This window comes from Pungitius pungitius, chromosome 8 (assembly GCF_949316345.1).
Source record: "Pungitius pungitius chromosome 8, fPunPun2.1, whole genome shotgun sequence".
NCBI classification, from domain to species: domain Eukaryota; kingdom Metazoa; phylum Chordata; class Actinopteri; order Perciformes; family Gasterosteidae; genus Pungitius; species Pungitius pungitius.
Window position 1 is genome coordinate 16062673 of NC_084907.1, and position 72089 is coordinate 16134761.

Here is a 72089-nt window from a genome sequence, read left to right on the forward strand (position 1 = left end):
AATATTAACCCGAGGTACTGTACATTTTTCATACGCATTTGAAAAGAAAGACATTAAAAATGCATAATGAAACATTTTCTGTTGATTTAATAGATCGAAAAGCCCCACAGAATCCTTGTGCGAAGCCGAATGAATAACCGCGACGTGTCTGTGTCTCTTCAGCTAAACCTGGCTTCCAGCGGCTCTCTGTTGAAGCGGGACAGCGACATGTACCCAGAGGGTCTTCCTCACCCCCCCACCTCAGCTGCCACCCCCATCACCCCACTGCGCCAGGGTCCCTCAGTCATCAGCTCCTCCAGCCTGCACTCCCACTCCCACTCCCACACGCACGGCGTCGGGCCCATACGTCGGCGCAACTCCGACAAGTACTGCACCCCCATTGCCTCAGGTAGGCCGACACACACTCAAGCCTGCCTTTTTATTTCATTGTCATTATGCATTGTTCAGTTATTGCCAAGTAAAGTAAAAGTCACATTTTAATTTAGGGGGTTTGAGGGTTTTTTCATATTCTAGCTGTTCCTGTTTTCATATAGCCTCAAAAATCCTCATCATTCACGATTTAAACAGCCACCATCTATTGACTTTCTTTCAATAGCACATTTTTATTTTAATTACTGGTTTGGAAGTTTTCAATGGTTAAAAAGTAAGGAATATATGGTAGGCTTTTAAAAAAGATTATTTGTGAAGTTGGGCACAACAGAAATAATGAAAAGAGACATTCGTGAACATCAATTAAGTTGAAACGGTCCTTTTTCAGAGCTGGCTCAGAACTGTGAGTTCTATAAGAACGCTGATGTCAGGCCTCCCTTCACCTACGCCTCTCTTATACGTCATGTAAGTGTTCTCCAATGACCGACAGTTGCATCATCTCTTCTCTGCATCTGCGTTGTTCTCCTCTAAATCTTGTTTTGTCTCCGCTCTCCGTCCTCAGGCCATTCTGGAGTCCCCAGACAGACAGTTGACTCTCAATGAGATCTACAACTGGTTTACCCGCAAGTTTGCCTATTTCAGGAGAAACACAGCCACATGGAAGGTAAAAGCTCACCATGCACTCCCTCTCGTCACTCTTAAGACATTCCAATGGATAGATCTCGATAAGTCAAAATGTCAAAAGTAAAAACTAAATTCTATTGCCGGAGGATGGAGAACAGCCCGGGATTTAAAAAGGGAAACTCGTTTTCTACCGCTCTGAATGGTTGAAAGCTGATTGAATCCAAACAAAAAGGTTTTGACTCAAACGCGAATGTGGTAAACAACTCTAACGGGATAAAAAGCTGATCTAATTGACTGCAAAGTTATTGTGGTCTGTGCCCAGTGATGAAGCTCTCAACCCAGAGCAGATGCCGACAGAGACCACAATGGCAGAAACTACATTTGCAGGGGGGGGATTTAGTGATATTTGAAACCTTTGGGTTGGCCAAATGACCTCACTTTGCAGAAAATCTCTGTGGCGGCCTAAATTTAGCACTTACGCTGGAAATGATGGTTCAATAACACATAGACACACATGCACAGAGAGGGTTTAAAGCTGACTTTGCACAGCTCCTAAAGACATGACTGATTTGACAGTTATTGGCTCTTTTGTCCTTTATGAGACACTTCCCTACTGCTCTCGTTCACTCGTTCTCACTCTCAACCCTGAGCTCAGTCTCTATCTATCGCCTCCTCCTTTTTTCGCACATGGCGAGTCGGCCCCACTTAGCCCGGTAGGGCCACGTCCAGCCCTCATGCAGTCTCATTACAGAGATGCACATAAAAAGCTGACACACACATGATCACACACATTAAATTCTTTCCCTCACATTGCTCATCTCTTTCCCTCAAACACACACACACACACACACACACACACACACACCTGGCCTGATCCCACCATTGTAGGTGCTGACCCATTTCTACAGAAACCTCACACTAATTTGAGTGTCAGTTCCTCCCAAGAGGGAAAGTGAACGAATGAGCAAAGGAGGAATGAGAGAGGTAGTGGGAGGAGGGGTGAGGAGAGACCCTGTCTGTTCTCTAATAGCCCTAAACCAAGGAGGTTGTGATGGGGTGATGATGGAGCGATGGGGGGGGGGAGGAAGAGGCAGAGGGTTAAGCGATGGGGCAGCCAGGAATATCTTTACCTCCTCATCTGACTTTTATGAATTTTAACTATTAATGCCTGGTATCGGCTTCCTGTGCTGTTGGCCTCGCAGACCTTTAAATATAGCCTCGGCATGGCCTTATGTATTTATATAGCAGCTCCGCGATTCAAATGGGGCCGTAGAGATGTATGTCCTTTAATAAGCCGTGATATTTCATGAGGAGAGCAGCAGTGTCAAGGAGTGAAAGTCATTGATCATAGAAACGAAAGGGACATTCAAGAAAGAGTGAGGAAAAGTAAGGGATGACTGAGGGAGGTGGAGAAATGAGTGCTGCTGGTCATTCGGAGGCCTAAAAGAATATATTTTATTTTCTATTCAACTGAACTTGAAAATAAATATCACATGCCTTAGTATGAATCTCTCCTTCAGGGTTAACTGACGCCACATATAACAACTTTGCAATATGATCAAATAGAATAAGAACCGATAATGCAACCACGACCATATTATAACCATATTAGATGCTTCACTCGGACTTCCACTCGTAAAATGTAACTCATTTAATCAAGTAACCCTAAATATTATCATTTCTATTGTAGTTTTTTACAGCTTTAGTTCATACCAATTTTATAAAATGTGTTAATTATTATGGATTCAACGGCCCAACACAATATTAAATGTTAAAATCATAACATAACCAACATTCGACATTAATTGAATAAAATATTCAATGATTTACTATATTACAGACACACTCAAAGGCATTTCTCTGCAATTTAAATGCTTTTAGTCTGGATATTTAAAGTATATACATACTTTGAAATTAAAATTCGAATGAGGGATTACTCAGCAGAGGGTATTTTTATTAAGATGTATGTCATCCACCACCATTTAAAAAGTATGTGGTTGCATAATCCAAAATTATTATTCATTATTTTATTATTGATCATTTATGTGTGTGTGTGTGTGTAACACAGTATTTAGTATCATATGGGAGTAGCCTATCCCAGCACGCACAGGGCAGCAGCAGACACACAACCGGACTGATCATGATGCTCAAACATTTATAATAAGATGTAATCCTCGTCTCTAGGATTACCTGAAATACATTTAAGTCTGACATTTTTCTTTCTTTCCAAAATTCTGCCTCATGTTGACCCCCGCCTCCCCCCCTTCTCTCTGCCAGAGGGAGGGGAGATGAGTGGCACATGTGCTGTGACCCACTGTAAATGACTGCTAATGTTTTAACTGGGAGAATTAGGCTTTCATCACGGAGACGAATGCAAATAGCACTGCAATAGCTCGGGTGTCTATGGTGTCTAGTCTGTGTGTACATCCGTATGTGTTGGTGTGTGTGTGCGTCTGTGTGTGTGTGTGTGTCTGTGTGTGTGTTTGCACTGTCAGGGTGGCGGGCGCAGATTGGGGTCAGACTCATTTACAAAACTTAGCATCACGGCTCGGGGGTTGAGGGGATGCGGGGGAGAAAGGGTTCCTCCGCTGATTATGGCTTGTGTAATTACGTGTGCGTTTGTGTGTGTGTGTGTGTGTGTGCGTGTGTATGTGTGTGTGCAAGAAAAAGTGCGTGTGTGTGTGTGTGTATCTGCGAGTGTAATTACGGCAAGGAGTGATGCATGCCTGGCCTGTCCCTCCCTCTCGGCTTAGAACAACGTGTCAGAGAGAATATGCAGGATTTAATTATAGACGAATTAAAATTGGTAATGAAATTGGGCATGAACAAACTACAAATAGCAGATGAAAAGGGAGGCCTGTCCCTGGGGGGCTGAGACCAAGATAGCGGTGTGCCTGCCTGTCTGAGCTCCTGTGGATGTGTGGATGTGTGCTGATGGGGACTGATTAGAAAAATTCTCAGATAAAATAGCGCCGCTAGAGAACGGCTACAGTGCGTCGGCGCAGCACATGCGTGCGGCGAGGAAGCGATGCCCCTCGGGTCACACTACTTAAAGGGCAACTGGAGGCATTGTTTGTAGCGAACACACCTGGAATGAGTGTTTGGACCCCCCGCCAAGTGAAAACAGAAAACTATTTGAGCTGGTTTTCTCTTTAAGGATACGCTGGGAAATCATGGAGCATCGTGGCGACTAACGATGTGGAGCTCAGACTATTTGAATACATACATTTCTGAAATGAACAGGAGACATCAAAGAATAAATGTCACTTTATAGACAGAATGCCTTTTACAATTTATTATCATTTAGTGTTTTTCAGGTGTTTTTCACCACCACAGGAAGAAGGGGCCGCTATGAACCTAAATATGGGAAAAGGATTTAAATATAATTAATAATAATAGGAATAGAAAATACAAGATAAAGGATTTAAATGTAAAAGACGTTTTATAACTTTTATCTTTAGTTGTGTTAACCCTTTACATTTCTTCTCTCTTTTTGCCCTCCCAGAATGCTGTGCGCCACAACCTGAGTCTGCACAAGTGTTTTGTTCGCGTTGAAAACGTTAAGGGAGCCGTGTGGACCGTGGATGAAGTTGAATACCAAAAGAGGAGACCACCAAAGATGACCGGGTAAGAACACACACACACACACACACACACACACTTTGACGGTGCACAGTGGAGGTGGATGTGTGAGCTTATGGATGCTGGCACAATGATTACCTAAATGGACCCTCTATTATTACCAAGAGGCCAACTCAGCCATCAAAAAAAAGAGAAAAAAGGGATGCTGGCTTATCGGTACATACTTTACTCTACTGCATATGTGTGTGTGTGTGTGTGTGTGTGTTTTCTCTGTTTGTCGACACCATTAGTAAGCAGCTGTGTGAGATGCAGGGGAGGCAAAAAACCTTGTTAGCGTGTGTAAACAGATGTTCTCTCTCCAACCGCCAGAGAAACCAGTGATAATTACACACACAAGCACACACACCTGCACGCCAGATATTGGACCCTTTAACGTGTGTGTGTGTGTGTGTGTGTTTTAGCATCTGTTTACAGTCTGTGTATGTTTCTACTCGTAACAAACATATTTGTGAGATTTGTCAGAGAGCTTTGGCAGATTGTTTCACATATGTACTCAATCTGTGATGCTCACTCCTCTCTCTCTCTCTTTCTGTGTGTGTGTGTGTGTGTGTGTGTGTGTGTGTCTAGAAGTCCCACTCTGGTGAAAAACATGATTTCAGGCTTGGGCTTTGGATCCCTAAACGCAAGCTACCAGGTAAGGAATTTCTCTATCTCTCTTGCTCTCTCTCACAGACACACACACACACACACACACACACACAAATGTAGCAGCCAATCACAATCAAGGGCACTAATATCAATTCCCTTTTATAATTAGCAGATTCCCTAACGACGTTCACGCCACCTCCCTCCCTCCTACACCAACACACACACTCTCACCTCCCACCTCACTTTCTCACACAGGCGCACACACAAATGAACGCACGCGTTAACACACACTCGACCCATCTCTTCACTCCCACGCGGACACAAAGGCAGAAGCCGCACGTGCCATTTTGCCACCGGGATGATTTACGGCGTCACGTAGTTGTCAATTAAGGTTACGGCATAAAAATATTGCCTGGCCCAGAAAAATCCACCTCTTAGCACAGTGAGAATTCCCTTCCCCTTGTCCTTCTTTCCCCTGCCGCCTGAGCGGGGTGTGTGGGGTGAGTCTCTTAGCGAGGGTTCAAACGGCCTCGTCTACAGACAGCTGGACGCGAGCCGTGGTCGAAGCGGCCCCTGTCGATTGGGTTGGGTCGGGGCTGCGGATCCGTCCCGCTCAGCGCTCCTCCTGTTGTGACTTTCTCGCGAACACACGGGCACTTATTTATGACTTAAAAGCACCATCGCGAGCCGTGATGGGGTGAAAGCACTGTATTCAAGTGCCCCCTAGTGGTTTGTGAGGTTCACTAGAAAGACAGTGGATTCCAATGTGCTCCGTATTGAAGAGCTCTCAGCACCGCCGGAGAAGAACTGTCCAACATATACTGTGTTTAACGTGTTTAATGTAGATTGTGGGGAACCCACAAACACAATTTCAGCATTACTGGTTAAACGTATCAGAAAAATGTTTCAACAGATCTGGTGGTAGTGGCCAGATCGTTGCATTACCTCGCATACCCCTGCTTCCATTACCATTAAGAGTTAGCTAGTTTCTTTTTTTCTAAGTATGTCCAGCCTCCCTTTAATGTGACTGGACCCCGTTGTGTGTTTGTGTGCAGGCGGCTCTGGCGGAGAGCAGTCTGTCCTTGCTGAACAGCCCCTCCCTGATGACCCCGTCTGCGGCCAGCCTCAACATGCTGCATGTGGGCCACGATGATGTCAGCTCTACTGTGGAGCAGGTCAACAGTAACGGGAGCTGCAGCCCCACGCTGAGCCCTCACCAGTACAGGTAGGTCAAATAAAATACAATTTTGACAGGTCAAGTAAGCAAAAGAGCAGGTGTAGGCCCAGTGTGTAGGATCTCACACCACAAATCAGCATGGTCTATCTTTATAATATATGATTATCTATATGATTGAGGTGTGATAGGGATACAAATATTAACATCTCCAGATTATTTGAGATTATTTGAGATCATTTTTGCCTCAACTTTAATAAACATTGACTGTACACGAGTGACAGCACACACGCATTACCAAAATTCTGAAATAATCTGAACGTGTCTGAAAATACTTGCCATGACAAATTCTGCTAAAACTCTGCCCCTCGCCCTGCTAACAGCTGCTTGCACTCTCCTGCAGCCACCAGGTGCATGTGAAGGAGGAGCCCACCGAGCTGGAGGACGACAGTCGGTCAGTGTCCCTCCTGGCCGGCGTCACACACAACCTGCCGTTGCCGAGTGACGAACGCGACCTGGAGGAGGATCTCCCCACCGAGGAGCTGGAGTAGGACCGATCCCGGGTTGACCAGAGGGACGAGACACAGCGACATCAATCCCGGAGCCCTCTCGTCAGCGTGAAGAGGAACAGATAGCTTCAGTACAATTCAAAGAAAAGAGAGAAAAAAAAGAGAATGTTTTTTTGTTTTGTTTTTAAGAAAATGCAAAGGAACCAAGGAGAACATTGAGAAACTCCAAACAGGGTTAGATGAACCTCCGTTACTTTCAGACGCAAAAAAACAGACTGTGGAGCACTACTTTACCTCCATGTGTTTCTTTTTCAACACTCAGAGGTGTAACACCACTCAATGCATACACACACGCACACAAACACACAAACAAACACACAAACACGTACACTCATTAACTTGTCGAACCATGTCTCATCATCCTCCCCGGTCTAATCAGCCTGTGCGTAGAGACACTTAGAGGTTAGGACGCACACTCTCCTCGCTGCCCGACCGCTCTGCATACGCCCTCCTCGCTGTGGTCTCCAGCAGCCTGGCTCGCCGTTTTATCAGTTGAGAAGAGACACACAAGTGTGTGTATGTGTGTGTGTGTTTGAAAGAGAGAGAAAGACACACGCGCACACAGAGGATCCTGTGTATATAGGTTTGGGAGCAGTCACCAGGGGCTGTGCAGATGTGCGCCTCTCCTTCTTCCCCCTCTTTGAGTCAATCACTTGCTTTTTCATTTTCTTTGGTTTAAATTGAAATGAAACTGTCCGGCTTCAAGAGGGGAAGGAAGGAAGGAAGGAAGAAAGGAAGGAAGGAAGGAAGGAAGCAAGGAAGCAAGCAAGCAAGCAAGAGTGCTTTCATAGCCCAGCAGTGCTCCAACACTTGTGCAGAGCTGGCTCCTGTCTCCGGGCCGTGTGTGAGCCTCATGGCTCTGGTCCCTGTCCAAACCTCTGCCCCCCCCCAGCAAGACACTTAGTGCTGAACATCTTTTAAACTCTTTGCTCCTAACTGAGAGAAAAGACGTTTTCCTACCGCGCCTCCATCCCTTCCCATCCCCCCCCCCCCACCCCTAAAAGACTGCAGGACTAGGACCGTTTGGTGCTGTCCTTTTCCTCTCCTCCGTCTGCGGGCCGAGTGATGAGCTTGGAGACACTTTGAGAACGAGAAGAAAAGAGGGAAAGCAGAGAGAAATGAGGGAGGAAGTGTCTACAGAAATATTGTGAGAAAAAAAAGAAAACTGTTCATGATTATGGAATATAACAAAAAAAAAAGTGTGGTAGCTTTTGTCATTTCCTTTTTTTTTTATTTGATGTTATTATCATTGTTTATTTTTGAGGATCAATATTTCCACGGTGGCGTTCTCTTTAGACGTACCTCTTCAAGGATGCTGTTTTTGTTTTTGTGTTGTAAATTGTTTGATTTACTCCGGCTGTTCACACCATTCCAAATGAGTATTGGCATACAAAAGAGAAAGCGCAGTATTGTCCCAACTTGTGATACCCGACCCTCCACTTCTGCCCCTTTCCCTTTCTGTCCCAAGTGTAGCAGGCGAGAAATTGGAAATAGCACTTAAAGTTGCCATTATCCACACAGATTATTTAACAGCTGAATCTTGTTTTGAAATATCTCTCATTCACTCGTTTTTGGTTGTGTATTTAGTTGAGAAATATCAGTAATGCTTTAAATATATATATATATATATATATATATATATATATATATATATATATATATATATATATATTATTACTGCAGTCAGAGAATACCTCATCCCACAAAGGTTCTGCCTGGAACTGTGTCCAAATTGATTAACAAATAAGGGGGAATTCTTTCCGTGGGACACCAAATGTGGCGACTCTGCTCAGCTTCGACTCGTTGCTCTATGGTTGTGATAGTTACTGTGTAGAAGCTATCTGCAATTCACTGTGTGAGTTTGTGTGAAAGGAACAGCCCATGAGATTGATTCTTTGTTTTTTGTTTTCCCTGAGCATAAAAAAGCATTACTCTTCTGTCTACAGTGCCATACCAAATTTAACATTTATTTTGATCTATTATCTGCTTATTCCCCTTTTATTTTTGTTACAGGTAACCAAAGAAATGTAGAAAACCAAAAACCCTGTAGTTTTATTTTGCCCTTAAAGAATTGGCCAAAAGACAACAAACCAGGAGTTTGAATTCTTGTTATGTATTCGTATAACTATTGTGTTCAAATTATACATGACCTACATTGAAACACCATTCCCGACGAAAACCAAAGTGTGTTGAGCAAACAAAAACGTCATCAAAGCTTTTACACGATAACGAATGGTAATTTGGTAAGAGGCCAACCTCGCACAGTTCCTCTGAAAAACAAAAAGAAAGGGATAAGAAAAAAAAGCACTTAGAGGTGAAACCCTGTCTCCCACGCTCAGGCTGAACTGTGTTTCAAACACAACCCTCCGACCGGCCCTACTGCTGTATGAGCAGGCCTAAAAATGAGGCACTTGTGAGGGACTTAAACACTTTTTTTCGCTTTACAGGATACGTTTTACTGGTGATGTCGTAACAAGCATTCGGATTTTTTTCCATTGGAGGGAACAAACGCGCCCTCTTGGTCTGCATGTAGTCTTTGCAGGAAGAGGAAGCGTGATGTGGTTTCAAAAGGTCACATCTCGGGAACATGGAGGAGTTATTCCAAAACATATATATATATTACAATAAAGAGGGAACAACTCAAAATAATAGAGAAAATATACCAATGTTAAGTGGAAAACAACCAAGGGACGTCACGTAATTGAAAGTGTGGTTCATATTTTCATACTCGCTCTTGCACGATTTTCTTATTTAATGACAGAATCTTTGTGGCGACTTTGTGTTCAAACGGGACTGTTTCCTGTCACACTGGAGACTGATTTCTAACAAAGTACAAAGTGGCAGACAGACATCTTGAAACGAGATATAAAACCAAAAATAACACTACCTCCTTTTCAAAACAGTTCAACGCATAGCCAACGGGAGACTGAGCTCTCTTAAATATTTTCTTTTCCACCATTCTTCCTCGATGATAATAAGGAATGCCAAATCTGTTCTTACACTGACTGTATTACTGACAAAACAAAACAAGTTATTCGGTGATCCGGACTCCTGCTCGAGCCCAAAAGCATAGAGATGTTTCGCTTTCCATGGAATTCAAAATGACTACCTCTCCTTTAAACCACATCTAAAGCACTCTCTCTACGTCTCAAAGTGTGTTGTGAAGCGCTCGCCATGTGAAAAGGTTTTCTATCGGGCCGTGTAAAAAAAAAAAACTGACCTGCACCCAAGTAGCACTGAGCAGCCTCTCAGCCGTGTGCATGTTCCTCATCCATGCCCACGGGACACTGGTCGTTAGCGGTTACGTGGCGTTGCAGGAAGCTGGTTGTAGTGGTTAACCATGGACAGACCTATGTCAGTGCCGCATCACTCACACGCACACACACACACACACACACGGGGGGGTTTACCAGAAGCATAGAAGCAGGGCTATGGGTTAGTGCAGCGGAGGCTCTGACCATCCAGATATCCAAAGACCAACAACAACACAGCAGCCCCCGCGTGGCCCGAAAAAAAAACACTCGCAGAGACGCCGAGAGGACTGACTCGAGCAAAATGAAACTCATCACGACTAGTAATATCCAAACTAAGAGGAACTGCAGCATACAGTACAACAACGGTCTCTGACTTGTGCTTTAAGGTACACCTGTAAACAAAGCTGTTTTATAAAGATGTAGATGGTTCACAGGTCACCATGTAACACTTCTGTTCTTTCTCCAGCTTGGCATAACACGATGTATTCTTGTATAATAATGCTTGACTTATCTCTCCAGGGGCATTCTTTCCCATTTTGTCTTTTTAATTTTGCTTTTCTTTTTTTTCTGCACCTGTTTAGCTATTGTAAAGCTTTCAGCTCTGATTCCTATACTGTACTGCTAATGCTGAAGAATATGTATTTATCATAAGTGCTGCAGGTATCTCGGTTTATAAGTTTTGCTTTGTTTTTGTTTTTTTCCATTTTTCAGTTCTTCATAAAACGTCTGGGACGCTGATTTTTTTAAGTGTATTATCTCTAAAAAAAATGTAAAAGAATAAAAGTTAGATCAGTGGTTTAGGTAACACCTGTTTGTATATTTATCTTAGCTAGGTCTATTTTGATACTTTTTTGTCTCTGTACTGCATTTATGCATTTTTAAGGAAAGAAAAAAAACAAATGGAAAACAAAACAAAAAAGTTACTTCAATATGTATTGATACCTCAGAAGGACTTTTTCTCAAAGACAGGACCAAAACCTCTGAAAAGAAAAAGAGAAAAAAAATGTAAGAATATGTAGCCCCTCTCTTGCTTTAAAAAAATCAGCGGAGCTCTAGAAAGATATTGTTATTGGTCCTCTCAGGTGCCAATATGTGTCCCAGCTCCCTGTGACCCCTCCCTCTGACCCCTGACCCCTGTCATTCCCGTGCTGAACTCCGACCCACGGAGCTGTCAATCATCTGCAGGCGCCATGGGGGTGTCACTGAGTCACAAACCTGGCTGGTGGTGACCAGTCACAAACCTCATTTCCCAGTCCCAAAGAGGCAGATCAAAGCCTGACACTGTTGCGTTTTTGATATTCCTCTTGCATAGTCCCGATACCAAAACGGGGAACGGCTCTCAGAGATGCAGCTCATCCTCTGACTACCAAAGGCATTGAAAGCAGCCATTTGCTTCGTCCAAACTCCTGAACTGTAACCAAACTGCAACCAAACCAATGCCACAACTTTAACCAAACAAAACCAAGCTACTTCCAAAAGTCTCCATCGACTTCACTCACCTTTACTGATAGTTGTAATCTCTCTTACATCCATGTAATGGTGTTGTAGGACCAGCCCACATTCCTATTGGCTGGTGACTGACTCAAAAGGACACAGGGAACCCAAATCCTGACTTGTGATTGGACAGTTCTGAGGTGCCACGTGAGGGGAAAGGGACTCTCAAAGTGGATGCATTGCCTGACGGTATTATCAAGTAGACAGAATCCGATGGAACTACCACTTCAGCTCTCCTCTGGTTAAACCTAAGGAACGTGTGTACATTTTCAGCAGTGACTCTCTGTATCTGTTTCTTAGTTTCAGTTTACCTGTTTACCTCTCTTTATCCTTTTTTTTTTTGTTTGTTCTGTTTCTTGTTATTTTTAAAGTGTGACCCGAGGAAGAGGCGGGAACAGGGACTGGTTGGTGGCTTTAGACAGAAATTGAAGCCCAGCCCTCTGACCCTCCACCCCGGGTAGCCACGTAATGCCAGTCACTGCCCTTTCCTTCATGCTGTATAAAAACACACACATATATCTGTGTATTTGTAACCTGAATCTTCTTGTGTCTGTCCATGCAGACAATAAAAAACTGTACAGTAGGTCTAGTTGCATGTAATCTGTACTAATTATTGACAATGGCATTATAAAATGCAATAAAATACTTATTACACTGTCTTTCGCGGCGTCGTTGTTGTTTCTTCTGGCAAATTGGCTTTTTTTTAATTTGACTCTCATTTTCTATTTTGCCATACTGCTTAATTTGACCTTATTGGACCTCAGTCGGGTTTTGATACATATCAGGCTTATGGAAAAATTGCCTAAAAACACAAACTGAAAATGGCTAGACATACAAAATAAATGCAGTCCGCTACATTTTCACTGTGTCCACTACGAAGTACTACTTGTGCTCTTGACTCCTGCTGTTTCTAACCACTATAATTAGGGAAAAGCAATCAAGGAAACTGTTATGAACATTGAATGAAGGCTGAATGTTTTCGGCAATTTTCATCTTAGCATATTGTTCGGGGGAAATATGAAGATGCAGGTTCGATGGCAATGTGGGGGCATTTTCGATGTGGTTAATTGATGATTTTCACAGATGTTACATGTTACGTTACACCTCATGAACATAAAACTGGTCATTTATAATGTAACAAATATTTTCCTATATAAAAAAACGGCTGTCCAAATCTGTTTGCTGGTGGCAGGTTCGTTATGAATTGTCTTGAGGACAGTTTATAATTTCCCACATTAATAGCTAAAGATGGCACCTCCAGGTAGTGTGGTGGTTAGCACTGTGGCCTCATGGTAAGAATGTCCTGGGTTTGACCCCCCGCCCCCCAGCAGCATGTCTGCATGTTCTCCCCGGTTACTCTGGCTTCCTCCCTCAGTCCAAAGACAGGCTCCGGGGATTAGGTTGATCGGTGACTCTAAATCACTCGCAGGTGTGTGAATGGTTATTTGTCTCTGTGTCAGCCCTGAGATTGGATGGTGACCGATCAAGGATGTACCTTATCCCCCGCCAGATGTTAGCAGCCCCCCTGTGACCCTGTGTGAAGGATAAGTGGCTGTGAAGATGGATGGAATAGTTAAGGGTGTAAGCTTTTGAATAGAACATTCTCTTTTAGTACAAACTGTTCACACTCCTAGATAAACATGTACAGCATTTAAACAATGTATCAAATCAAAGGGGTCACGGTTTTGGTCACATACTGTTGGCATCAACGCAAGGCCTTCAGAGAGTTCGGCGTGTGTTGTGATGCATGAAGTGGCCACAAGGAGGAGTAAACAAACCGGACAACACAAGCAGCATCCCATAAACACAAACCCAGCAACAAACATCGCCGCGGTCCACTGGCATGGTCCAACCAACAGGGAGGGCCAGAGAGTGAAGAACAGACAGGGAAGGAGCGACCTGTCGCCTGTCTGACCGAGTGAATCACATGGCTGCAGGTGGCCGGAGTCGAGTCCTAAATACAGCAGACACTAGTTTCTGTGACCTGTTCCTTCACTCGCCGGCACCGCTCCATTTTTCCTCCTCCTCCTTCTCCTCCTCCTCCTCACCTGTATGGCTTTCTCTCGCAGGTTTAGCGCATGCCCTGCAGCTGATCTTTCAACCTTTGCTCTGCATGCATGATGGATGTGTTGCCACAGGGAGAAAAAAATGGAAACCGGCTGAATGCATTTGGAAGGTTAAAACTTTGTTTAATCTTGTGCTTTTAGTGAACTTCTGCGTTAGTCAGCTGGGAGGAAACTCTTGACGCTTAAATCCCCGTGACATTTGTTTTTGGGAGGGACCCAATCTTAATCTAATTGCAGACACACGTGCACACGCAAACAGGAACACACTCACTGGCAGGCACACATCATGAATACTGAGCAGAAAGTTAGTATATACTTGCACAAGGTGAGCCAGGGTGCAGAGCTACACACAAAGAGGTTATTCTTGGCATGACACAGTAGTGTTTGGCGTTACGCACTGCATATATTTCTTAATGCTTGTCTGGGCAGAGTAAGGAATAGTGTTTATGTTGCATGTTTGCAAACCTGGATGTGTTTAAGTATCTGCTTTTCTGTGCATCTACATTGACTTCCAATGCTAACTCACTATGCACGTGTGAGTGTGTGTGCGTGTCTGTGCGTGTGCGTCTGTGTGCGTGCCGTGTGTGTGTGTGTGTGTGTGTGCGTTTGTGTGGGTGGAGGGCAGCTCGTTCCAACATGGAGAACACTGAGGTCCAGGCAGACCCCGTGAGTCACAAAATAAATGAACTGAGAGCAGACAACGCCAGCATGTCTCCGTATTCACACACTGCCATTGTCCCTCGCCCTTCTTCGCCTCATGTGTGCGGGCTGTCCCCCGAACAGAATATTGACTCTCTTACAACAAGACAAAATACCTCTCTGCAGCTGCGTGTATCCACATGGGCCTGCTTTTCAAAATCGTCCATTTCCTCGTCTTTTGTCTACTTTTTTACAGAAAAGAATAACTGATATTGTGCAAGTACAACCTTGTGTTTTGTTTATATTGACTTTACTTTACATTAATAACTATTGACCATTTTAAGATGAAATTTGTTAAGATAGATGTTATTCACATTGAAGCTTTCATAATAGACAAAAATATTTTTTAAATGTTATATGGGGTGTGCATGAACTTATCACCATTTGTTTTCTAACCCCCCCCCCCCCCATTCAACGGACAAGGCAATAAAATACTACAATACATTATCTTTTAATTTCCCAGATCAATAATTAAAAAATAAATTCAATCACACATCAAATTACAATGATATTAAACAGCAAATTGTCAAATGTGAGAGACTAGAAACAGTAGACGTTTGGAATTTGAATTTGAAATAACTTGATTAATTAATAACATGTATTGCATAAACATCAAGTAATCTCCGTCGATCTGTGTTAGTAAATCCCTCTTTGCTCAGCAATGACCAATTAAATCACATTATTTGAATCAGACAAATATATTTTACAAAAAAGAGCATACAATAATGCATTTCAAAATGATGGTAGACAACGACAGCATTCCCATATTCCCAAACCAAAAAGAGTACACAGCATACGGATGAGTCGTGTGAGCAATGTCAAACATGTACTTCATAAAATGCTGGATTGTTGTCTTTGTGTATTTTAAATTTGACTGATCTTTCTGTCTCAGGGATGCTCCTTCTACCCAAGACGCCTTGGATGAGTCGTGAGTGAGGCAAACACGCCGTGCTATAAATGTGTGGCAGAGAGAGACAGAGCGAGGGAGAGGGAGGAAAGGGGGAGTTGGGGAAGAAGGGAAGGGCAGGAGAGAAAGAGAGAGAGCGAGGGCCCCAGCTATGGAACAAAAGCATCTTTGTGAGTGATTGGAACCACATTTTCAGCTTCCTCTCTCTCTCTCTCTCTCTCTCTCTCTAAAAACCACTGAACAATCAACGTCAAAAGTTTAAAACAATATTCAGAGAAGCTCTGCGCAGATACTCTCCGTGTGCGTGTGGCTCCAGTTTCACCTACACACACAGTGCTCTCTCACACACTCCCTCCCTCCCTCCCTTCCCCTGTCCGGGCTCCCTACCCTTTCACAACGTCTACGTCTCCTCTGTCTGTCCCTGCCACCCTGCCTGTCTGCAGATGGCTGCTGGGTATGAGGCTCTGCGCATGTGGAGAGGAGCTAGAGGAGGCAACCTGCTCTTCGTCTGCTGGGTCTTTGGTGGACTGTGGAGCCACTATAGGCCTCGGGGTTCTGAGCCAAACACAGAACAGGTCTACGTGCTGTGGGGGAGGTAGAACTTTGTCACTATAGTGAAGCTTCACTTGTTGTGAGCCTTTGCGACGACAGGTCGCCAGTAAGAAAAATTACTTTTAGCTTTCATGCTTGAAATGGGCCTTTAAACTAGAAGTGGTAGAAATGAATTCAACTCAGCAGAAACATGATAGAAAGTCCATTATTTGTGAAATAGGATGATGGTACTTACATAATATATGCTAACTCTAGCATATAACTAACTCAATTGAACTTCGTCAACAATTTAACGTATATGACTGTATAAAACATAACCTGTTAGGGCTCCCACCTGTCAAGCAAAGCGACCACGCCCCTAATCATGCCCAATGCCGTACCCCATTTGGAATTTCAACAAGCTACTTCCTCGTATAAACCACCCTGTTAAAACACTGACGTGTAATTTAGTATGGATTCAACGAATGAGACACAACATCTCACTTTTACAGGTGCTGGTAGGTGGAATTTTGTTGTTTCATATCTACTGTGCAGCCTTGAGAGAAGCCACCTTCTCAACACATTCTGCAAGAAAACTAAATATGTTGAATTATTCCTTTAAAGTTTGTAGTTGTACGTAAATAACCATGAAATTGTTTTTTTCAGGAGGAAATCTTTCAGTGGTGTGATAGGTGGAGCCACTGAATCTCATACCGCGACAGAAGAAGAAGAAGTAGCCAATGTAAAGTCACAGCCTTCAGGGGGTTCTGAACCCTTATATTTGCTTTGTCCACACTGGGCTTCTGTTTTAATAACATAATAACTGTACTGCATCCTTTGTAGATGATGTGATGATATCAGATTAAAGACGAGAATTTCCCTCATTAACATATTAAACACGATGAGATCTTGTGAAGTAGTTCAAATGAGGCTGGATTTTAATACGATATCATTTTCTTGTGGTCTTTTACTCTCCCTTTAAAATGTAAATGAAAAATGGCAACTATTTGAAATATTTTGACATGAATATGCTCAAAGAGACTTTGTAATGCTGCCATTGGTTGGTATGGTATACTTTGCTAAAACCATCTATGGGATGGGTGACATTTATACTTCATGTACAGTAATTATGTCTAACAAAAAGATGTGGATCATTAAGGGCGTTTGTTGTACTGTCCTGGTAAAGCACAGCGTGTCTGGATATCTTTGACAAACACAATGACAGACTGACAATAAAGAATCCTTCTGGAACTGAGATCTCCGTAGCTGTCGATTATTTTTGCCTCAGACAGACGCTGAGCCCCCACAGAGCATGAATCAGACCACTGGTCGTTGGCCTGTCTGTTTCACATGAGTCATTGTTCACATAAATTGAACACGACGTCATCCGGTTGTTTGTAAAAAAAAAAAAAAAAAAAAAAAAAAGAAGCCTGTCTCAGAAAACGCCTCCGATGATCTGCTGGTGTGAATTATCTCATGTCCGTGTCCCGCCCCCCCCCAAACATCACTCAGAGACAACGCTCTCATCAGACACAACCTCCAGGTGTCAACATGGCATGAGCCGACAAGGCCTGTCGGTCGTGTGCTGCATTCCTTTTGTTTGTTATATCAATAACGTAAGACTATTGTCAATATTAACCTCAAAAAAGTTAGAAAGGTTGTGGTTTTATTTGAAAGAAAACTACTGAAACTCATGTTATATATGTTTGAAATGTGCTACCAAGGCTCTTACAACATGAATACCGGGTATTTTGATACACAAACCTTACTGAAAGGACATTTTCAGTGAATGTAGCGTTTGACATTAAAGTTAACATTTTCTGAAAATATCCGACGGATTTCAATGGCAAATAGGATATAAGGTGGGGATGTGCTTTGCAGTTCCCTTTAGAATCACTGTTGAATGCATAATTACTAACATGAGGATGAATCATGAGTCATAACCTTGTATGTGCTTGTACTGAGACATTAAAAGCACTTGTGAGCACCAGAATGAAAAGAAGAAAAGATTCCCACAGTGAGTCACAACAACCTGTACAAGGCAAATGTTTCCCAGTTTCTTTATAGTTGGGATAATTAAAAAGAAACGGCATTGGCTGTCAAAAACTATATGAACCCTATTCCCCTGCAAACTCCTGCACTTGTATTGTTACTGTTGGAGATCAAAATAATATGTGAATATTGCAAAAATCAGGACTGGCCCTGTGATTTTTAATTTAGCCTCTTCAAGCCTTCTTCCCCGCTGAAACTGGGGGGCACTTGAGAGACTTTGGATAAAGCAGCTATGGAGACAGACCGGCGGGTCCAACAAGGGTGGGTTTAGGCTATCAGCTTACGTTAGGAAAGGATCATTGTTTAACCACCAATGCGTAGTAAAACGCATTACGTGTTTACATATTCATTGCATGACAGAGAAATGGACATTGTTACAAATGGGGAACCAACAGCAGTTTCCGGGCTGGAAGATTGCTGGTTGTTATATGACTACAGACCTTCATGATTTACAGATTATTAATTAGAGAATGCAATCATTATTCTATGCAAGCTGAATGTAACAATTCTCTGGTTGGTGCTGTGAAATAGCCACCAGGTGGCCTTCCGCCCGTGGAGGTGTAGTCCAACTTGACCGAGGTGGCTGCTGACTTGTTGTCGTAGCACAGAGAACATCTGGCGGTTTAGGCGACAACGTCACAGGCCTTGGTGAAATGTTTTGGGTGGTGGAATTAATATGTTCGACTGCCTCGTGGAACGGACGAACGCAACGGTTTAGGTGCTGCGTTTAGGGGAGTTCTAGAGTTTTCTTTCTTCCAGTAGTACTGAACATGCACGGTTGACTAATGAGAAAATGATTCCAGATGTTTTGACTATATCACATCCACAGAACAACCGCTTTGGTTACGTATGGTATTTAAGCCAGCGGCTGGTGTCAAGGCCTCCCCCCCCCCCTCTGGGTGAGTACAGTTTAGGTCCAGAGGGAAACCTTTGCAGCCCTGTATGAAAGTGTTTCTACAACTGAGCACCACAGATATGCTACATCTAAGTGAGTATATAAACAACCCCTCCATTGTTCTCCTCTCCATTATCAGGGACAAAACATTTGGTTCCCGAGGCTCATAATTCTTGATGAAAGCTTCCCTGTGTCAGGGCTGTGCCTGGTTCGGGTTAACGGGGATAATTATATGTCAGTACAGTTCAGCCCAACTAGTTTGTAGCCTGGAGGAAACACAATCACTGCCGACTGTCGTTTCCTGTCCAATAAGCTGCAGCACTGAAGGCTGAGGGAGAAGGGAGAGGAGACATCGAGTAGCCGACCCGGGACGGTTAAGATCGCTGCTCATTTAAAAGCATTCTCGGGCCGGGGTGGCGTAGCCTTTGGGACCTGCAGACAAAGACTGAGGACTGAGTGCCTGCAGGGAGACGCACTAACTTACCCAACATCTGGTCAGCTGCTGGCAGGACGATCCGCACCGAGAAACTTTTGGAGGCGGAGAAAGAGAGCTTTCTCCGCGGGAGAAGTATGCATTGAATTGGGCGTGTTTTTTTTTTTTTTTTCGGGCACCCCCCCCCCATGAGCCGAAAAGAGACTCGGTGCTCGGTGTCGATAGTGGAAGGTTTAAAGGACGGACATAAAGGGTCTCCGGGGGCGAGACGTCCCACCCGCAGCGGCCGGAGAATGAATTAGCCGAGAGGTCGGCTGCACCGTTTCCCAGCCACATCGAAGGTGAGAAGTGCTTTCTGTCTGTTGTTAAATATCGCGACTGCGTATCGCGACCCAGCTGAGCTGCTTGTGAGCGTGCAGCGACTCGTTAGAGGAAATCTGGGTGCCGACACGCCATAAAGGTAAATTCAATTAGCTTGCAGTAAAGTGTTTACTTTCGTTAAATTTCTCTTGAAATAACTTTGTTATTAAAAAAAAAAAAAAGTCTACACGTAGTCCAAGTTTGAGCTACAGGTTTGCCATTGTTTATGTGAGCGGTGCAAACTTTTGCCTAAATATACGTCGTTTACCTTTTCAGGGGTTAACACTAAGCCCACTATAGTTACTTTATCATGTAAATAGATTTTTTATGAATTCGTTAAGCAAAAACTCAACTTGAGGTTGTCAAATATGTTGGGGGCAGCGGGCGCGGGCCGAAGCATCGGGAGCGCGCAAACAGCTGTCCAGCTGAGACTCTCTGGCAGGGATAGCGCGCGCCAAACACACGTTGGCACGTGACGCACTCAACTGGTCCCGTGTTAATGAGATGAGAACGTGCACGCGTGCTCGCTTCCGCCTGCACCGCCTCAGTCTGGGGCCTAAAAGATATTATTGAAGTATTATATTCATGCTTATACTTGCAATTATCATCATCATCATAATAATCATCATCATTATCTACATACTTGAGGAATGTTTAGTATTCTGGTTTGGTCTGGTTTGGTAATCTTGGTGTACAGCTGAAAGTTAAGATCAACCGGCCAACCAATGAGGGCCATGAAAATCCTGGGGGTCAGAAAGCATCCCACGCTGCGGGCTATCTTTGACGAAACCATCAACAGACAGACCCCACCCATGTCCTCCACCCTGAATATCAGCTCCTTCCCTCAGGCAGACGCTTCAGAGTCCCCCAGTGCAGGCTCAACCGCTATAAGAAGTCCTCCGTTTTTTAATTTTTTTTTAATCTTTTTATCTTACACCACACCAGAGGTGTGTTTTTACGACGGGGAGGGTGAGATGTATCTGCTGTCTGGCGACCGTTGGTGGATGTACACATTTTCGTCGGGACAATAAAATCTACCTATCGATACCTATTCCACTTCAATGTCTATCTTGAAAAATAACGATTTAACTCTTTATTGGTATTTTTATATATCAACAATATTGTGTGTTTCCATTTTAATTTTGTAGTTATTTGCACAACGTACGTTCAAAGAGTTAAAACCGTGTTGATTAAAAGTAGACTATGATCAGCCACATCTGTTGTTATACCATTGTTTTAGGAAAGCAGGAATTGGCAGAAGTGATTCATGCTGGTTCAAGTTGTGCTTTTAAGAATAATAAGAAGGGTTTCACATGACCCATGAGGACATCAATGTAATAATACTTTGGGCTATGTCCTCTCTGCTTAAGGCTCACTCCTTGGCCCCTCCACCTCCTGCCATAAGAGCCAGGCCTACGCCCATGGATGAGGAGAGGACTGACCCTGCCATCTCCCCACAGCCACCTGATGAGGGGGGCCCCAGTCCACCAGCCCCACACCCCGAGACACACGCAACCTCCACAGAAGAGAGCTCACACGAACCCGCGAGCCAAAAGGCCTGTCCTAGTCCAGGTAAGAGTTTGCCAAAACAGACCCACTCCAACGGCTCTTACAACTCATTAAACCTCCTTTGTTTTATTGGTGTGTGTGTGTGTGTGTGTGTGCAAAAAGTTAGACAGAAAGTTCATTTTATTCATAAAAAATGGCTGATTTATTCAGATAGAGGGGCCTTTCTATGCTCTTATGTGTATGTGTATGTAAACCTTATTCTGATAAAGGTTTAGACAATACGTGAGTGACTATACAGCTGGAGGCAACACATTTTCCTGTGGAAAAGCTGTGGGAGACCTTTTTACCCCCCAAAAGAAAAGAAAAGTTCATTCACCCTTGTGAAAGGTTGATGTTAGTTTTCCAGATCGGAATAGTCTTGAGTCATTGTTATGTTTAAAACTTTACCCACAGGTAATTACTAAACACTAATGGCAGACTCCCACTGAAACCCCCCCACCCCCCCAAAAAAAAATCATTGTGTGTTTTTGGTGACTCATAAAGTCAGAGGCCTTCTCATTGACAGATAAAACCAGTTGTGTACCGAGGTGACCTGTCTGTGTGGGGAACGAGTCGGACCAACGCAGCGCTGTGGAGCGCCTGAAAGACCACAATGACACTGCTGAGAATTGAGCAATGACCCTTCCCCTCTGTGTGATTGGTCATGTGCAGGGTCGACTGGCACTGAGGTGGGAATCTGGGAACATGCATTATTATGCCTGAATGACTCATCCAGGATCAGCCAAAATGAGTCCAGTTCCCTGAACATTTAGTGAGGGAAAAGACGGCATGGAGCGTAGATCGTCGAGTGCAGATCTAATGGGGTAGTTTGGGAAGGTGTGGTGTATGGTTGTGGAAGAGTGCGGATATTTAAGTGGCTTGTTTCCACGGGAACCTGGAACCTGCCTTTTTTAAAAGTTTTGTTTGTTTTTAAAAAAAGGCAAGTCTGAACCCAATCTATTTTGACTACTGTGTTGAATGTGCAACGGCATCGAATCCACAGACGTACACCTGTGTTCTCCGCACACGAGTGTAAGAACAGCATCGGATTTAAGGATGATACCTCTGAGAAGAGTTATTAGACTGCAGGTTTGCGCCTGGACTTGTTGCTGTGGCTGTGCTGACTTTACCTGCGCTTGCTCCTCGGGAAGCCAACACAAAGTACAACTGTGGCAGACGCCTTGTCTGGCTGGCTGGTATAATTTGTGTGTGTGTGTGTGTGTGTGTGTGTGTGTGTGTGTGTCCGTGCTGACGGTAGGTAGGTGAGCCAGAGTGGAGAGGAGAAGATTGGTCAGGCTACCACTGAGGTTAACAAGGCCCTGCCTTGTAGCGCTGTGCTTCACCCCCACCCATCCCTCTGCCCCCAGAGTGCAGGGTTATGGAGCCACACAACGGGCTCATGTACAGATCTAACTGAGGCTGGAATCTTTTTGCCCAGGGTTGGGGTTAATGTCTTATTAGCAATCAATAAAAAGATGGCCCTCTTTTATTCCGCTGCTTAGTTTTAATATATATATTTTTTTCTTCCTGGTGTACTTCCACTTTGTACAGTCCATGAAAAATGTGCAATAGCAGGTTTTCACGTCACTCTGAGCTCTGAGAAGGTTTTGAATATACACTGTATAACCATTTGAGTTTAAGAATAAATATTATCTAAAGAATTGTCCGTGTTTGCAGCTAAAGGTGGGTTTAGAGCAGATGCTTGCCTGTCACATTCTAACTATCAACATCTCTACAACTGGGGGCAGGAAATAATGAACATTTTATTGATTCATTCTGTACTCGGTAAGCATTCAAATGAGACTTAGAGTTTTATTCCTCATGTTTGGATTGCAGTGTTTTCCGCGCGGTCGACACGAGGCCGTTGAACACCGCGTGCGCGTTGAGAGACGCGTGCCTCTGTTGTCACTCAGGCACGAGGATGCAGCGAGGCTGTCTGTTTATACAGGAGCCCCCCCCCCCACATGTGTATTCTCTCGCTTTCTTTCATCACTTCTTCTTGTCACTCTCCGTTTTTGGGGCTGAGCAGATCTTTTTTTGGTTTCCATGTTGTCATTGCAATATAAAAGTGCGACTTTGAAAAGAGAGCTATGATCCATAATGCAATATATCACTTTGTCTAGCTGTATTATGAGTGTCTGAGAGGCCAAAGCACAGTAGTTGTTAGTCTTTCTTTAAATCAGGCCCTGCAGGATGTAGAGCTGTGAAGAACCTCATTCTTGTAGTCTGCCAAGCCAAATCAAGCTAAAGTGCAGAGCTGTCAAAGAGCTGTGAAAGAGCCAACGGACTGATGGGTCATCACTCAGTCACCACCACTTTGTACAGTTCGTTATTAGCCGTTATCAATAGAAACAGTTGAATACAATTTGGACCGCTGAAACAGCTGTGCAGATATTAAGATCAATATCTACTGTCACTATGTTGTTGTCTCTTTGACCTGTTTTCACAGGTTTAGATGTTTGCTGTTGTCTTTATATCCAGGATGAAAGGTCACATGTCACCGTCGGCATCCCAATCTAAACTGGCTCCATTGGATCTTTCTCTGAACTCCAGCGTCCCGCTTTAGTCCCTGAGGTTTGTTGAGGCCTGTGTCTAATTTGGTTTCTCGCAGAGATAGAAATAAACCAGGAGCAGTTTGAGGCATTTTTTTTTTTTACAGCATATTTGAACTACAAAAATTCCCCTTCACCACCTCGCAAACATTTGATAAACTGCTGCTGCTTTGGAGGCCCTCTCTTCTCCTTCTTCCTCTCCCCCTCTCTCCCTTTCTCTACCCTTACTCACTCACTTAAGGAGACTTTCCAAATCCGCATAACCCCATGTCATAAACTGTGGACAGTTAGTGTCAGCACGACGTGACTGTACTAACCAGCAAGCAGACTGTCGGTCTTGTTGAGACACTGGAGCCGGAGGCCCGCTGCTGTGCGGATCCTGCTGAGGCGACAGATCGGACGCTCTCCCCCTTTGAGCTTGTGGTTGTTGTCTCGTCCAGTGTCAGGTTGAACAACACTGTGGACAATGCGTGCATTAGAGCCGGGTATCTACACTATATTTGACATTTGCTTGGATGCTGATGCCCTTCCGGAGTGCAAAACTGTTTGGCCTTGGTTTCCACATGTTGTTAAATGCGCCAGTGTTGCATATTTTCCCAGAAACCAGAGAGATCTCGGAGACAAAGTAACACAATTAAATTCCCACTCGACAGTTTAAGGGTAGACAGTTTTTGTCTTTAATGAGCTTACACTGCTCTCTGATTCTCTCAGCAGCTATAATCGCTGAATTTGGACATATTCCAGTGCTGCGCTCTCACAAGTCCCTCTGTGCAGCGTGTGTGTGTGTGTGTGTGTGTGTGTGTGCCTGTGGCTCAATTTCAGCCAAACAATTGCCTCTTCTTTACTTTTTTCTGTGTATGTGTGTACAGTGTGTACGGGAGTGAGGGATATTGAGGGATTGTTGTGTGGTTTTTTTGTTGTGTTTTCCTTCAGGCTAGTCAGAACCCCAGCGGTTGTGTGTACTTTTAATCAGTTGAAGTCATTACTGCCGGCCAAAGACCGGCTTCTGCGTCGGATCCACCATCTCCGCTCTGCTGGACATTATTCTGCTTGGTTGCTCTTCACTTCATCTCAATGTGTCTTCTTATCCCTTAATTCCCTCAAACTCATATCTCGATCTTTGTGGTATTAGCCATGAGTCAGCAGGGTGTGCACCCCTTTGTGAGTGAATGTGACTGAATAGAGCACTTTAAGTAGCTCAAAAACTGCAGAAATCATTTGTATTATTGATTGATCTGCTAATAATTATTAGGTATTAGTTAATATATTAAATATTACACAATAGTTTTTAAAAGAATAGTGTGAAGTACATACCGGTATACCTAACAGTATATCATTTTACATTGAATCATATTATTTACATCAACATGAATTGTTAACGCTGTCAAGCTTGCCATCAAAATAAGTGTAAAAATAGTGTACAATAATCATGTAAAAAGAGTCACCATCTTCTTTGTTATTATTAATATATAATAATATATATTATTGTAGTTATTGCTATATTTTAAAGTGCCATTTCAATCATTTTAAACCTATTTTGATTACTATAGGGATTATATTAGAAATCCTAATTATTATGGCCATATTCATATTTTCCCTTGCCTAATTACTACTATTTTGTAGATTTTGATTAGGCTTTAACATAATAGGATTTATTCTAGCAGTGTATTCCATTACATTTTACATTGTTGTTTTTCTCTGTTGTATGAATATACACATCATATATTTGATGGTATTATCTTCATATTTTATTCTACATATTTTATCCATAGCTTATCTTTTTTATCTCAGTGTATTGCATAATGCCCATCACACTGTGTACAAGACTTGATTAATTTTACTGATTAATCAAATGTTTGAGACACATATATATCGACTTGTTGGCAACAAAAGAGTCACATCTTAATATTCAAGCTTTATAATGTTAGTTTCACGATAAAACCTCATTTACTTTGCACAGAGGTCTGAAGTTGCAGAAACAGAGTTGAGGTAGTTCAGAAGGCAGCAGGTAAACTAAGCTCAGCCCCCCCCCCCCCCCCCCCCCCTTCTTTAGAGATCAAACCCAGAGCCACAGCAGGCAGTGCTCTCCTCAGGGATGTGTCACATCCTTTGCCAGCTCACATAGCCTGGATCGGTGTGTGCATGTTTGTACGTTCATTTTAACCATTGCCCTTTCTGATCCATATGTTTTTGTTTCAATGTTTAACTGTTTCGGAAAAACTCCTCCTGATCGCCCCTTGAGGCCAACCGACACGTGTACACAAACTGAATTATAAACACACGTGAGGACGCCCATACATGAAGCACGCACACACACACACACACACACCACAAACAAATATACATACTCATCTGTGTGTAAACACACAGCTCGCTCTCCTCAGAGGCTCTTGATTGCTCTGGTCTGATTTGAATTAGAAGCTCATCTTTGTCAGATCGAAAGAAATGTCTCTGGGGTCAAACAGTTTGGTGGTTTGATCCTGACGTCAACACACAATTGGTTGAAGGTCTGCTCGGATGGGATGAGGGGTCCGGCGGGAATCTGCTTAGTTCCAAACAATCGTGCTTTTTAACATTTAAAGAGTGTTTTGAACCAGGAGATGCACACATACTTTTAACCCATAGAGCTTCATCGGCAGCAGGAGTGTACATGATCGTTCTTAACAGACAGGATCATCCTCAGTGAGCATGTGCAGGTGTGAAACATTCGGTGCATTTATGCATATCTTCAACAAGGGCAGCGATGCAGACTTTGCTCACACTTCCTAGGAGTGTGCTCAATGCTGTGCTGGTAGGAGGCTGTGCATCTCAGATGTGTGGATGTATGGATTCCTCTTTTTGAGTTGAGTATTCATGAACCTTACACGGAAGAAGACCAGCTTTTCCTTTCCTGTGGTTGGCCTATGCTGGGCTCTCGTGTGGCTTTGATAATGAAATAATTGCCCCCAAAAGCAGCTGCCACAGAATGGGACCAAAACAACATGGCAGAGTAGATGAGTAAAACCGTTAAATGCCACCTGAAGCGCTTTCTGTTTGAATTATATTCCCGATCTCCCTATTTTACAAAAAACCTGCCAACTGTCTTCTGTCATTAAAGTCAATTGTTGCCCGCCAGCACATATAATATTACTTTTTTACGATCCATCCTCAATATTGTGATAAATGGATACCAGCTGCATAGAACAATGGACAATTATAGATAACATTTGTAGGAGCTAAATGATAACTAAGCATAGAAATATTCAACAGGACGAGAATGACTAGATGTATGGCTGACGGAGTTGCTCAGCCTTTGGCGCATTACATGCATCTTCATTTGAATAAATGTTCTTAAGGCAAAGTTTTATCCAAAGAAAATGACAAGAAAGCAAAATAATGACGGATTGGTGAATAAACGTGATGATGCACCGACATGCAAACCGGCTGCCAGGGACATGCACGACCTGAACGATACACACGCACAGCTCTAAAATAGACATTTGTCAGTGTTGAGGAAAAACCTTCTCACTAGTGGCTTTTATATCCAAAGCTGGCTGATTGAGACTAATGGATACAACATGGGCCTTAGAGATGGCTTCCACGTGAAGAGAAGCGCATACGTGTGTATGTGTGTGTGTATGTGTGTGTGTGTGGCGAGAGCTCGTACTACATGTAGGAAGTTGTGTGCGTGTGTGTTTGTGTGATTATGTTTAGGTATGTGTGTGTGTGTGTGTGTGTGTGTGTGTGTGTGTGTGTGTGTGTGTGTGTGTGTGTGTGTGTGTGTGTGTGTGTGTGTGTGTGTGGTTTGTGTACCAGCATCTAATAGAATGGATAAGCAGGAAGCACTTCCCAATGCCTTCAGGTCCTGTTTACGTCTCCTTCGACTTCACCTTCAACACGCACAGAGACACCATTACACACAAAAATATACTAACACACACACACACACACTCATAAAAGTAAAGGCAAACACAAATCACCCAAATGCTGAAAACAATGTTCCTCCTTGTCAAGGTTAAACCGCCTTACATAACCAAGTGATTCACACCATTAGCTTTGATGTGCTTTGTTTTTCAACAAAATAAAGGTGTTGTGTTGCTTCAGACATGTTAAGGGGGTTGTTAGCCTCATCCTGTTTTGCTTCTGGGTTCGCTGCTTCGACAATATGCAACATGACAAACATTAGCATGAACAGTGCACGGTACCAGGAAAAAAAGGAGCAGAAGCTCTCGTTTGCCAAACCGAATAGTTGCCATATTGAAATATCTCATCTATTAATCATTGGAAAGGAATCATAATGAAATTCTTGATTCAAGGTCTTTCACAGACACACAAACAGTTACATATGCTGTGTAATGGAATTTACTAGAAACATGTGGTGAGGTTTCACTACATCATTTACTTACTGGTAGTTAGTCATTGTTATAAGGAGTGAACTAAACATTCAGCTGTAATCCGTTAATAAAAACCTCTGTGGTAAGTGGAGTCATCATTGAGAACATGTTGCAATGATGATTTCAGGTTTTATCTGTCATCTTTTCTTCTGTGTAGTCAAATGAATGCTCGTCTGGTAGAGTCAAAGTATCTTTGTTTTTCTTTTCTGTGTTTGTCTGTTTTAAGGGAAATTAAAGATGACAAATACTGTATTGTTTCATCCACTGGTTATTTATGAATGAATTGTTTGGTTTGATTTAAGAAACAACAAAAACAGGAGAAATGAGTTCAAGAAGATTATTAAACAGCTTATGTGATTATCAAAAAGATACAGATTAAAAATGTGTTGTGAAATCTTAATACAGTGTGCAAATCTTGTAATTTCTAAGACCCTAACAATTAATAGATTGATCAGACATAACATGTCTATTGTAATTTGTCTGCTATCTGGTCCTGTCTTCAGTAGTTAAATTAAGTCCAAAGTCTAAAGTGTGTGATTTCAGCCTAATTTGCAAGAAACACAACTGTACCATGCTAGCTGATGAGCAGCTTCCCTTTAAAAACTATATTAAAGTAAAGCAAAGTTTTTCAAAAATATGATGAATACTTTACAGTAGTTATATTTGAACAAACACTACCAGAACTACTCATCTCATTCCCACAAATCACTTTTTCATTTTGACATTATGAATTTTCCTGAGAATTTGTGTTCTGAAATTCACTGCCTCAATAAGTTTGACCATATGAGTCTTTCCTTCACTTCACTTGATACAAATCCCTCTTTCAACAGCTGCGCTCCCTTTGCATAGACACAATACAGTGTATTTTTCACATTAAAAGTGGGAATTAATATATGGACTGGTGTCAAATATGTGAAGGAATTTCTTTGTAAAGCGGGAATGTGAACTGGAGACGGTGAGCGCTGGAGGCAGGGGACAGAAAAGAGAGCACAAATAGAGAAGTGAGCGAGACTGGATAAAGTAAATAAACATAGCCGGGAAGTGTTGAGTCCACGCACAGGACGCGGTTTGGTTATGTGCGTCTGTGTGTGTGTGTGTGTGTGTTCATCAAACCCAGCTGGCTCCCATTTGCCGAGGAATGAGTCTGCACCTCTCAGAGGCCCGAGCCTGCTCTGCTTTGAAGGCCTCTGTGTAGTGTGTATGTATGTATGCATGCGTGCATGCATGCACATGTGTGCATAAAAACAGCTTCATTAGAGCTCTGCATGGTACCGCTGAACATGTAAAAACACCCACGCGTGTATTCACTGTATACGATGTGTACGCTATCTTATGTGTGCATTTTAAACACACGTACATCCACTCAGGGCACATGGACCCACACAGATTTCGGGTTTCATAAGCACACACATAGACTACTAAACAGTCCCAAGGGGCTGGATTTAACTGCTTCCAGATGCAAGTTCAGGAGAGAGCACACACATACAGACTAAATCTTCTGCTTTGTTGAAGTCAGCAGAACCACTCTGTTTAAAATAATTAAGTGCTAGTGGATAGGAAATGACATTGGAGTAGACAAGTTTTCTACATGTAGGAAAACAGCTCGCTGCTGCAGATTCCTGATCATATCCTCAAGGACAGCTGCTACACACAATCCATAAACCTTAAAAATAAACTTCAACATCAACCTAACACTTTGTGGTCTTACAGAAAACAGTTTTTTAATTGCATATGTAATTCTGTGTGTGTGTTTTTTTTAGATGTGGCACACACCTATACTGAGCCACTCATATTGAAGTTAAATGGCACCCCAGAGAGGTCGCACGGCGGTGATGGAGACAAGTGGAGCAGCAGCCTCTCGCACTCAGAGCTTACAACACCCAGCAAGAGCATCACGTGTGAGTAAAAGGCACCCTCACACACAGACACACTCGGCAGGGATGGGGAGCTTTGTTTCCACAACCACTGGTCACTGGTCCGATGAGTCACATTGTCGTGACCTTAAACAAATACATTTGAACACCCTGAAGAAATAGGGCAGATAATCAACACACACAGATGAATATCTACATTGTCAGTAAAGTAGGATACTTTTCTGATTTTTGAACAAAAGCACCCAAATACCCAAATTTGAAATGAAACACCTTTCCTTTGCTCTTTATTCTGCGTTGGATTCTCTGGCTGAAAACACAATGTATGCTTCACCTATTTAAGGTTCATAAGACAACTTTAATCAGTCAGATCCAAATCAATAATCGAAAAACCTCTCCAATTTGATCAATTGTTCTACTTCATTGAGGTAGGTTTGTGTGCGCTAATACTATCCTTAGGCCTTAAAGTTTAAACCAAGTGATCACAATATCCTTAATTCTATTCTGTAACAACGTATTGTACAACCCCAGTCTACATATAAAGCAAAACACACAACATGCATTTAAAGATTTTTCTCATGGAGTAGATTTTTTAGTTGTTTGCATTATTAAAAATGTCATTTTTGATGAGGTTTTCTGAATTCCGTAACAGAAACCAGTAGTTTTCCTAAATACTTGATGCTGTTTCTGACCAATCCTCTCCAATAACAGGTTTAATTGATTCAAGAAGTTTCTAGGCTGTATTGAAGTAAGAAAATTGCAGGAGGAAACGTGACTGTGTCTCAAACTGTGTGTTTTTTATTTACACTCAGCCGTCCAAGCTAATCTACCTCCCAAAATCTCCAGCTGTCCAGTCAATAAACTCCACCCTAATTTGCTGGCGAGGACGGTCACAACACCTGGAGTTTTTCCTTCCAGAGTCAAATCACTAACCGCCACCACCCATTTCCCTCCCAGATATTACTAGTCCCCTGGTTATGTTTCCGCCACAGATACTTTCTTTCCCTCTCTTTGACGTGAGTTGCTCCAACTCTCTGAAGCAAAGCCAAAAGTTACGCAAGTACGCTATGTTCTTGTACCCCACCACAAATATTTCGGTGGCTTTCACTCCAGTTTGAAATGGCTAGAATCTCAACCTTTTTTTTTTTCAAACCGGGTTCTATTTCAGTCATTTATTCACTCAGAAGACTGAGCTTAGCGATAATAAACACTTGCAAAAGTTGTCCGGATGCTAAAAGCGCTGTCCAAAAAATGTAAATATGCCCCCGCAGTCCAAATGTTCCATTCCTGTCAGGAGGGGTGCTGAAAGTGATTGACAGGAGGAATAAAAAGGTGAGAAGAGGGCTGAGAGACCTGTGATGCGAGCTAGTGTAGAAAAAGTGTTTTTTCCTGGGATCCAGGGGGAGCTACACAAACCTGCACCGTGGTAATAGCTAGTTTGCGGTAACCCAACAGTCAGGAAATGAATAAGTAGGTGAATTCAGTGTGTTTTTTACGTGGGTGTGTGAGTGTCTGCTGTCTCCGTCTATGTTTGTGTCCACACTTCTCCTGTTTGCTGTGTTTGCCTATTTCAGGCCCAGGCTGAAATGTGAGTTTCCGTCTGACGTTCTCTCCCTGCTTTATTTTACATCCCAATAAAATTGAACCACCAGCTCCATATGCTGTGGAGGGAGGGTGATGCAACTACAGCAGGCTTGGACAAAATGTACCGCCATGAACACCAGTCCTCCCTGGCTTTCCATTGGCCTTCATGTGCCTCCTCACGGTGTCCATAGCGTCCTCATTCTTCAACTTACACAATCACTCGTGCGTTTACAGCACTTGAAGTGACAGTTCAGAATTTCCTTTTTCTTTTCGTTTTTCCTCTCCTTTTGTGTGTGTATGTTGGTTTGTGTGTCATTAGCCAATTTGAATATGAATCTATGTCATCACCAACAAATCAATCAATCCTCGTCTTTTCCACCGGATTTATGATCCGTGGGAAGACGTTAGAAAATTGCTTTGACTCAAGTCAGGGGTGAGGTCATGTGTGGCTGCATAACGCATGTGAACGTGTGTCTGAGTGCGTGCGGGTGTGTGTGCGAGTAAAAGGATGAGGAAGCAGAAGCAAAAGAAGAACATTCTGCGGGTTCTGTCTCGCATTGATGACATCAGAGCTATACTCTATAGCTATACTCTATAGCTATATAGAGCATAGCACAGAGGTGTTAACAGGTATGTGTGTGTGTCTGTGTGTGTTATGGATTGAGACAAATACACACACACACACACACACACACACACACACACAAACAGCGACAAAGATGTTTAACTGCTCGCACTTTTTTGGACCCACAAAGTGAAGACACTTAATAATGACACGTGATTCATCACTGATAATGTCACAGTTGCATTAATGACACCAGTTTGAAATATTCTCACTATTGAAATCTTTTTTTTAATCTTATTGCTGCACTACGTTGTCATTATTGTACTCTTCCGTCATGCACCAACCGCCAAGTCTAATTCCATGTATGTCTAACATATTATGGCAATAAACATTTCCTTATTCCTTATTCCTTATTCCTTATTCCTTATTCCTGATTCCTGATTCCTGATCATTACAAAAACCCTTCCTCTTTATGCATCAGCCAATGGGGACATGGACGTGTGTGTAAGTGAACTGCTGTTTGTTATTATCTTGTCTTGGATAGGGAGGAGTGTGCAGTGTGTTGTTGGTGGAAAATGTAACAGGACTATGATGTTGCCTTTAATTATAGACGGGTCTTTTTCCATCTCTGCTCCTGTGCCCTTAATCCTCTGTTTCCTTTTCTGTCAGTCTCTACTATCTCCTTTTTGCTCAAATGTAAACACAAACACATAACATAAACATATGCTTGAATGTACAGTTAATGATGACACACTGTGGGTAGTCGTGTCCCAGGGCTCGATTGGGAATGAGGTGCTCGGTTGATGTCTCAGGTCAAAGATCAGTGTTTTCCTCCTTTGTTCAAAATATGGGCCAAAACCTCTTCTTTAACTATTTGCTCACTTTTTCCACTCGCACAAATGAGTCAAAGGTTTCAAAAAAATAAAAAGAATGTTTGTGTACTGGACCCACAAACACAGAAACTAAACAGATTCAATAACCAAGAGACTAATGCTCTTGCCCGGCTCAGTATTCTGCAAACATGTGCAGGGCCGAGCACATCAGGGTAGTTTAATAATGATCATATTTTTGCTATGTATACCATACGCACACACTTTACAGGTGAAAGACTCAAACATGATACCATCAATTTGTTTTTTAAAATTAGGATGTAAATGTTAATTGGGTTAGTTTTAATGTTGGGTTGTTTGTTATTATAAGGATTGATTGGGATATACATTTTCTCAGATACTTCACTGACATTTTGTCAATTCACTTTGCTAGAAGTGCAGCTCTCTGCTAGACTGTCATATTCAATGTTCTGTCGATATGACCAGCTCATTGGGACAACGTTTCGCATTGTTTTGGTAGTTACAGATAAGGTGTGGGAGTTTTTTGTAGGCCTTAGTAAATTTAACCTAGCAGCACATTAACACCAGTGAACCCAGCAGATCACAATGAAATGTTGTTACAAAACTTAAAACGTAGCAGTCATACGTTGGATGATTGTGAATCACAAATATGTCTTACTCACACCAGCAGGCTTGTACATGTTGCTTATATCATGTGGGCTTATATTACTTTTTCAATTGTGTGGATTTGAGTGTGAATGGTTGTTTGGCTCTGTGTCAGCCGTTGGGTTGATTGGGTACATTGGGCGTACCCCGTCTCTCTCGCCCAATGTAAGCTGGGATTGACTCCCCCCCCCTCTCCTCCCCCTGTATGCGACCCTGTATGTAGGATAAGCGGCTTTGAAGATCGATGGATGCACGGACAGTTTTAGAAGTTGACATTCTGGTGACTCATTCCAGCAGAGAGACCGGTCTGGGAGGGAGGTGTGTCAGTACAGGGGCATCTGAGAGACAAGGGGAGAAGTGAGGGTCATGCCCAGCACAGCTGCACAAACCTACACACACACACACACACACATACACACGTCATAGAGGTCGCAGGACCCCCGATGGCCCACGCTGCTGGTTTACCGTCACACATGCACGCTCAATGTTAATCACAGAGTCATCTGGCGCTTTAGTCGCTGTTATTTTTAGCCGGCTCTCACTGCTGAATCATTGTGTTTGGGAGTCACACCCATTCTTCCTCCTGGTCCAAATGTGCACGGGCAGCAACCTTTTTCTTCAATTTTGTTTTCTCTCTTCCTCGCTCAGCTTTCTCTCTTAGTCCGCTTTCTTGATCTCGGACAAAGGGACCCTGTGTTTTGTCAGCGTGTGTCCGTGAGTGTGTGTCCGCACGTGTCCTCGCATGAATGCATATATTTGTGTGTCAGTGGTTTGGAGACAGTCCTGACTCCCCGTCTCACTGTCTGTCTCTCTCTGTCTCTCTGTCCGTTTGTTTGCCTGCCAGAGCCGCCTATGTAATGTGTTCATACATTCACACACACACACACACGCCAAAAATGCACAAGAATGATTAATTTCTCAACCACTCACAATCCCCTGGACAATAGAGACCCAGAGGGAATACGAAAGAATTGTGCAGTTTCCCTCCCCCCTCTCTAATCCCCCTCTTCCCTCCCCGACCTACATCTTAGCCAGCTGAGAGTTAAAATAAAGTATTGTGTAAAAGGCTAAAGGAGAGCCATAAGACTGATTGACAGAAGAGGAGGAGGTGAAGGTAGGTATAGGATAATACATAACACAGGGGAGCATTAGGTATTGACTTTTGACATACTTTCTCACATGCAAGCACGACTACACACTAATGCACACACACACACACACTCACACTCACTCACACTGGCGCTGCAGCCTGCCAAACATCTGGAGCAAAGTTAGAAAACGCTGAACGAAAGAATATTTAATAACACTAGATTGGTTGTGTGACTACGGCCAATGATCAGCCAATCAAAACAGGCCTGGATGGGTTATCTGTCTCCGAGTGCTTTCAAGTCAAGAAAATACATTTACTCGATGGGATGATATTAAATGCTACCGTGATACGTGTATACACCTAGGCCACCGTTTTATTCTGCTCTTCATGGTGTGTTTGGTCTGGCAGCAAAGTTGTGCTTCTCTGCCTCCATGTGTTTTACTGAATAGTCGGTAGTCAATAAGAGGTCAAATATACCAAGTGGTGTAGTGAGCCAGGATTAAAAAGCTGTGCATGGTCTCAAGCGTTTGAGTCTGTGTGTTGTATCTAAACTGCATTCTTCCAAAGAATAGGTAGGTAGGTTTTGTAATGGAACTCAGCCTCTCAGAGCCTCCCTGTGGATGATGCTGCCTCAGCACATTGAGTTGGGCTCTTTAAAACATACAACTGCAATTCAACACAACTCAACAACGCAACTGAATAAACGGGAACAAAATGTATTTGGATTCATGTGAAAAATGCTTATTGTAAATGGATATCCTCTCTGTCGCTGTCCAGATCAACCAGCAGCCAGATCCACGCCCGGCCATCCCGCCCAGCCGTGCCGGACGCAGCCCAGCAGCCAGCTACGCAACGGAGCCAAGCACCACGCACACCCATCTCACACGCACTTTACACACCACGCGCCTCACACGCACAACCTTCAGTCCAACGGGTTCAGGAACGGGGGCCCCCGTGAGCACCCTAAGCTGGGCTCCCTCCCGAGGGGCGGCTCATCCACCTCCTCGTCCTCTTCGGCGGGACCCAAACACACCAAGAGGTTGCCGTCCAACCCCTCCATCGCCTCCCAGAGCAGCAAGAGAAGCAAGAGCAGCTCCAAGAGCAACAGCTCTCAGATCCCTACGGAGGGACAGGACGGTGAGATGCAGAGACTGACGCAGGGGCAGCAGGCAGCAGGAGAGGGAAGGATTGGTAGCAAGGTTTAACTTTTCTTCCACACGTCTTGCCAAAGGATCAGGATTGTTCTTTGCGCATCTTCTCTGGCCCCCAATAAACGTCATTTTTGTAAATGCGGTTCGATTGGCCTTGATGGTTTATGTGATAAACAGCATCTCGTGTTTTATTTGAAGATAAAATACATTTTGAATCCGCTTAAAATAACATTTTACATTCATGAACAAAAACAAATTACAATAACTCTAGATGCAATAAAAAACCTAGGAAGGAAAATCTAAATATGTTAACCTTGTAATTCCTTTAACAATTCCTGCTTTGAAATGAAATGCAGTTTTGTTCCTCCACCTCCTGTCCCGGCTTCAGTGGTTGTGTAAACTTTTTTCTCTTTGAAATTAAGTAGGCTACATTCCTGGCAGACTGCAAAAACAACTTGACAGTTACCATTTACAACTCAAGGTAGCTGTTATATTGGAATAGGGGGCACCTTTTATTTTCACTGCTACTTAAAAGTACAGGCTGGCATGTCTTCTGCTACAGCTCGGCAAAGACGTGGGTGCGTCTCTGGTTGAGCAGCGAGGTAAAGATAACAGGTTTAAAAATGTTTTACTCCCTACTAAAGTCCATCAGGGCGGGACGTCCTTAGACTCTGGCACTGAAGTAAACTAATCTCAGTCTGACCTCAAACTATTCAACTTAGTAAATCATTTTTCTTGCTTTATTGGAATGTCATGTGTCAAAGAAATGTAGATTAGAACACAAGATTTTCAGTAAAACGTAACCATAAACAGTGATTGTTAAGAAACTCACTTTGTATGTCTCTCTCTCTCTCTCTCTCTCTCTCTCTCTCTCTGTCCAGACTGCTGTGTCCACTGTATTCTGGCCTGCCTCTTTTGTGAGTTCCTGACTCTGTGTAACATCGTCCTGGACTGTGCCACCTGCGGCTCCTGCGCGGGGGACGACTCGTGTTTCTGCTGCTGCTGCGCGTCCGAGGAGTGCGGCGACTGCGACCTGCCCTGCGACATGGACTGCGGCATCATCGACGCCTGCTGTGAGTCCGCAGACTGCCTGGAGATCTGTATGGAGTGCTGCAGCCTCTGCTTCTCCTCCTGAGGGGCCCCCGACACCCCCCACCCCCCCCCACCACCACCGCCAGCACCACAGTGTGGGATAAAGGAGAGATGTCCGCCCAGGAACAACTTTGAGCCGGGAAGCGCTTCATCCCGTCTTTGTGGCCTGGACTCCTTGGTTCACACTCTGTTGGCTGCCGCCTCGAGGGCTACACAATGTGTCCAATGTTTGTTGCAAGGCTCGTCAAGCAAAAGACCCTGAGAGCAGCCACTGGTGATGCCTTCCTTCTTTTATTGATCTGCGGGACGGGAGCTTCCCCTCGGCTCGTCTTTGCTGTTCGTTGGTGCACAGCTGGATGCACGGGGCAGAGTTCCAGCTGTGGTCTGCCAGGCTCTGCAGAACGGGCCTCTGGACCCTCACAGAACAGGCTATTATTACAATGGATCCCCTTGTGCTGTCTGAGTGACTGGAGTTCTCCAAGCATGAAAAATGACCTCCAAAGGCAAATGAGAATATGGCTCCATTTAACCGGATTTTAGCGTTTCTGTAGATAAGAAAAGTAGTATAATGGGAAAATGGACGCTCAGATCTCAGTAGAAATGTGGTCTCTCCTCCTGTCCTTGGCAAGGTTAAAGTCTTCCAGTTTTTGATTGCATACAGTGGCCTTTGTGACACACACACACACACACAGCCTTACAAGAGGATGTTAAATCCAGCGCTGTCTTTTGTCTTGTTGCAAAGTACAAAATAGGGAAAATGTTAATGGTGGCTGGTGGCAATATTACACACATATTTCTTTTGTTCATGTAATCTCACTTAACAGACTTATTCACAGGAAAATCATGAGAGTGTTGTGCATCAGCCTGAAGATGGATCCAATTAAATAAGTACTGTAGTTCATGGACACATTCTTTACTCCAACATGTGAAGGGAGAGCGTTCTTAATCAAAGTTCTCTCCTCGTTTTATGATTCGCATTTGTTTACCTTTACATTGTTTATTTTGAGGGGCTTTGGCTTTATTCGATGAATTCTTCCTCGTCTGAATATTCAGAGCTGGTGACGGACTGTTAGAGGACATCTCTTTTTTTTTTTTAATAGGTTTCATTTTTCTTTGTCGTGTCTTGCTATGTGAACAAATGGCCTCGGCTTAGCTTGAGGCCTGAATTTTCAAGTAGATTCCTTGCCTTTATCAAATCTCTATTAATCCTTGTTTTGTAGATTTTAGTTAGGATATTTGCATTTCTCCTCTAATGTGAAAATCACATTTCTGTGTTATCGGGATTTGCAGCGGACACTGCTCGCCATCTAGTCTGATTCCTTGAGTGAAAATCTCCCGACATTATGCTCAGACAGATCCATCTGCTCGTGGTGTGAATGGTACGCTTTTGATAACAGGCCTGCACTCTCGTACGCTCAGATGCTCACCTTCTCCAACCTGATACCTCTTGTGATGACACCAAGCTCTGTTGTGCATTTTTAAATGACTTGATTCAAATCTCTTTATCCTGACCAAAAACTGTTTGTGCAATCCTTTTCTTTTGGAAATACCAAAGAGGTCTTTCCTCTTACTGGACTCTATTTTCTAGGCCTACAATTACTAATACTTTAAAGGGTCTATGCTATGCTTTTGTGGCTGGGGTTCAATTTTAAGGGCTGAACACTGTTGATATGAATATACATTAAGGCTGTAAATTAACCTGATAACACCGAAAAAGAAAACATTTTCCTCCGATGATATTGGTTTGTATCAGAATGGATGTTCCAACTGAACTGAGACAAAATACTGGATGTCCTTTGAAAACAATGCAAATGTCTTGTTTCATGAAGGGAAGAACTGGAGTTTATTATGTTGTGTACAGACATGAGACCGATGTCACTTGTTTAGATTTATATTGTATTCAGAGTGCAGATTCTTAAAGCCTTACTTCATCTCAGGACACGTTCTCTGTCGTCAGACCAAGCCCATCACCAAAAGAATTGGGGCGGACTGTGATAAATTATGGGGGGGGGGTACATATTAACAAATGTGTCCTACCTACCTGCCTCTTCTCACTGAATTTAAACACATTCCAAAGGGGAAATCTTCAAAACCCAAATCCATATTTAGAATAAATTAAACTAAATGGGATTTCAATTGTTCTTCATTTCCAGTACAGATGTAACTGAAGGACTGAAGAGAACAAAAACCTGGGAGGGACAGCATGGCTCGCAACTCGCTCTTTGTCAGTAGCACAAACGGACCATCCTTCTCTTTCCAGAGGTATCTTCATCTGGGCTTTTGAACAGGTCCTATTGGACTGTGAAGTGCAAACATGGGGGATTGAAGAGCTGTACATGCATCTGTCTCAATACTCCTGCTAGCTTGTGGCCTGCAATAGCAATCATGTAACAAACAGTTAACACAACATTTACTTTTCGTTTAATGACATTTTCTGACTGGATCATTAAGTACTGCTTCACGTCTAAACACACTTTGTGGAGAATGGAGGCAGTCTGGAGGGATAGAAAACACTGATTGGTTGGTCTGGAGATGAAGAATGTTTGCTGGACGTAAAAAGTCCTCATTTGAACGACGCCCTTAAATCTTTCTGGATTGTGGAAATGAACTCAGTTGAACTTTTATAGTAATACTGGAAGAAAACATTTCGGTGTTGTCCAAACAGTGTTATCAGTCAATTTGTTAGCATTACCTTGACTATAGAAATGTCTAACTGTTGACTTTCATGGATCTATTATCTTATCATGAAATGGGATTTGGTTATTATTTTAGAGGACTGGCTGCCAATGATAGTATTCTGAACGTTATCCCAGCCCAGCTGAATTCTAACTGTATGATGATGACTGTAGTCCACTATATTGTCATCTTGTTTACACTACCCCCATTTTATGTCAATTTTAATTGCTGTCCTGAAAGTCACATCCAAATCTCTTTTTTTAATACAGAATAAACAATGTGAACTCCAGGCAACATGTATCACTCTTTTCTTTCATTTTCACATAGGCTCCACCCTTAATACATGTAAAAAATGTAATAATGTCTGTCTAGCAATTCTATGGAAGGAATGAAATATCAACAAATGATTATGAACAAATGCTTATAAATCACCTGCTGAATCACCTATGTTTATATATTCTGACCTTATTCTAGGTTTTCTGTGTGCACAAATTCAAAAGAATTTATAAGCCAATGGTGAGCTGGAGAGCTGCTCTTTACGTGTCCTTTCTTTAGCTTTCTTTTCATGTATGAAATATGCTTAGCACTTGATCTAAGTTTGGATAACTTCCACATAACTACAGATACTACAGATATATATATATATATGTTCATAGTAAAGAAAAGGGACATTTGATCCTGGACTTTGGTTTTACCTGCTAGGCGCTGTGCTTAATGCACAAGTGTTTAATAAAGTGACCGTCTGTGATGTAAGCCGTGGTAAGTAAGTTTGGCTAATTTTCGATTTAAAGGGTTTTGCTCAAACTTCCCCTGCTGTTATTTATTAACTATCTATTATTAAGTTGTCACAATCCTCCGCTAGCATCCGCAGATTTCCCAGTAACCAAACCAGATCTGCTGTCTCTGAGCAAAGAGAAAACAGGCATAAAGGGAGAAAACAGACGTACAACTGGCCTCGATTGAGCCCTTTAATGTGTTTTGCCAGAGTCCTTCAGTTGGAATACGTGTGGAGGCCAATACATCAATATGTGGAGAAATGCAGGGGACTTTTACTCTCTGATATATATATATATATTTTTGTAATCTTTTATTTTTCTACTCTTTTCGTTCCCTTTTTTTTAATCTTGAAAGTGGACAAAGCAGCAGTAAGGTCTCATGAAACTAAATCCCTTGAAAAACTTCACACTGGTACTTGTGTGTTTATGTGTGCGCTGTCTACTGGGTGTGACGTGTTGCACGTCCACCAGGAGGATCACAATTAGGCTGTGAAGCAAAGGTCTGTAGAGGTCAGCTGCTGCGCTTAGTGTGTTAGTGTGTGGGTTTGTGTGCGTATGTTTGAGAGAGAGAAAGAAAGCGAGCAAGATGTGTAATGTGTGTATGTGAGGGGAGGGGGGGCGGGGGGGGGGATTCAAACGACCCAGGTTAGATTCAACCCCCTCAGTGGGAGCAGAGACACAGAGGGCATCTCTGGACATCGCCAAGCGTTTTGAAGGAATCCAACAATGTAGTCGACCCTGGATTCCTTTTCCATGTACGCACACGTGCACAAACACACACACACAAGAAATTAAAAATGATACACACCCCCTCCAGAAATTTCACATGCACAAAGCAGGCACCGGGGACATGTGGCTATTGAATATTAACCATGAAATTACAAAGGCTGCATTCTAATGGAGGCGAAGAGGTCAGAAGCTGGGATGGAAATCATAAATTAATACCCCTGACATGACAAGCCGCTCGCCCTTGGCTCCCACCAAACGCAGCCGTACCCTCCTCCACCCAAGTCACAAAGACACCTAGGAAATACTTGATTTTTTATTAATTTGGGGTCAACGGAATGCCACAACAGACACAAGAACTCATACAATATGCCTAATACATTACTAATGTGACTATTATATGAGGCAATAAGCATGCAACCTTCATGTGTGGCTACATCTATAGGGGCAATTGTGAAAATGTTCTCAAGGGACCTCAATTACAATTTCAACTATTTTGCATTTCTAGCAATCCCTTCAAATCTTCTCCTTTCAAATAAACGCTTTGGCAATGTCATCTGTGATGATTCTGAATGGCACAAATTATGGCACAAATGCACTGCTCGGTTGCTTATGGCGTGTGAGAATTTGGCTTTGCACAGAGAAAAAAACATAATGTTATACTGCAAACTTCAATATGTTTCTACTACTTGTTTTTTCTCCCAGTTACTTCTAACATTCAACTCAACACTACAAATTAAAAGTCACAAAAAATGTCTTCTGACCAGAAGGAATGTCTTGACAGGGACATTTTTCTGGGGCAAAGTTCTTAAATATTCATATGGAGCAATGAAGCATAAAATGAACTTTGTTTTTGATTTAACCTAAATCACATAGCATAATCTTTTTGCCTGGGGAGACCAGTATCTCTTTCTGTGACTTATTATGCATAAAGAGCTCTTTTGAAGTTAGTTTCAACTTGATTTATATTTAAGGTTCTAATTCACCCAGAGAAGCTCCAAACAGAACTTGGATTCACATCACACTTCACATATAGAGACGTATAACCTTCCAGCTCTTATTCTAAAGCATTGTGTATTCAAATGACACCATAACACCCTTAAATTCAACATCAACGTTTAGCTTCACATGCTTTGAGCGGAGACTCAGCCATAGTACGTAGTATTTAATACAAACATATTCTGACAAGGTATTGACTATCCAATCTAGAGGAAGATCCTTGTTCAGTTCAACTCAAAGAGCCTTGCATTGAAAGCATATAACTCTCTTTATTTGTGGCAATTCCAGTAAATTAGAGGGAGGAAAACTGTGCTGGAGCAGCTGTTTGAGTCAGTGAATCTGGTGGCTTATGAAGAAACATCTTTTCTTATATCAGAGGCGATGAAGAGGAGGAGGTGGGTGGCAGGAACACACTGAGAGAGGGTTTTATTTGCATTACCATGTATTTTATACTGTAACATTTGGAATGGCGTTTTCTGCTTTAAGCAACAACATATGACTTTGAGGGATTCAAATAATAAACAAATTATACAGCAACAAATCAACGTAAGTAAAGCGCATATTACCATCTTTCATAACGTCGCACATTGTGTTCATTAGACGCTGATTACACGTTTTCCTCTTTAACTGCGCAAACCGCACAGCGGTGTTTTACAACAAGTTGAACTGAACTCAAATCGTGGCAAGCGAACAATCTTGGATCAGCAACAAAAATGTGTGCGCTCTGTATCAAGTTACTGCTGCTGCAGGAGCACTGAGGGAACCGCAACTCAGTGGGCTTCCACGCAATACACACTCGCACGCACGTACGCACGCACGCGCACTCCTTCAAATACACACGTCTGAGTGCGTCTCTCGGCCCCTGCCAACAAGGAGTTGGCAGGGGCCGAGAGACATTTGTCTCTCCTTTGGTCTCCTGCAGGCAGCAGCAGCAGCGGAGCAGCAGGCCTGAGCAGCGGAGCGTGGGTGGAGCAAAGCCCGCCCCGGAGGATAGACGACCAATTTCGTGTGTGTGTGTGAGCCTTAAAAAGTTTCCCAGGACCATCGGATATGCCTTTTGACGTCACTTGGTGTGACAACGGAAAGCCTTCTACAGCAGCTGGAGCTGTGCTTTAGGAGAGCTGCTTTAAAGATGGAGGATTTGCGCTAAATATCCCTAAAAGACAGACCCAGCAGGCCTCGGACTCCCAATAGGATCTTGGAGTGATGTTCTCATTAAAAAATGTCTATGTCCAGTGCTGAAACAAACCCGCTCTCTTACTTCATCCCCGGTCTGTTGAACAAAGACCATACATCTTCCTTATACAACGATGATAGATATATTAATCTCTGCACCAGATCCCTCCGCTGTGAAAGCATCCGTTAGGTAATGAATCTCTGATGAATGACCTGAAAGATCTCACTCCAAGATGGACTAAAGTAATTTGATCTAATGGCTCTGCAAAGCTGCAGTGCTGCACATTACCTGATCAATCTGAAAGTGCTGATCGCGGGTCAGTTTGGTCAATTCCCTGCAGAAGTTGAGAATCAGGCTCAACGATACTCATTATCGGGTCAGGTTAAGGTTGTTTCATTGTAGGATGAAAAAAATGAATTATCATAGCGTAGGGACGGCCCAGCTAGAAAGAAAATCTTTTCCCATTGACTCTGGGACTGTTTGCCAATAAAATGTAGTTATTGAGTCATTTCTGTCTGTGGCCAATATTTGACTTGCTGTGGTGACTCGGTGGAATGAATCCCGCATTGAATGGAGTCCTGGGACCGCCTGATGCTCACTTGGCTCTGCATTAGTCTCAAACAATATGGAAAAACAGTGAAGGAGACATTTCTGACTGTAGCAAGTAACAGTTATTTGATTTATTGGTTAATAAATACCATGACTGACACATTGAATGAGAGCAGAGACAATGTATATAGCTGAACTCGATGGTTTGACACTTCACTGACCACAATCAAACTTCATCCCGGCCACCAGTGAAAGGCCTTTTGGTTTTAGGGATCATTCTAATTCTTTGACTTGCTTGTGAATTCGGCATAAAGGGAGAGAATAGCAAACAATAGAAAAGAAGTTTAAAGTTGAGAATAGCAAACAATAGAAAAGAAGTTTAAAGTTTAAAATGGGGCGATTTAAGTCAAACACACAAGCTGACACCCATCAGCCCCATCAGAGTGTTGACAGTCCTCTCTCTCTCCCTCTCTCTCTCTCTCTCTCTCTCTCTCTCTCTCTCTCTCTCAGTGCAGACAGGGGGAGGTGCGTACACAGCAGACACCGCTACTTAACAGTTGGCCTTCATCTGTGTGGGTGGGATGTGCCGGATTCCCAGAGTTGACAATAAAGTAATGCCTAAATGTTGGCTGGCTCTCCTCTAGCTAAAGATATTCCTCCGGTTGGCTGCTGCTTTATGTGTTGTATTTTAGGCCTGATGACTCACCAGAGGCCTTGTAAAAAAACATTTAAATAACTGTTAGTTGCTAATTTCCTCTGCTTGTTTTCAAATACAGAAAATTATGCTAGCAATGTACAAATCCCCATCTGAAGAGATGTCTTAAAATAATCCAACATTTTATTGAGTTAGCTGTTGTGACATTAGGAATATCCATAGTGAGGTCATGTTAGAATTTTGACATCACGTCATGACACTCTTATGGGTTTGCTAGCCATAAAAGACGTCACTGTTGAATTGCTGTTATTGTATTCAAATATGTAGAAATATTACTGTACCTGCAGGATGAGTTGATCTATTTTCTTTTTTTCTAATCAGAAACCAGCACAAACATCTTTCTTTTATCTTTTGGCTGTCGCTGTTTCCAGCATCATTTTTCGTGTTCACTTAACTGATGATGAAGTGTCACAGCATTGTCCCCTGATCGACAAAAATCTCAACTGCTATGAGACATTTTCAGAAAGATTATTGACCAATTTGGGCCACTTCTCTAACGGTATTGTCTCTGTGATGTGGTTGGAGAGACCTGGGTGTGTTGGGCACTGGACCATGTTGGAATGATCAGTTTGGGACATAGTAAGATGTTGAAACTCTATATTATGTTTATGACATAATTATATGCAAAATTTGCCCATTTATAATATGATGAGACAAAAATCCAAAGATGCACATAGAAATGAGAAATTACTTATCAATGCAGTTTTTTTCCGAGCACATTAGAGTTAAAAGATGCCTTGTCTTGTTTAAATGTTACATTCTTTTCTTTGATTTAAGGAAGATCATCGGTGGCAGATTAAAATGCTCTGTCACAGTTGTAATAATTGTTTTCCCCTAATCACCAAAACCTATAAGGAATTTTATATAAGACAAAAGTCTTGATAACTAATCATTTATGTGGTCCTGAATAAAAGAGATGCAAATGGCATGACTGTGTGCCCTCAAAATCCTTTTGGTCAATGTATAGATGCATGAGGTGTGGGTGTAGTTCACCCTGCATTTAATGCAACAACCATTCACAGCAAAACAAGGCTTTTCTTTTTCCCTTATATGTCAGTCCATGGTAAATACTTGCAGAATAAAGTAATCATTTAATCATTTTATTCGCTTCATCCTTTCCCTCAAACGATGTTACAATATCCGGATGAAAGATCAGCCAAATTGACAGAGACAAATCTGTCATTAAAGCCACTGTGAGGGATTTACCGAGCTGGAAATACGTTTATCATTGTTTAGTTTAATCAGTGGGGCTTACTGCTAAATAATTGCAACTTCATCATCGTCATTGCAGAACGCATGTTTTGGTTGCTTTGACAGTAGCGCGACATTCAAAAGATCGTTAGATGAAAGGATCAGAGCTGCACAACTCGTGTTTTCCTCCATGTATTAAAAAAAGACGTATTTATTTATCTGTATATATATGAACTTTTGTATATTATTTAACATGTCACAAAGTTCAGCCTCAAATTAACAATTTCCATTCCTCCAAACTGCCCTGTTAAATTGATGTTGGTAATGACGCTAATGAATATAATATTATTATATTATTGAGGTTAAATGCCTTTAATAATACAGTAAAGCCTAATAATTGACTTGCATGCTCATCTGATTTAGGAATATCGGGTAAAAGATAAAAATAAATACCTGGTGCTAGAAATGTATCAACAGGAAAAGACTCAAATCTGTCGTCTTAAAAATGAAGGCGAGAAAAAAGGCACAGACTTGAAGAACACGGCACGGCACCCCACTGAGGCCGGTCGAGTGGTGTTTTCTTCCAGATAAGTGCGTTTGTTTGAAAGAGAGAGAGAGGGAGACAGATAGAGAGAGAGAGAGAGAGAGAGGGAGAGAGAGAGGGAGAGGGAGACAGACAGGCCGTTGGTGGGCCACACAAAAACAGGCTCCTGTTTTAGAGTCGATGTGACTCATGCCACCTTTAAGCAAACAGGGAGCACAGACCAGACCCTTGTGTCCACGCGCACACACACACACACACACACACACACACACACACACATGCAGGCTCACGCACAGATGCGCACAAACGAACACACACAAAATGCAACGGTAACAAATCAAGATCTCAAAGTTTTAAAAAAAAACACTCTGTGTGGTTTCTGCCTCTGTTTGGCTTTGATACACACATTTCTGTCCAATTCACCGATGACCTACTGCAGAACACATTCATCTGGTCACCCAGAGACACTACGGTACTAAAAACGTCAAACCCATGAACAACACTATTGTTTTCAATAACCAGTAAAACGTGAGTCATGGATTTAAAACAGAAATGAGAAAAATGCAGTTCGAGTGAAGCATGAAGAGCTTTCAGAGGGAATTGTATTTAGAGTTTGTGTTTTTTAGGGAAGGTCAATTCAGCAGCGTGTGTTGAGCATGGATTAGGAGGGTGGTCTGCCCTGTGGGAACGCACAGGGAGGGGCGCCTCGTCCACACAAACACGTATTTCCTGTCCGGTGTCAGAGAGGGCGCTTCGGACCATTGTCTGTGTGTGTCTGTCGGTGACTTAAAAGGGAAAAAAGCACACGCTAACGGAATGGGCGGGTGGGTGTGATGGCAGAAATTTAAAGAAAAAAAAAGGTGACCTCAACGTATGCACCCATAGTGTGAGAGGGGAGAGGGGGGAGAGGGGGGAGAGGGTAGCGTGGGTTTTGGTAATAGCCCAAAGACTGTTTGGGTCATAACGCTCTCATCACCATGACAACCTCAAAGCCCCTTTTCTTCTACCGCCTGTTGTTCTTGTGTAGCTGCCCACCTGCTGCCACATGTCCACCTCGGAGAAAAGGCGTCTTTTTTCAATCACAGCCTACAATCTCAATCACTCTTTACCAAGGCAAGATTACAAACCTCTCATATGTGATTTCATTCATTTGGGAAAAATTAGCTTAAAATCTAACACTGGCTGTGTTTCAGATTTTCACTGCTCTATTTTCCTACATGTAGTTTATATAATGGCCTCCATAACTTACAGTTCACTGCTGTTTACAGAACACTGGCAAGAGATGTGGTGACACGTAAATCACAATTAAAGCTCTATTTAGTAGGATCTAGCAAAGCTACATAGTGCGGCTGTGGGAATTGTTGATCCGTAGGTCCAGCACTTTAATCCGGACTGAAATATTAGATAGATTACCATACCATTTGGGAGAGACCTTAATTGCACCCCACAGATGATCCCTCACATTTCCTTTAGTGCACCCAGAGTACCAAAATGTCCCCGAAACATCATCTAAATAGTTTGGTAAAACATTTTGCTGAGACATTAATGGTTCCTAAAGGAATGTATTAGCTGTATTTGTCCTAACGATATTGTAGATTGCCTGACTTGATGCTGCCATAAGGTTAACATCTGTGGTTTCCCATCCATTAACACATTTTCGTTCCCTTCATGATGAAACATACTTGTTTTGGTGATCACTTAACGTTTCATTTAGGATCATCATCAAGCCAAATATGAATGTTTTTTACAGGGTATATGACATAAAACTATGAAAAATGTTTGCATGCTCTCAAGTTCTCTTACTTTGCACGACGGAAACTATCAGCACAGACACTGTAAGGAGAAAGAGAGAGGTTAGTATTTTGGGGGGATTTCATTGTCCTCATAAATGTGTTTTAACATTTACTGGCTTCGGGCTGATCTAATCTGCTCCAGCATTCCAGAGTGGCTCCGTTTCAGAACTACTGTGATTAAATGTATCTCAGGACGTCTTGTGTCCGAAGACGGAGACTGAGCATCTGGACTTGTGACTGGATGAGTCACGAGCCCCACTCCATTATCAGCCCAACGGAGGCCAGAACGCCACCAGCAGGCCGCAGCCATCTCCGTGTCTTATCTGTTTCTGTGACAGGTGGGAATGAGGCTTTCTCTCAGTTTGCCGGGGCCTTGCGCCGCTTCTCCTCGGACGGGACCGTTAGATAGGGTGGTGTCAGCGGAGATAGGGGTCGGAGGCTGCTCTGCCAGACAGCTGGTAATGATGTCCTCTCACACGCCGCACCCTGTGGATAATGGCTGTGGCGAGGTCCGGTGCGTGGATGGAGATGAAGCAGAATAGTTGGCGTGACCGAGTCCGGGGTGCAATGGCCTGAACAGTCTTGTCTAGTCATCTATCTCTGTTTCTAGGCTACCGCGGATAAGTCAGTGTAGCGTGCAGCTCATTTCACACTGTGATTCTCTTGCTCCTATCTAGATCTGCTAGCTGCCAGATTGAGTTTAGAGGAACACAATTAAGTATTTTTTCCAGATGTGATGTGATGTTAAAGGATTGGATTGCCAGTGGAAGGAGTTCCGCTTGGCTTCAGATACAGTTCTGAGACAATAGTAATAATGGCGTGAGAATCTATACACTTCTAGTGTGTGAATTTTGATTTAAGGGCCAACTAAAAAAAAAAAAAATCATGTTAATCTAACATGAAGATTGTTTTTTTTGTTTTTTTAAAAAGACTTGACCATGCTATGCTTGATAATGGCACCACACCTGTCAGTATTCAGTATTATGATATTGTGCCCTCTGTGTGTGACAGCGAGGAGCAGAGCTAAGATGTGAGCTGCTTCACGGACGAGGACATCATGGAGGCCTGAGAGCCCGATAGCTCAATTACAGAGCACTGCTACTCCTATACTACTAATGACGGATTGACTGGTCGGATGGAGATATTTAAAGGTGGACAGAAACACACACACACACACACACACGCGCACTGCTTGCACAATGCATCATGTCCTCGGTTAAGCCTGACTGCCTGTGTGTCCTTTTGAGTGTGCATATGTGTGAGTTTCCTCTGTTGGGCCCTGCAGTGGACAGTGCTGACCTGTTAGGGAAAAGAGAGGAGGAGAAGGGGAGTGGAAAAGCCAATTAAAGGAAAGATCACTTGTATGTCTGCTGGAGTGTCTCTGAGAGCCTCTCACGGTTAACCTTTCCAGCTGGAGAGTGAGGAAACGAGAGGGGAACGAGGGAGAGGATGGAGAGGAAAAACCGGCCAGGGAGATCAGGCGTTTCGACTTTAATGGTCCCTCAGTGTTAGAGTGAAGCTGGTTAATTTGGCTTTCCTTCTCTGGGTGCTGCAGGGTTTAGCTTCTGTCAGGCCAGTGTTCTGCCGGGAACTTATGCAGGAATAATAGGCCACATGGATGTGTGTGTGTGTGTGTGTGTGAAAAAGTGTGTGCTAGCAAGGTGTATATTTGGGGATTTTCACTTGAATAGAGATAGAAAACAGCGCCAAAATCAAAAGTGACATCAACTTTGCCTCTGTGAGTGTGTGTGAGCTCTGTATGCATTTGTAATTGTGAATCCAAGAGTGTGTGCCATGCATCACAGCAGCTGAAGACAACACAAATTGGGGCCAAATTAATGGGTGGGTGTGAGTGTATGCGTGTGTGTGTGTGTAATTGGGGGGCAGGGTTGCGACTGACAGTGTGTGGCAGCATAAATTGGGGTTAGATTAATGGGATGCAGATCTGCCTCTGTGCTCTGACCCTCATCAGGGCAGAGATGAGCTGTGTGTCTCAATTAACCTCGGCCGCACACGGGAAGCCTGTATACAAACACACACACACACACACACACAAACACATATACGCACACAACTCCAGATGCTACTGACAACCGTGCGCCGATGCGCAACATATACAGATGTGATCGAGCTACAGCTCAGTCCTCTAAGCCAACGATCCCCCAAGAAATACTGTGCATTAAGAAACAGCTTGTTTAAAGTGCATTTTTCATTATATGTGCGTGTTTAGATTCAGGCTGTGTGGAGGGGTATCAAGGAAAGAAAGAAAGACCAGAAGCTCGACGTATCTCCTCCTCTAATTGTATGCATGGCATGTAGATCCCTGCGCAGTGCCAGAATGATTGCAATTAAAGGGAATCCCTCCTTCTACCCTCCTCCACCTCATCACACACACACACACACACACACCTCTCTAGTCCTCCCTCTTCCATTGAAGGCGACTGCCGCTGGTGTGAAGTAGAACCACCCAGACTGAAGTGGTCTTAATCAAGCTTGAGTCACAAATATCTTTCTACCCTTCCGTCCCTCCTTCACTGCCTGCTGTCTTTCACTTAATCATTAACTTTCTCTCCTTCTGCCTCCTTCTTCCTAAGCACACAGAAGATTGAAATGAAGAAAGAACAATCTTTTGAGTTTGCTTTGTGAATCCCAAAGATGTAAATCAATGTAGGATATAATGTACCACTTTATAGATTACAACAGGCAGCATGGGTGGATCAAAGGTTATTGTTGCCCAATCACAACAGATGGAGAGACTAAACTGTTGCTGTTGTTATCTCAAAGTACAACACGCCATCAGCAATCGTATTGTGGACAGCTGTGTGGCAACTCTATTAAGAAGTAAAATGAAGGCGTCAGTCTCACTGGGTTGAATGCAAAGACATTGCTCCTCCCAATGGCAAGACGCAGCACTGCATGGGGGTGAGGCGAGTAAAGGTGAGAGAGAAATAATAGCATAGGCACCAAAGGAATTCAACTTGAGCTTTCAGCAGACAAAATGTACGACCGCAACAAAAAAAAAGAGTGGACCTAAAGGGCAACACAACATGAGCTTGGAAGTGTTTTATTGTTCCAAATGGTGGGTAATAATTCTTAAAATCACAGACAACAGGACAGATTTCCCAATTTCAGTGGCTAAATACTGACAGAGAGTAGCACAACAAAAGGATACACAATGTGGCACAGAGATGGTGTAAGAGAGTGTGTGTGTGTGTGTGTGTGTGTGTTGCTTTTGTTCTCTCTGTTTCTCTGTGGCTGGCCACAGATGTTGGCTAATTAGCGCCCGTGTTAAAGACGCTTTTCATCCGAGTGATTAAATAATCAAATAATTAATTCATTAAGCAGGGGCTTGCACTGCCTCTTGTGATCTGTGGCACGCCGTCTGCCAGGGTGAAGAAGAGAGTCGAAGGGGTGCAGGAGAGTGGGAAGCACGCTGCCTGGGAGACACAAGGAAGGGTCCCAGTGACAAGACAGGAAGACAGCATGTCTCCCAAAGGTGTCAGTGAAAGCTTATGAAAGAATTGATCACAAACACCCATGTGTTTAGCCATTTTAGCAGTCTGTGGTGGCAGAGGGGAGGAATGCTCTGTCCTATTGCGCGGAAGCTAAAAGCCTTCATCAAACAGATTAGACTGCAATAACAGCGCCAAGGAGCTATCGCACCATATAATGGTCATCCTGTCAAAACCCAAATGCACAACAGGGCCTGGGTATTTATATGTTTCATTATCTTCCGAGGCAAATTAAATTAAACAAAAGCCAAATGCAGTGGAAGAAAAACGTCATCTCGGTGTAGGAGTGTGTTAGAGATGGAGAGAGATCATCTCTCATTACTTGGAGAGAACATCGCCGTGCGTTACGGAGTCAGACCAGACAGATAGATGGAGCAGAGATATGAGCCGATGGGGGCCAGCAGGGAGGAGAGACACAGAGGGATGAACCGAGGGACAAAGATGTTTCATCATGCTTATTTCCACCGGTGTAAGGTGGCACCATCAGCTGGGAAGGAGGGGGGTGGGGGGGGGGGGGGCATGCACCACCTTCAAACAAAGCCCTCATACACATACGCACGCACACACACACACACACACACACACACACATATCCAGGCTTTCGCAGCTCTCATTTTAAACACTCCTTTAGCCATAATCATTTTCATATAATTCACTTTCATACAATTCCTTCTCCTAATCATTATCAGGCCCACTAACGTCTTAATGACTTCATAAATTTAAGCTATAAAAAGTAATGGAGAAAGACAAATGAGATAATTAGGAATAAATCTTAGTGGAAAGCCATTTATCAAAACATGGAGAGGCCCTGAATATTCCCCACCATTAGGCTCTGCTGTAATTAACACGGGCTCTCAGTTATGAAGGAAACCTGGTAGCAGAGATATTAAGATCCAAAAGCCTCACTGTTATTAAATTGACCGATGAATCTGCGACGTATAATATGATGTGGATTATTAGGATCCTTTTTAATTAAAAAGAGCGTTAAGATTTTTTTTTTATATATATATTTAAATTTTTAACGCTTTAATGGTGGCTTGAACTCATCTCTCTGTGGTTATGGGGCAATGAGACGGAGAGAGCAAGAGTAAAAGAGGGAAGAGAATGAAACAGAAGGAGAAAGTAAGCGAGTGAGTGAATAAGTGTGCATCTGCATGTGTGCGTGTGTGTGTGTGTTTGGGGGGTGGAGGAGAGTGGGAGGAGGGAGGGGGGAGAGGGGGGGGCAGCAGCGCAGGGAAAAGCAATACCTTACACTCGTACTTTCATACTCTCCTTTGGTGGAGACCATGTAAGTACATGAGGGGAAATGGTGCTCTAATTTAACAAACTCCAAACTAATGCGCATATGGACTAATGCATATACAGACAAGACATTATTAATTCCTATTATCTTTAAAAGTGTAAAGTGTAATGTAATGCTTTGCTTTGATTAGTGGGAGTAAGAATCACATTCAGCGTTTTTTTTAATTAAAAACTATATTTCTTTGTCTCTTGCTCTCTCACACGCACACACACACACACACACACACACACAACCGTATCTTTTCCTTTATAAAAATATTCAACACCACTTTCAAAAGGATGTCATAGAAAAAAACTGAGGATTTTTCTTTTGCCACCCTTGACTTTTAATCTGGTTTCTGGATCTTAAACAATGTTTTTTGTTTAACATTTATCACATCTCCAATAATTTTATTTCTCTACATTCTAAATGTTCTTATTCTTCCCGCTTATTAAAAAAAAAAAGACTACTGTACTTGCCAAGAGAACCTCGCCTTTTCATACGAACATTTTAGAAATTGTAAAACCTAGTCAAATTGTAGATTTTTTCACTTGGCTGAAAATATGTTAAACAACGATTGAATTATATTGGATTGCTATGGCCTTGAAGCATTAGATAAGATAGAATTACTGGATTTATTACATATATGAAATCAAGTGTAGATAAAAAAAAGTAATGCACACTCTTACACAAGGCTGTCTTGTGCTGTTCACTCTGCACTCAAGAGCAGAGGATTTCACTGGGAGAAGAAGAAGAAGAAGAAGAAGAAGAAGAAGAAGAAGAAGAAGAAGAAGAAGAAAACATGTTTCAACGTATAGAATCTGTTGAAGGCAAGGGACATTGCTGCCTTATGCAAATTACCTTCATATAATTGACATGCCAACCTCCAATCACTGACCAATTAATGACCTTTAAGGGCATCTTGTGACACGTCAACAGCACTAATTTATACTTGACACCTGGTGCATGCCGACAAAGTTTGTGTGCGTGAGCGCGTGAGCTGCCTTTATGCACCAGTTGAGCTCATTACCATAGAAACCTAGTGTGCAGACGTGTGAGTTTGTGTCACCAAATTGAGCATCCTCGCCACATCATATTGCTTATGTGTATTCAATTAAATGTTTGTATTGCCCCACTTTGATGCGTGTTTGTCCATCAGAGTCCAGTCTTGGTCAAGCGATTCTCTGCTACTTTCTTTACACTATCAACTCCATCAGCTTCTGTTATGTCCCATCAATCATTGTAGTTAGTACATCTCTCAGTCAGTCTCGTCTGTGTGTGTGTGTGTGTGTGTTTCATTCACTCCATAACTGCCTTATCAGACTTCTGCACCAGCAGCTCTCATTAGAACATTAATTGAAAAAGTGTAATTAATCCTGAGAGGTGGTTAGACTGGACCCTGGCCAGAGAGAGAAGAAGAGAAAGAGAGAGAAAGGAGGGAGGAGGGGAGGTGGGGGGGGGGGGGGGGGGGGGAATTGGGTGGACACACAGCTGGGTGTTTAGTATGACCCAACACTGCCCCCTGTTGTTACTTCACATTGTCTCAACCTTGCAGCCTACACCTTGCTGCTGCTGATTCTCCAATAATAAATCATTTTTTATTATTAAAGTATTTAAATTAAACGGATGGAAATATTAAATGTCAAGGATTGCAGAACAAAAACAATTTTTTGGAGTTGAATTATTTGTGAAAATGATTTTAATGTTATTACGTTTTCATTAGAGAACACATAACGACAAATCGTTTAGCGGACGTGCACATTCAGTTCTCCAGTCTATACGAATACATCTTTGATGCTGCGTTCATTTTGCTACAGGTTTATGTTTTGTATGACGTACGTCCATTGCGTGGCGATGGTCAATTACAATTTGTTTTCCAGATTTGTGATGACAGGAGTGATACAAATCAAATCTGCACAGTCAGAGATTATATATGTTATGCAATGGGCTATGCTCTTTAAATCATGTGGTTGATTGAAACTAAGCTACAATTTAACAAAAAATAAGCAAGCAACTGCTGAAAAAAACATCCCATTTTTAGAAAGCAGACCATTACAAATACATTTTTTCTTTCACACAGACACGTAAGTGCTCATTGGGAGTACACAGTAAAATTAGGATGAGGAAATGGAAATAAGTGAAGAGAGATGTCTTCCGGACCCGGGTTGAGAGGAGATAGGTGGCTCGCCGAATGAGGAGTGGGAGGAGCAGAAGGCCTGCTCTATTATTCTAATCCTCGGTTGTGTCTTGGTGACCTTTGGAGCGATGATTGTTTCTCATTTAGGAGTGTGAGATGTGATCTTCCCACCCGTTTGATCCCACTCACCTGACCTTTGTAAATTGGCTGTTAAGCATATCGCAACTCGACCCTCATGCCTTCGCACATGGCTTGTCAATACACACTCTGAAGCCCCCCCCCCACTCCTCCCCCCACACACACACACATACAGAATACAGTGGAGACAAACACATGTTTTTTGATAGTTGCTCGTAGATTCTGTTTGGTCCATCACATGATTAATTCTCATTACAGAAAATCCTCGCTATGGTTATTCAGGCATTTTTTTTCTCTTATAATTTTGATATTTTTCTTGTCACGCATACTGTGTGCGCATATTTCTTGTTAAAGAATATTTCATATGCATACGCATGCCATAAAAAGAAGGGGGGGAAAAAGCACAATAAAATTGTCCATTGTGCCAATCACCTTTTCTTGGCCTGGTTAATGAGTGGCAGCGCTGAATGGCAGTGAGGTGATTTTTCCATCAGACTGATGAGAGGAGAATTAAAGCCCACAGCTTGGGGTCTGCAGAATCTGCAGCACCATTACAGAAGGAAGAAGGTCTGAATTCATTTGGCCTGGCCACGATTCTAATTAACAACTCAATCCTGCACAGCCCGAGACAGAGGGAGAGACAGACAGACAGACAGACAGACAGGGGAGAGTGGGGAGGGAGACGGAGGGGTCTTGTTCATTGTGTGGAATTTTTTCTCTTTCCTAGAAAATATTCCAAGAGATTGGTTCATCTTTAACCACACTATAGCTACGATGCTGCAAGCTCGAGCATTTTCAGATACCCCACATCTGTTTGTCCCCGATTTTTCTCAGTGTCCCTCCATTCAATTCCTCAGCACCTCCCCAAACTCATCCACCTCCGGGCTATCCGCTGGACTGTGCGCCGTGCGTCCTGGGGTTCTCTTAAGCCGTAGGTTTACCGGGGACATTTCCCTGGATTAAAAGGATGATTTCATTAGCCTCCACGGGTGTCAGGTTTCAATCTAGGGATTAAGTCCTGCAGATTAGAGGCCACGGCTGTTCTACAGCATCTCATTAATATCTAATAGAACTAGAAATGTAATTTGGAAAGCCTGTCTTTCTGATTACTAAGCAAATGAGTGCTTTTCTCTTTAAGACCATAAAGTGGCCTTTGAACACTGTCTCTGTCCAAGGTTCTGGTTCACAGCCAGACACGTGTAGGAAAACCTCAGCGAGGTCACACTGGGTGTAACAAATGTTATCTCGCTGCAAGCAATGTTAACTCAAATTTGTTAACTCAAAATTTTTCAACTAAGTTCTGTAACGACAGAGCCTTAGTGAGATCGTGCTCGGTTACAGACTCTCCTTGTCTCAGGGGTGAGCTTGTTCTGAGGTGATCTCAGGATGCCTTCTTCTTCTTCCCTCACAGAACATTAGAGCCCTGTCCCGTCAGCCTTTGCTGGCCTGGGCCGGTCCCCACAGAGGCCTGCTCTGAGTGCTGTGGGCCTCCTGTCAGTCAGAATGCCCCTCAGCAGCCTCCCTCACTGATGAAGTATGGACAATGGAGAACAAGGTGGGCGCAAGGGGAGCCAGCCGACTTAATGAGCCAATTTCTCAGATAATAAGATTGGTGGGTATGCTAATATTTCTACCTTAAGGAGATAATTATGATGTAGAAGATGGAATATTTTATCTTAAAGCAACAGTGCATTGGTCCCAAACCTATCTGATATTTTTTTTTCTTAAAGAGGGTATATAGAGAGGAGAGGGGTGGGAGGGGGTCGGGGGGGGGGGGGGTGCTCAGTTTTCTGTGTTTGAGCTGTGGGACAGTAGAAAAACAATGCCAACAGAGCCTTGATGCTGTTAGTGTGTCGTGTATTTTTTGGGCTGAGCCTTTGATCATGCTGAGCATTTGACACAAGGAGGAGAGGCAGGGGACTTTCAGCCTTCATAAATATTTATCTCATTACTGCAGGCTGGAAATCACAGAAGAAAGGATAAGGATATATCAATTGATCTTTATTGTTAATTGACCTAAAAGTATACTGTCAAAATTGAACAACAAAAACATTGTTCAGCGCCTGATTCCTTTTGCTGTCCCCTCCCTCTTGTATCTTAGTTTTGGATTCAAACTTTTTTGTCCTCAGGCCCTCGCAACAACTCGCTGGTAATTTTGTTTTTGTGTTTAACTTTCTTATCGACAGAACCCCCCCCCCCCCCCACACACTCACTTTCCCAAATAGAACATGCTCTGCCACCTTGATGCGTATAACTAGAGGTTAAATGATAAAATGTGTTATTGAAATGTAGCCCTGCTGATTATGACTGTAGTTCGTGGCCCATTCCAAATAGCCGGGGGCAGACAAGAGGGAGCGATGGAGACCTTGAGGGTTAACGGTTTAATACAACGGGGGGGTGGGGGGGGGGGGGGGGTTAGTCCAGGTCTCTCTCCCTCACATTGCTCTTTCACTCATTCCCCCTCTCCACCCTGTGTTTTACCATTTTAATTAGGCCATAACAAGCTCAATCATGTAATTAAGAGCTCAGCTGGACCAGAAAACAAGTCGGCCATTAGCCCCGACCAGCCCACATTACCCACAGCAGCTGCTAAACTGGAGTACACATAACACGAAGATGCCCAAGTGTCACATATTTGAGAAACCACTCCTCTTCTACTTCTTATGAAAACTCTAACTGTGACTCCACTGTTGCTGTGGAAGCCTGTGCAAATATTTTGACAAAAAAGTTTTTTATTTTAAAATCAGCCAGGGTCTTAACCAGCCCTAGGTTAAACTTCTCGCACACAATTGACAGCATGCCTGCACATCCGCACACACGCGCACGCACACTGTTTTACTGGGAGGGATCTCTGCAGTGACAGGTATCCCCCAGGTGTTTTGTCTCACAGAAACACTTTATTTTCTTTGTTCCTAAAAAAGTGCAAAGTGAGAGTGACAGCACGATGGCCCTTTTTTTCCCTTTCTTTTTACAGAACACACACACACACACACACATTACTCTTGCATACAAAGCTCTTTATCACTGATGGATGTGAGCAGCTCCCTCACCTGCTCCCAGTGAGCACTGCTGCCTTTTGTGCCTCCCTCCAGCGCCAGAGTTGCCTAATAGAATTCATGTATATGTAAAGATTCTTGCACCCTATTATGTACAATAAACTGCTTGCTTTATCCGTGGCAGCACCTGGTGAGTGGCACAATCTGCCAAACACACCCTTTCCAAATCAAATTTATTTAGTTAGACCGCCATTCAAACCCACTCATGTAAGCTATCATGTTACACTCTGATCTGAATAACTACAGGCGGGAATGTAATTCATTTCATATTCACAGCACTGCCGCATCCAGCCCTCTAACAGGTCTGTATCAGCAAATTGTCAATTGTAGATGCGCTTCAACGCAACGTTACAATGCAAACAAGGTTCATTTTCAAACACCTGATTTGAATAAGCTCAACAAGGAAATATCGGGCCGCGCTGCTTCAGTGGTCTTTGTATTGCTTCCAGGAGAGAGAGGTGAGGGAGGGGAAGAAGGGATGGAGCAGACGCAGGAGGCGCGGGGACACTTTTGCAGGCGGTGTGATGCCGGGCCGATAGCACCGGAGGAATGGCAGTTAATTTGAATATGGCACCTCAAGCCACAATGATCATTATCATCACCAATTCAAGGAAATAAATGAGAAGAGGGTCTCCAAAAATAGCGATCAGAGCCTTTTGTGCATAGCAGGTAGGCCCAGTGGGGGGGCGGGGGGGGGATGGGAGAGTGTTCGCTTCCTCATTATCCAGGGCTGGGCAGAGGGATCGAGAGAGAAATTGCATTAATGTGACCACGGACACTCTTTCATAAGCACCCAAACACACACACACACACACACACACAGTGGCTTCCTCTCTTTGTCCCTTTCTTTCTCACTCTCTCTCACTCTCACTATATGCCCTGTTTAATTTGACTGCCAGCGGGAGGTAATTTAGCCATGCTGCTGTCACCCGCAATGAGGCCAGAGATAGAGGGTGTGAACAGTGAGAACAGATTGAAACTAGTGATGCTTGAGACCTTTCCTTTCACTCTCCTCAAACCCCCCCAACCCCCACCCCCTCCCTCCCTTTTCCATCCCCATCATCTTGTCATCATCTTTCTCTCTATATTATATATTTCTTCATAAACGCTAATAGCCATCTTTCAATCTCCCGTTCTTGCTTCGTTGGACAGCACGTGTGCCGCATCCCGCGCTTATTTCCCTATCGCTGAATGCTCTCTTTCTCGTGACCCCCCCCCCGCCCTCCCGCCCCCACCCCGAGCACCTCTCCTGTCCACTCTCTTCTCCAGCCTGCCCGTCCATCGCTTGGCTCTGTCTGAGGGTAAAGGAGATGGTGCTGATGACTCATCCGGGCACTCGTTTGATTCATGCCGCTCCGGGCTCTCATCTCTCCGGAGAAATTACCAGTCATTTTAATCGGACCCACGTCTCTAATTCATTACACAAGCCCATCCTGACACATGCACACACACTCACACACGCACACACACACCCACACACACACACACACACGCACACAGAAACACACTGAAAAACCTCTCAGTCAGATAGATACCTTCACATAGTCACCTCCGTCTTTGGTGTCAAACGGCACTTAACATCCCTGTCAGTCACACACATTCAGAGGAGAGCTGAAGGAGAGAACGAGAGAGGGGAAATGGGGAGTGGGGGGGGGGGGTATTTAGCTTGCAACACATTTCTCATCACTTTTCTACACCGTCTATTAGTTCTCCACTTAGTCCTCTCCTCTATGCCATCTGTTCTTATCTGTCTAACTTTCTAAATGGGTTCCCTACTTCTCTTCCCAAATCCCATAATCCCATTCGCTTTTATCTTTACTTCCAACGTTCACTATTAAACAGATAGCACCGGAGAGCTAAAGGTGAGAGGTTTGCTGTTCAAAAATCAATAACGTGGTAATTTATGGAAAGGAGGTTTTTGATTTTTTAATAGTTTTACTTCAACTTTTTACATATTGGACATTGGACTTTTAAACACTTTTTTAAGGTGTAACTTTTAACATTAATACCTGCTTTCCATTCAGCAGTTCCTGTTTTGATGACTTGTTATTGTGTATATGAATAAAGTTGTGTGCTCGAGTCAAAACGCCTAGAGTTGAAAACAGTTCCTTTTCCTTTTTATCCAGGAGTTATCCAGGGTGGTATAGATTTCTTCAAGCCTCAAGACATTTTTGAGTAGTCGTTTTAGTTTTGAGCCGCTCCGGATAGACTGGTGCTAGAAGGTTTGGGCAGGCTGGATTTCAGATGCGACTGACTCTCCACAAAGTAGGCACCTGCTCTCCTTCTTTTGAAGAAAACTCCCAGCAGAAGAGAGGTGAGACGCAGGGCTACGTTTCTGGCTTGAATTCATCATAATATATATATCGAAAAATCCAACTTTGACAAATGTGAAAGCTACATCAGGTCATAGAATATGTATGGATATTATATATATATATATATATACTGTATATCGGCTGTTAGACCTTGGCTCAGACTTTGGGGTAAAGTTATACTTTAAGGACACACAGTATCTCAAGAACATGAAGAAGCCTCTTTATTGGTTGCGAGGTTTGCTTTTAAACTTGTTTCAACGGCCAAGCAGTATTCAATCTATACAATGACAAGGTTTGCGTAAAAAGCTGTTGTCCTTCAGTGAGGTAGCCCATCGATAGTGTCAAGGTGTATTTTGGGGCTAAATGGCCATTTAAAGGATTGAGTTGTACAGCAAGCTTCTTTCTGTATACTTTGATATGTACAAGTATCTTGCAGTTGTTCTGATGGTCCTTGGTGCCTCAAATAAAGAAGGTTCAGTCACAGAGAGCTGGCAAGACGACTGAAATGGCTCCTTATGACTTGTTTATTTTCAGGAAATTTGGAATTTAAAAGTTTAAAAAGATTATAACATTAAAGCTCATTTTCTCGTTTAATTTAGTCATGTCCAATACAAAATGTATTTTTTATAAAACAAATAACTTGAAAAATGTAATTATTTATTCTTTACTCAATATTATTTGATAATATTATATATAGATGTAAATTCCCTTTAAATGTATTTCAAATAATTTACATTTATTTGGAAATTGCAATCAAAAGAAGGTAAAGCCCCTCAAACAAAAACAGGAAAAAAATAGATATTCAGTTCGCATAAATCACACAACAAAAATCAGCTAAATTAATCACCCTGAAAGAAACACCATCCTCAGTAAGATAAGCCACAGCGGCCGAAGGGCAGAAAGATCTGCGAGAAGAGACAGTAACAAGATCACACAGCAGCTTCACTGACAACACAAACCAATTAAAACACACAGAGAGATACACACACACACACACACACAACCTCTTGGAGCTGAACGGCAGGGTTAAATCAGGTTGAAAAATACTCAATTCCGTGCTAGATGCAATTCCCTAATTACAGGACCTTTGTGAATAAAAAGTAAACTTTTGTGGCCACTTGCAGGTCATCAGGATCACTCCATTTGAGTGTGTTATATAATGCTTGTTTACTGGGGGGCCAGAGGTAAGCAGCTGTGACGGCACAGAGGCCAGACGGCCAGTTAGCTGATGGGAAGTGAAAGAGGAGGAAGGTCAGAGGAGAGAGGGCCACCGTGTTGGTGCAGGCCGGGACAACAGGAGAGGCTTCTCTAATTGGCTCTTTACAAGGAGGAGAGGTTCATGGTGTGTCAGCCGTCCTTCCCCATCGCCTCCTCTCTCCTCTACTCCCCTGTCCTCTTCCTCTCTTTGTCTGGAGGAAACTGTGATGGGTCATTGATCAGGATTAATGGCTTGTCTTTTTGATTATTTTTTTCTCCCTTTCACACACATTTCTTCTCGTCTCTTTTTTTATAAGAAAAAATAAAGAATAATACTGTGTGGTTAATTATGGAATTTATCATATAAATCAAAACATGTGACTGTATAGATGCTTATCGTGGGAAAAAAATGAAACCTCTTTTAAGTTCCCTCGTCGTTTCTCCTCCTGCACATTAACTCCCCCCCCCCCCCCCCCCCCCACAAACCTCCCTTCTTAAAGATTCCTGAGAGCCAGCCAAGGTGTACAGTTGACAGCAGGCTCTAGTGATTAAGTCTTTTCATTGGCTAATTAGCCCCTACAGCAGTCACACACAGGCGAGGCAAACAAGGACCGACTCAAATGATCAAAGACACTGCCTGTCAGGAGGCTCAAACACCCTCTGTACCTGTGGGACAGTCACACTGAGACACACACACACACACACACACACACACACACACAGGTACCTGTGGGACGGTGTCTCTCTCGCGCTGTGTCTCACAAACACACACATAGACACTCACTCATCATGTGTTGTACCTGTGGGAGATTCCCCCGTGTCTCACTGAGTTGAAGTGATGCACACACCCACAGGGACACACATTAACCAGAAAACAATCTTATTAGACACCCGGATATCTCCATCTCAGATGTGCAGGTCGAGTCATTATACCAACAAAGTCACCTGTGACCGAGCTACAACAAAGGGCGCTCACGCAACCTCTTCCTTCTGTCTTCATGCTATTGAGAAAAACGGGTAGCAGGGCTATTTGGCTTGTCGCTTCCTGAGCTGACGGAGGGTGTTAATGCCACCAGCCGTTTATTCACATGGCCCGCGCACACCTGCGGCTCGATGAAGCTCCTCCGGGGGCTTTTTTTCTGGCAGGTGTGTGCGCTCCAGAAGAGCTGGTTAGACCCTTTATTCTTCTCCCATGGCAGTAAACTATAGCTCACATTGTACGGCCCAGAGTGAAAGCTACCATTACCTCTCTGATTCATCACCAGACTCTCAGACGTGATGCCAGAGACCCCGGGCCCTTAGTGACCACCGACCGACCATCTCCTTGCTAACACAGCAGCATGCCTTCCTTACCTTGCACTGGGGAGAGGCACGGTGCTGTGCTGGTTAGCGCTGTGCCTCACAGATAGAAGGTCTTGGCTTCAAACCCCCACCCGGCGTTTTCACGGTGGGGTTTGCATGTTCTCCCTGTGCCTGCGTGAGACATCGAAGGTAGGTCAATGGTGCCTCTAGATTTGTCTGTAGGTGTGTGGATAATTCAGCCTCCCATAGTCCCCGTCGCCTAGACGTTTTCCTTCCCAGGCCATTCGAACGGACCCCATTGGGCGTAACACCGGGAACCTCGTGTATTTTACGGGAATTTGCGGTGAACTACTTTTCAGGGCAATCTCAAATTCAGAAGGTGGGTCACCTGGGCATGAAATTTGACTCACAGTCAATGGCAGCTTTTGTTTCACAGAACACATAGGAGGCTATTTAACAACTCATAGGTGTCTTTCCGAAAGATTTTGATACGCGGCCTTCAGATCTTGGACTCCCAGCAGTAACGTCAGGTGGTCCTGCTTTAGTTTCCAGACATTGAAGTCTAAGAGCACAGCAGTACATCTTCAGAAGTGGGATCGGAGTAATATCTAGCCGCCGTGAGGAGGTGGCGGCAGACGCTTCTCTATGGGGGAAGCTACACTTTTAAGTGTACAGTGGTTTCAACTCACTAGAATATCTACCGATTTATATGTTACAAATAAAAACTAAGGGACTTGCATTTTATTTAAGTTTCGGTTAAATTATGTGAAATTAGTAACTAATGGAGCTAAACTTTACCGGGAGCTGCTACGTTGTTAACAGCTCGTCTGCCACCTTCAGACCAGAATGCCTCAAAAGTAACTTTTAAAGCCCAACCTTTCAGTTGAGTAAATGCTGACTAAAATTTTACTGAGGTTGTGATTGTTGTATAAGTAATTTATAGTTTATATTATAACAAGAAATAGACTAAAATGTGCTCAAGGACAGAGGTTATGAACTTCAGATATCCCTTTTTAAATCCACTAGCAAGCGTTGAATTAAAAAACCTGAACTGAACTTTGCTACTTTTATTTTGTGATGTCTAACCATACATTCATTTTTGTTTTAGGGAGCAAAGAGCAAACGTCTGAGAGGGGAGAACAATGGCCTCTTCACCGGAGGCCAAACATTCAGCTACTCCGCAGTTTGGAGATTTATTGTAATATCTGTACTCACAGATAAAATTCACTCTCAGAGGAGCAGTCAGAGCTACTTTTCCCAACTTACTTAAGAAAAACAACACACCGTTTGCTAGCAATGGGGTTGTGAGCGAGCTGAACCCCTGTCGAAAAAAAGAGGCTTTCTAATTGGGTGGTGGATGTGATTCTTTACGCTCACAGGTCATAGGCTCCACCTCCCACCAGCGGAGCGAAGAGCCTCTCTACTCCGAGTGTAGAGCCTTGAATGGGGTTTCTCTACAAGAGAGTCTCTATATACCTTTGCTCTCCAGTAACGTGCAGGTGTGGCTGCTCCTCGTGCACGCTGGAGCATTCCTCTTGACCTCCATGGTACAAATGTCAATACGGGTTTATGGATTCTAGACGACTCGTTTAACTCACTTCTGAAATGAATCGAAAGTTCAGATTTTCGGTTTTAAGCCAGAGCATCAATTCAGTACATTGAACGGGAAGTTTCCTCTCTCTGAGGTTGAAATGCACTTATTGGAAGTCGCTTTGGATCAAAGCGTCAGCTAAACGAGATGTAATGTAATGTTCTGTAACTACTCCGTGTAATAGAGAGAGTGAGAAGATTGATACAATTCTTATAATGAATATTCACAAGTAACTTTTGACAGAACAGCAAACAAAACTATTTCTCAAAATAGAAAAACACAAAGCCCTTTATGGTTTTTTTTCTGTCTATTTGTCATAAAACTCAAAGTATTTGGAGCAATATGTTGGACTACAACTGATTTCTTTTGGTTCTGTGTTTCTGTAAGATGTCTCATTATATTTTTGATGTCTGACATTCAGTGGTGCCTTGCATGCCCATTTGGAATTACACGGAAATAAAAGATCCTTCAAAAATGTTTACACACAAAAAGAGAAATACCTTCTATAAATATTCCGTATTTGTTCTTCTGTGTGTAGTTAACAGGAAATAAACAGACTTTTTAACAGTAGTCATTATATAATGGTGGGAACAGTTGACGTGTGGCAGTGGGCCACCACTCGCTTCATTGGCCTCATAAGAGCATTCTGCTTTTGAAATAATTTAGTGGCCATTTTGTGTAAGACTGGGTAAGATGCCAGGCAATTGCCCTTAATGACATTTGTAAGAAAGTAATGGTTTAAAATGTTTGATTTTGAATGCTGCTGATGGACACCACAAAGGAAGGAACACACTAAGCATAGTAACCTGTGCTAGTAGCGGCCAACAGCACTAAAGAGCAGTAATGGTTCTAATTCCAATAAAGAGAAAATCCAAGGTCACACTGTGAACTTCCTCCCCATCAGAAGACTACAGAGACTGGCTGGGAGAGTGCATAATATCCTCACAGCTATTTTTACCCTCAAATTAAAATCTATGACATGTTGAAATGACTGCAGTGTGCAAGAGGGGTATTCAAAGCAGACACTAATGACGCTTATTAATGGCGTGAATGAAGTCTTGACAGGTCGTGTGTCATTCTGCAGGCAATGCTCCACTGGCATAATGGCTAATGTAAGTGGGGATAATTATATATATTATACCCTGTCTTATGGTATTTTGGCAGGAGTATGAGGAGCCAGGCAGTTAGAAAGGAGAGTGAAAGTGCGTGCTCTTTTAGAGAAAGGGATGTGCATGGGTGTGTTTGTGTGTGTGTGTGTGTGTGTGTGTGTGCGCGCACATGCATGTATATATGTTCCCCATCTGCAGCAACTGGTCCAAGGGATGAACAATAGTAAGACAACAGCACCAAACAGTGGCTGAACAAGCCTTCTGCATAAAGAGACACGTCTCAGACAAACAACGTTCACGACATTTGTTTCCTGTGGTTTTGTTCCAGGCAACAATGCGATGCTTAGAGAGACTGAGCACTGTGTATTTCAGGGTGCTGAATTAATTAAGCCATGAATGAATAAATAAATAAATAAATAAAACAAAGATGGCTTTCTTTGACAGAATAAATGCGCGCATTGGAAATGTGATTAGGTGTGCACGTGTGGGACGCATTGAGGTTCGCGAGCTTTGTCTGAGACGGAGAGACAAGCAATGACCATTAAATCTGTGTTAGAGGCCCTGAGCTGTCAGAAAGAGCCTCATAGATCAGAAGAGAGAATTAGGAAAGGCGGGAATAAAGGAAGCCATTGTTTAGAGCTGAAACATTAGAAATAAAAAACAGATCAAATTGAAAATAAAATCATGAGTTATTATTATAATCACAATTATTTAATTATGGGCATGATTCTTATTTACAAAAATAATAGGGGGATCTTTATAATCAAAATGATTTAAACTTCTATAAAAACATTTAATAAAACAAAAACAAAAAAACAGGCAACATAAATGTCGATATGCTTTCACAACAAATATAAAAGAAGGATGTAAGAGAGCAATGTTTTGTGACTAATCCTGAAATAAAAATCCATCATTTGTTCACTGGCTAAAAAAAACAAACGATTAGTCTGGCTGTTTCCATCATTTATTTCAGCTTCATAAAACTATTATGATGATCCTAATAGTTTTTTAAGGTGCTGAATGTCTTATCACTCCAACAGAGCGAGACGGTCTCATTGTGTTCTTCTTACTTCACTTCAATAGAGTTGAGTAGAACTTTCTTTACCACCGTAAGGGGGAATTGTAAACAACAGGTCGACACATAGCATTGAGTGGATGTGGGTGGAGTACCGGGTACGGCTGCGAGGGGCCAGTGGGAGGTGGTGGTGGTGGCGGATGGAGGGGGGAGGGGGGAGGTTGCCTGGCTGAGAGGAGCTTGGTGGATCTCTCCTCTCTGTGATGTTGGCGGGAGAGCGTTGGCTAATTGGAGGCCCGGCGGTAGAAGCTGTTCATTAATGCCTCTGCCTCTTGGTCCCCCTGCTCAAACACCTTGTCTCATTTATCTCTGTATTTACCCCCCCCCCACCCCACCCGATTCCAACACAGGACCTCGGGACACACCAAAAGGAACGAGGGGAAAAGAAAGGGAGAAGGAGAGACAGGGAGGTGGGGGAGGGGGGAGAGAAAAAACAGGGAGAGAGGGAGAGAGAAAGGGTAACTTATGCTCAGTGGGAATTAACAAAGCACTTAGTAATTAAATCTAAATTGACATTCTGGTAATTAGCCTCTTGATTAGGAGCAATAACACAATTAGCCAACCAGTCTTTGCTAATTGTTAATTAGTATAAGCAAAGTTATTGTGTGTGTGGCAGAGGGAGGCATGTAAAAGAACAAATGTTAATCTGTCTCTCTTTCAACAGACGTGTCCCCTCTTTCTTTTTTCTCGCTGCCTCTCCATTGAGCTCGCAGGCAGGTTCATTGCCTTTCTCTTCACTGAAGATGCATTCAGAGGCAGCAGTCAGTAATTAGCTAAAAGTCCTATCAAGGATATCATCAGAGAGCAGGCTGAGCCGTGCTGGCACATCTCCATGTCTACCTCCATCGAAACATTCCTCTTCGCTGTCTGCATTTGGCGAGGTGTCATCCGGGGGCTATTTGTTCTCAATGAAGATATGATGTGGATTAAATGCAATCATAAAAGGGGAAAAGAAGCCACAGTGCTGGAGATGAATCTTATGCAGATGTAATTCATCTAAAAGGTTTTAGTTTATGAAGCAGGGGAACGGAACACCTCATTAAAGCCAGCTAGGAGACGAGAGAGGACGCAGGAAAAGAGATGAAGGGACACCAATATGATCCAGGAAGGGGTCTTTGCATCGGGCCCCTGTGAAAAAGTGTGTTATTTCTAATGGACTTAGCGGTACAATGCATTTCATTTACACAAACCCAAAGCTTATCAGACAGGATTTGGGAAATATCTTCCTTTTGGTTCATCCCTTTTTCATAAACACAGCCGTTTGCACTTCAAAATAAACACGTCCGACCGTTGATCTTCTGTAACTTCGGTCGACTCGCTGGTGAAAGAGAGTGAAAGACACACACTCCTATCAGCCGCTTTGTAATCGTTCACACACATCGGCACCCACAAAGCGACTTTTGGCCGGCTCCAGATTAGCCGGCCTCCCAACACAAATATTTGGCAGCAGGATGAGTTGTCTCAGGACGCACCGGAACATGAAATTAAGCAGGAGAGGTGGAGGTGACGGGAAGAGCTAAAGCAGCCCCGCGGAGAGGAGAGGTCCACCGGGAGAAACAGGTGGATGGGCAGCTGCTCAGCACCAACCAAACATGTTGCAGAGCAAGAGAGATAAAAAATAAAAAGATAAATAGATAAAAGACAAAAGAATTGGCCCTGCTTGCAGTAAATTTGTACATTTATACTCAATTTCCTGTAATGAAATTTGGAGATGAGAAATGCAAAAGTGTGTGTGCGTAGGTGTTATGGGGTCTGCCTTGTGCCGGGGCTCCTGCTGTGCCCCACCCACTGAGGCTCTAATTGGATCCTTATTACCAGGCCGGCCTCCATCCTCGGAATGATGGATTCATACCACGCAGAATTCCATTAATCATTCCTTACTCACAGTCCACTCTGAGGAGAGGGCAAATTCATTTCTTGTCCCGCCGAGCGGCCACCATAATGAATATTCATGAAAGGAAATTTGGGGTCAGGCCTAATAAGGGAGGTAATTTGTAATTTGCGCTGTTCCCGCTTGGGTCTTGTTCAGCAGGTTAACCTATAGAACAGGCAGGCACATGCGTAACACACACTGGCACAGATCACCCTGCAACCCACACTTAAACATACTGTATTCTTACTCCCAACCTTCCAGGTGCCAGCGAGAGTCATGTACATATTCTGTCTCGGTTTTGAGTAATAACCGAATATTATAGTAATATTATGAGGAATTTATGCTGAATGTCACCCCCAAAGAGTGTGTCAATGGGTTCATCTTGTGGCTTTAACGATTTATGTATTTGTTCTTGGCTGAAAATGCTGATCGGACGTATTTTTGTTTCTTAAGGAAATGTAGCGTGTGACCAAGGCCACACTAACCAAGAAGAAGAATTTCAATCCAGCAAAAAACGTCATTTAATGAGGACTACTACTACTACTACCAGTAGAGCCCTGGAATAAAACAAAGAGTGGAAAATGGCATTCATTTTTTGCAAAATGGCAGATCCTCTCTGCCTGACCAAATAAGCCCTTTAGACTGTTGAACACTGTGAAAAAAATCCCTTTTAAATAAAACAGCTGCTTTAAGAGAACAATAACAAATGCCTTTGCTCTGCTTTCAAATCACAGTACTTCACCCCCAAAAGCATTTACTGCTCCTGAAATTATGCCCACCTGGCATCACTTAAAGTCACTTAATTAATAATGTATTGATACATTTGAAGTGATTAAAATTCATGACTAGAAAGTGTTTTTAAAATAGTTCCCTAGAAGCCTCAGGGTGTCCAATCAGTGCATTGCGTTGTTAGATCAGGAAGGAATAATTAATTGTACCTGAATGTTTAGTGGGGTCAGGCAGTGGGGTCAGGATGCTTACAGCCCTGTTTGTGTGTGTGTGTGTGTGTGTGTGTGTGTGTGTGTGTGTGTGTGTGTGTGTGTGTATTGATGTGTATCTGTGTGTGTGTGTGTGCGCATATTTCTGAGGAGTTACTAACACACGCTGATACCACAACACCTGTGTACAGTCAAATGTAGTATGCAGACAGCACACACTATTCTATGTGTATCTACATTTATACCACAAACACACACACACACACACACACACACACACATCTCTGGTAGCATCCCATCATTTTCTCTCCTACCCTGTCATCACCTTCTTGTCGTCTCTGCCCTTCCTTCTTGTCTCCATCATCAACCTCTGTTGGAAAGGGGAACAGCCATTAAGTAACCATTATTTAGACGGGAAGTCAAAGACCTGTCACTTACACACACATGCATAGACGCACACATTCGCAACATGATTGACAACTCAGAGGTTCCACCGGGGTCAGCATACGGGTTAGCAGGTGCATATCCAGAATCTGAGTTAGAACCATTTGTGGTATGTTGCACATACAGCAATTTTTTGTTGGGATGGTGCAAAAAATAAACAGAAATAGACACAAATAGAGGTGTATACTTTAGTGGATAGTAACAAATATGATTTACTCTAGTAGTATATTAATTAAAACTACTAAGTACTGGTTATATGTTCATGTATTGAAATGTTATTCAATTTTAAGCTTTTACAGCCCTGCTTTGCTAATTTTGCCAACCATGTTAAGGATCCAGTTACATAATGATTATTAAAATAATTATTAAGTCCAGATTATGATCATCATAAAAACATCACTCACTTAATTTGTAGAGATTTGCATGCAGCTGAAACCTCTTTAATGTGTTTTACATATTCCCCTTGTTTGACTGCAGTAAAATGTTATACAAGGAATGTAAAATTACAATTTTACAGGTAAATGTAATGAAAAGTATATGTGTATTACAAGTGAATTAATTATGAATGATGTTTATAGTGATTTAATAACATATTAACATGTATATAAACAGTATTTTAGTTGAGCCAATATTCACAATTTACTAACCCTTACTGACCTAATCGTGATCTGTAAAGTAATTAGAACTATGAAATAAATCTAGTAGAATAATATTTAACTCTTGGTTATGATGTGGTGGAGGTCAAGTCCAAGCATATGAATATAATCTTTCAACTACACTACTTTAGTAAACAGCACAAACGGTAGAAAACATTCAAAATGGGACAGTAAAACAAAAAAATTAAATACCTTTTTTTTTTAATGCAGTTTTTCTGTGGTGTTCCTATTTTCCATTTGTAGACACAGCTGCAAAGGTGCTCACCAGGTTCAGGGGCTTAATAACCTGTTTTTGACCACTTTAAAACTTCTGCTTTAAAAGGCTGAGCACTGCAGGGACCAGAGGAGGGCAGAGGTGTGAGAAAGAAGCGCCCCTGCAACAAAGACAAATGCCATTGAAGGTCTAAATAAGGAACGTGGTGTGTCTCACCATAAAGGTGAGCAGACTGGTCTGTGCTTCTCCGTCCTCTCATGTATTATACATCTTTCTCTGTTTCACCCCAAGGTTCAGAAGCCCAGGGCCCCAGAGACCAACACAGTCTTTTAAAGATATGTGCTCACTTAATCACTGAAGAAAAGGGCCCCCAGAGCTAGCCTAATATTATAATTAATTAATTCAAGCAAAGAGGGGTATTAAATTTCCTCCCTCTTAGGATATCAGCCGAATACATTGACCTTTGTTGAAATCACCCTCTAATTCGAATCAGGTTTTCGAGCCGCTTACAGACGAAACTTGTCTCTTTTTTTCTCTCATACCGCCTTTCGCTTCTCCTTCTCCGTGCGAGTTTGTGCGAAAGATGCAGAAGGCGTGTCGCGATTCGAGTTCGTCTCAGTGCCGTTCGTCCATTTTTTCGTCTCATTTTGTTCATTCACGCTTTGCTGTGTGCCTCTCCCAAATCATGCACGCAAGTGTGTGCCTGAGCACATGTAGGTGAGGCGTGTGCACAGCGAGTGATCCCTAGTTTTATCTCCCTGCTGTAACACAGAAAAGAACAGAAACTTTTCTTATTACCGGAGAGAGTGGGGGAATAGCAGGCAGCTAAGTCTCTGTCTATCTCTTTCTCAGTGGTGTAGCTGACTCCCTTGTGTACTCAGGGTCTTCAGTAACTCTGACTGAAGTTCAGAGGGGTTAGGTAGTATACTCAAGAGGAAGAGGGGGAGACAAGAGGGGGGGGGGGGGTGTTAAGCAGGATTGTAACGGTGGCAGCTTTAAAACAGAACTTTAAATCTCCACCTACGAGACGGAGAGAGAGAGAGAGAGAGAGGGAGAGAGAGAGGGAGGGGGGAGGGAGGGGGGGGGAGGACAATGGCGTCATGTGGCGTGTCGTTATCTTCAGGT

The 72089-nt window shown here is 42.9% G+C and overlaps 2 protein-coding genes across 5 annotated transcripts in view; both read left to right on the forward strand.

The window, feature by feature from the left end:
* foxp4 (forkhead box P4) overlaps window positions 1-12373 on the forward strand; it is a 95405-nt gene extending 83032 nt beyond the window's left edge. For all 3 annotated transcript variants that reach the window (XM_037448548.2, XM_037448549.2, XM_037448550.2), the window contains 7 exons: window positions 163-388; window positions 758-834; window positions 932-1033; window positions 4499-4620; window positions 5203-5269; window positions 6279-6448; window positions 6801-12373. In XM_037448548.2, the coding sequence (XP_037304445.2) occupies window positions 163-388; window positions 758-834; window positions 932-1033; window positions 4499-4620; window positions 5203-5269; window positions 6279-6448; window positions 6801-6948 (912 nt within the window). In that variant the 3' untranslated portion in view covers window positions 6949-12373. The remainder of the gene's footprint in view (window positions 1-162; window positions 389-757; window positions 835-931; window positions 1034-4498; window positions 4621-5202; window positions 5270-6278; window positions 6449-6800) is intronic.
* Window positions 12374-19206: 6833 nt separating this feature from the next.
* mdfi (MyoD family inhibitor) lies at window positions 19207-39944 on the forward strand. 2 transcript variants are annotated; one of them, XM_037448535.2, is made up of 5 exons: window positions 19207-19638; window positions 21028-21229; window positions 29891-30028; window positions 35514-35873; window positions 36769-39944. In XM_037448535.2, exons 2-5 carry the CDS (start codon window positions 21079-21081, stop codon window positions 37020-37022), a joined length of 903 nt encoding a protein of 300 aa, XP_037304432.2. In that variant the 5' UTR covers window positions 19207-19638; window positions 21028-21078; the 3' UTR covers window positions 37023-39944. The 2 variants fall into 2 exon arrangements, with proteins under 2 accessions (XP_037304432.2, XP_037304433.2); XM_037448536.2 differs by lacking the exon at window positions 19207-19638 and adding an exon at window positions 19645-19757.
* Window positions 39945-72089: the final 32145 nt, after the last annotated feature.

What these genes read in the sequence shown, in the direction of transcription:
- mdfi (XM_037448535.2), top strand. Translation starts at nt 21,079, where the DNA reads ATGGATGAGGAGAGGACTGACCCTGCCATCTCCCCACAGCCACCTGAT. An exon ending in ACCCAGCAAGAGCATCACGT is followed by an intron (nt 30,029 to 35,513) that starts GTGAGTAAAAGG and finishes GTCGCTGTCCAG; the next exon opens with ATCAACCAGCAGCCAGATCC. An exon ending in CCCTACGGAGGGACAGGACG is followed by an intron (nt 35,874 to 36,768) that starts GTGAGATGCAGA and finishes CTCTCTGTCCAG; the next exon opens with ACTGCTGTGTCCACTGTATT.